The sequence below is a fragment of the Coptis chinensis genome, chromosome 6 (genome assembly GCF_015680905.1).
Source record: "Coptis chinensis isolate HL-2020 chromosome 6, ASM1568090v1, whole genome shotgun sequence".
In the NCBI taxonomy this organism is placed as follows: domain Eukaryota; kingdom Viridiplantae; phylum Streptophyta; class Magnoliopsida; order Ranunculales; family Ranunculaceae; genus Coptis; species Coptis chinensis.
In genome coordinates this window covers 32,434,827-32,506,915 of record NC_141461.1, presented here as the reverse complement: position 1 = coordinate 32,506,915, position 72,089 = coordinate 32,434,827, and the positions used below count along the sequence as shown (strand labels likewise).

At 39.5% G+C, this 72,089-nt stretch overlaps 2 protein-coding genes and 1 long non-coding RNA gene across 4 annotated transcripts; 1 reads left to right on the top strand and 2 right to left on the bottom strand.

Annotated features, from left to right (window-relative positions):
• The first annotated feature begins 20,860 nt into the window (after positions 1–20,860).
• LOC147492614 (uncharacterized) lies at positions 20,861–25,960 on the top strand. Of its 2 annotated transcripts, XR_015198709.1 has the most exons (4): positions 20,861–20,911; positions 21,079–21,266; positions 24,604–24,676; positions 25,802–25,960. It is a non-coding gene; the product is annotated as an uncharacterized LOC147492614 (long non-coding RNA). The 2 variants fall into 2 exon arrangements; XR_015198708.1 differs by lacking the exons at positions 24,604–24,676; positions 25,802–25,960 and adding an exon at positions 23,529–24,320.
• A 406-nt stretch (positions 25,961–26,366) lies between these two features.
• On the bottom strand, positions 26,367–28,099 carry LOC147492613 (uncharacterized). The gene is made up of 4 exons (XM_086567561.1): positions 27,839–28,099; positions 27,585–27,718; positions 26,800–26,987; positions 26,367–26,497 (listed from the first exon to the last, which is right to left on the bottom strand). The coding sequence occupies exons 1-4, from the start codon at positions 28,097–28,099 to the stop codon at positions 26,367–26,369; spliced, it is 714 nt and encodes a 237-aa protein (XP_086423687.1).
• Positions 28,100–49,228: 21,129 nt separating this feature from the next.
• Positions 49,229–50,532, bottom strand: LOC147492612 (uncharacterized). Its single transcript, XM_086567560.1, has 2 exons — positions 50,021–50,532; positions 49,229–49,955 (listed from the first exon to the last, which is right to left on the bottom strand). Exons 1-2 carry the CDS (start codon positions 50,530–50,532, stop codon positions 49,229–49,231), a joined length of 1,239 nt encoding a protein of 412 aa, XP_086423686.1.
• Positions 50,533–72,089: the final 21,557 nt, after the last annotated feature.

The window sequence follows — 72,089 nt, the reverse complement described above, 5'->3', positions numbered from 1 at the left end:
GCATACATAAGGCTTCCAACTTGCGCTTGAGTATGGTACATTTTTCATAGCCTGAGTTTCAGTAGGATTCTTGGGAGACATTTTAGAACTCAAAGACTCTCCTAGACTTCTTGGGAGATCTACTTGCTTACAAATCACATGTTGAATCTTTCCAAAACCTTCTTGATATATGTCTCCCGAGACAAAAGATAACAAAGCGTTTGGGCCGATCACGAAGTTATTTTAACTCCTAAGACATAACTAGCTTCACCCATGTCCTTCATTTCGAAGTTTAATGACAACCACTCCTTAGTGGAATTTATCAATGCCTTATTGTTACCTGCTAACAAAATGTCATCCACAAATAAAGATAGAATCACAAAACCATTTTTAGATGTCTTGACATATACGCAATGGTCCTCATTTACCATTTTGAATTTGTCTTGAAGCATTGCTTCATGGAATCCCAGATTCCACTGTCTAGAGGCCTATTTTAAATCATATATGGATCTGTTCAGTTTACACACTTTGTGTTCCCCGACCCTTGATTGAAAAAACCGATTGGGTTGATCCATATAGATTTCCTCTTGTAATTCTCCATTGAGAAAAGCAGTTTTGACATCCATCCGGTAAAGCTCTAAATCTAAATGGGCAACCATTGACAAGAGGAGACGATGGAGGCAAAATCTCACTCTTGGTGAAGGTGTCCCCATAGTCTATTCCTTCTTTTGGGTGTAACCTTTTGCAACAAGCCTAGCTTTGAATTTGTCTATGTTCCTTCCGCATTTTTCTTGATCTTGAGAACCCACTTGTTCCCCGATAGATCTCCTGTTTGGAGGTAGATCAACTAAGTCCCATACTTTGTTTTTCTTCATCGACTCTAATTCTTCCTTCATAGCTTCCATCCACTTACTTTTTGTATTGGACCCAGAAATAGCCTCCTTGAACGCGTTTTAGGTTCATCGATATTTCTGTAAGTGCATTGGTCATATTTATCTCCCTTCAATCTCAAACCGACGCGTTTGGGGATATGGCCTCTAACACTCTTACGAGGTTGGGATTGATCAATCATTTGACCAATGCCATTGTTACTAGAATCAGGGTTGATGAAAGTTTCATCTTCGCCTTGTTCATCAGCAGTTATAAGGTTATCAACTTCGTAAAGTTGTATATCCTTATCAACCTCACCCCTCATTGGGTATTGATCCTCTAAGAATCTGACGTTACGTGCTTCTATTTCTGTGACATGCCCTTAAGTATCCTCCCCTAGGAAGACATACCCCTTAGAAGTCTCAATCGTATCTTATAAAGATACACTTCTTTCCAGAGCACTCAACTTTCCAAATTCTCGATTTTGAGAAGTGACAAAGGCAAAGACACCCCATGGTCTAAGGTAGTTCAAAACGGGTTGTCTACCGGTCCATAGTTCATAGGGTGTTTTGTCAACAGTTTTGAAGGAACTAGGTTAAGTATGTGCGCAAAATTAATTAACAATGCATCACCCCAAAATGAGATAGGCAAGTTAGCCTGAGCCATCATAGATCTAACCATGTCCAGCAGGGTTCTATTCCTTCTCTCAGAGACACCATTCTACTGAGGGGTATAAGGAATAGTTAGCTGTCTAGCTATACCCTTATTTTCACAGAGTTCCTTAAACTCATCAGAAAGATATTCACGTCCGCGGTCAGTTCTTAAGGCCTTTATTGTCCTATCAAGTTGATTCTCAACTAGGTTCTTGTACTTTTTAAAACAGTCTAAGGCGTCTGATTTGTGAGACATCAAGTACACGGTCCCATCTGTGAAGGTAATGAAATACAAAGCCCCATGCCTTGCTGTTACATTCATTGGTCCACAGATGTCTGAGTAAATAAGTTGTAAAGGATAAGTTGCCCTTTGGGCTTTCCCAAAAGGTTTCTTGGTGGCTTTTCCAGCAAGACAACTTTCACAGGTTTCCATTTTAACAGAGGTTAAGTTACCTAACAACCCTCCCCTTGCTAAGCGGTCTATCCCATCGCGGTCCAATATGCCCTAGTCTAGCATGCCACAATTGGCAACCAACCATTTTAGACATAAAACTTCAGTTTGTGCTAAGTGTAATGTCATAAAAGAATTCATTAAATAAGCATGACCTATCAAACTGTTATTTAAAGATATCTCAAGCGAAGTTCGGGAAAAATTAAACACATAGGATTCTTGAAGTAATTTCAAAATCGATAAAAGATTTCTCCTAATTGAGGGTACAAAGAGTACTTCTTCAATAAGGATGGATCTCCCACTCGCAAAATCCAACCTACAAGTGCACGTGCCCCAAAACATCAGCTACACTTTGGTTTCCCATGTGGACTCTCCGAAGTTCCTTGTGGAAGTTTCCGAAATCTTCAAACAGGGGACCTATCCCGCTTATGTGGTCCGTCATTTCTTTGAATCTACAATCCAATATTGTGATGAATCGGGCAAAGATGACAAGATTTATCACATTGACATTACTTAAAGTAAAACTCACCTCAGGAGAAGGACATGCCCTAGCATAGTGTCCCATCTGATGACAACGGAAGCATTCAACACTAGTCATGTCTATCGACTTCCTAGGTTTCTTTTCGTGGGTTAGGCTTGGCCTTTTCCTTGCCTTTCCCTTTTCCACTTTTCTTGTTCCAAGGAGCCTTCCTCTTTTTGGAGTTGACAACATTTGCTTCAGTTTGAACAACAGGCTTTTCATTGAGAAGCCTTTATTCCTCAAGCTCACATTTCCTTTGCACCTGTGCAAAGTTTGTGATACTGTCGTCATGCGTCAAGATAAGACGAAATTGTTCCCAAGTTTTAGGTCAAGACCTAATGACAGCTTGAATTTGTTGTTCATTTGACAGGGACTGTCTGCTTGGGCTAACTCAAAGAACCATGTTTCTCATCACCGTGCAATGTTGTGTCATAGAGGTATGGGGCAGCTTGATAAATTTGTCAAAGCTCATTTGTAGCCTCTCACGGTGTGCAAGTAGTCGCATTCCCCAAGGTCCGCCTTTATCTTGCTTCCCATAGCTCTTTAGCCGATCCAAGGCCATCATACCGCATCATGAAGTCATTCCTCATGGTGCCAAGTATGGCAATTCGGGCAACATTATCTTTGCTTGTATACTCATTGTACTTTTAAGTACAAAGAAGATAAGCGACTTGTGTTAATCCTTCAAATGTAGGTTTACGCTCTTCGTCTCGGTTATTACATCAATGACCTTCCTATCTGCGAATTAGCCTAACTTTCCTAGACCAAAGTTCATAATTCTTATCGTTTAACAAGTCCTTTTCGGTTAGCATCGTGAAACGGGGGATTTCCATCGGTGCCAAAGTTTGAATTCCAAAAATAAGATACTACTTAATAAGAATCATCTCTTAAATTAAATCTAAGTAATCCACATTTTCACATATGAGATGATCATGATAATCTACTAGCATGATTCTAGCCATTAAATAAAATCAATGCATTTGACTATCAATAACATAGAATATGCAAAAAATCTACTACTTAAATTTCCATTTCATAAAATTGTTTCTACAAAAAAGAGTTTCGTATCTTTCAAAAAACAATGTAGAACTAAACAAAGCTAGTCAACCATGAACATAGAAGCGTCCTGGGTGCCCAGGGGAGTCATCCTCATCCTCACAGTCACTATCAGCCATTTGAAAATTACTAGCCACTTCCTCTGTTTCCTCGTGAGGTGGGAAAATAAACCCTGATGACACATCATATGGATTTGGTTCCTTAGCATCGTCCCATAATCGATGTAGGAGAGATTTAAGTGGTCGAGCCTCATTCCTATCCTGAATAGGACTGGGGCTCTTTGGTGTATATTCTGGTGATGGTGGCTCTGTCTCTATCTTATCAGATTTCAAGACAGTACTCTTGAAAGTTCTCCTATATTGCTTAGTAGTCATGCGTTTCTTGGAAACCCGTCTCCCAAGATCTGGTTCAGTTTTCCTACAAGTTTTGGGTCTATGTGACTTAGGCATTGTGCCTTAGTTTTCATATGACCGTTGATAGAAAACAAACAATTTTATATACATGCAATAGTAAAAATCCAGATTCAAATAATTCTTCGCATGGTAAAAATAAACATCCTAATGTCAATTTTAATTGTGGAAAAATACATGTGGAAAAAAAAATCCTAAAATTTATAGAGAAATAATCTCAGAAATAAATTTCCATGTAAAAATTTCTAAGAAAAAAAATTTCCTAGAAAAAAATTTCCACTAATTATTTCCCATAAATAATTTATTTTGCAAAAAAATTAAGCAATCTCTAATTAATTTTAAACAACCTAATTATTTAAAAATTAATTAAAAGATTTTGAAAAAACCGCAGTTTTTCAAAAATTGTAGATCACAATATCAAAACCGCAAACAAAAGCATGCAAACCATGAAAAACTGGCTCGATGCCAATGTAGGATTTTATCGATATCTCATGCATGATTCCTATGATATATACAATTATGTTATACCACATGCATAAAATAGCGTAGCGGAAACAGAAGATCGTACCTTAGTCACAGCTTTCAATTTGAAGTTCCAAGCTTTGATCTACAGGAGAAGATGTTCTTGGCACACTCAAGATCTTCTTCTTCTTAACTTTTTTTGAGTCAAGTTCCAACCACGAACGGGGAAGCAACCTTTTTTCACGAACCAAGAACCAAGAACTGACAATGGCTAGGGAGGATACCACCTATGGAATCTCCACAAATTACTGGCTTCTACTTTAGAAAATGTTGGAGGCTACCATTAAAGGAGAGAGAGCTTTTCTTGTTGTTTTTGGATTATCAATATGTGAGAGGTGGGGGGTCTATTTATAGAGGTTCCCACCTCCTCAATATTGGATAGGATAGAGTCCTATACTCATCTAATATCAGATAGGATAGAGTCATATACTCATCTAATATCTGATAGGATAGAGTCCTATACTCATCTAATATCAGATAGGATAGATTCTTATACTCATCTAATATCTGATAGGATAGAGTCCTATACTCATCTAATATCAGATAGGATAGAGTCCTATACTCAGTGGTTTATCCTTATCTTGGTCGGCGTCTATCCAACCTTATTTCCAACAGGAGCAAAAAATAGAAGTTAGAACAGTCCAGTCTTTTCTTTCTTTTCTTTTTTCAAAGTGTTTTAACTGTTGGGAGAGGGAAGAAAGTGGTCACCCCGCCCAAACTTTTCAGCCTAACCCCACGGTCAAACCATGTAGAACAGGTGTCATCGTTAAAAAAATTGTACCCCACGGTTTTGGCCGTAGCTCCACCCACGGCCCAATTAAAGAGATAAACCGTGGCTAAAGGTATCAAAGGCACGAAACGAGAAAAAATGTATTTGCTACGGTCAAAATTCGTAGGAAACTATGCCAAGGGTTTAGGACCATGGCTAAAAATACCGGGAATCCATGGGAAAAAGTCAATTTTCTTGTAGTGACTTCTACGACTGGGAATTCACATTTCAAGTCCAATGGTTATTAACCATCTGCAACTGAGAAAGTGTGTATTCATATTGTAGATTCAACAACTCAAGTCGACCGTTGTCTCTGACAATTAGAGAACAAGAACAAAAATCTGAAGAAATAGATGAGTCAACTTCTCAAAAATGTTTCAAGATCAACGACCCAAACATAAAAAAATCCAAAAAAGTGTTTAGGATAGTCTAGACTCTAATGCATCTCTATCAATGAATCCAAGCACAAAATCCCGCACGAAGAGAAATTGTGTGAGTCGCTTACGAAAGGCTACGCACAAACATAATGTGCAACGCCGAAAGCCAACACTTTCCAGCGTAATTGTGAGTGAATCCACAAATTCCTCTGCCAACCTTAATGTCGACCACCCTGTGAGGGATCTCCAACTTGCGAAAGATCTCATGAAGAAAATAGGTTTAGTCAGTTCGAAATAGGTCGACAAGGTAGACTCCCCAACCCACGAAGAACTAATGAAGGTCCTACCCCAAGCTCTAGGATGGGTAGGCAAGTCACTGCAAGTCCTCGTCGTAACAACAGTATGCGCCGATTTTGACAACAACACTATTCACCGAGCAGTTCCAGTTCACATCTTGATTGCACAAGTCATAGTCTCAATCTAAGAGCTCATTGTCGACCAAAATACATTGACTATGGTAGCCATGAAGTTGGAGACTTACTTGCAACATGTCAAGAAAGTGGCGTGACAGTTTAACATTCCGTTCGTATTCACCCGATGTTCACCATAGGAGAAAAAGGAACTGATCTCCACCATTGAATTGGTTCGGTCACCTTCACCTACATAGACAGCTTGATAAGAACTCACTCCACCTCCTTCGAGAAACTCATGGCCAAAACGTCCATAGTTGGATCGTCACCATCGCCGAGAGAATGTTCCATTTTCTGAACGACACCTCCATGAGATGATAATGAAGGCCATTAATGATGAGGAGTCCCGAGAAAACAAAATTCAAACTCTTGCTATCAAAAGTGGTATTGATTCTCTTTTCTCTCTCCAAATCCAAACAGTCGTTCATCACAAGGACTTCAAGCAGCCAAAATTCGAGAAGTATGATGAGATTGATGGAGATCTTTTGATGCATTTTGTCAATTACATAAACAAGATGATCTTATGGACTTTCAGTGATGCTCTTCTTTGCAAGTTGTTCCCATCCACACTCATTGGAATTGAGTTGATGAGATAGTTTAACTATAATTTTACAGATCTTGCTTACAAGTTTTCCGAGCATTTTCATCACAACTGGAAGGAACCAAAGCTTAATAAGTTTGTTATGAGATTTCAAAAAGTAGTTGTTGAGATTCCTGATACATTTGATATTCTTGTCATTTATGCTTTCAAAGAAAGCATTAATTAATTATGATAGGGACAATGTTCACAACTCTATAGTAAAAGACGTCCCAACAACTCGTTATGAACGTTTTGCTTGAACTCAATAGTTTATTCGAGTTGACGAGGATGGATCAGCAAGAGTTCACAGAGATAGGGATCGAGGAAGCAAACCCAGGAATAGAGTAAAAAATTGAAGTATCAACAGACCACCGATCAAAAGTCCATTGGTGATGGTATGCAACAATAGGGAACGATAAAGAACAAAATAAACTTCTCGAGTTAATTGTTAACACTTTTGCTAGATTGATGTTTTATATGTGTTTAACAGCCTTAAAAATGCTAATTGTCAATCTTACCTTATTCACAAATTTCGTGTGTATAATTCAAGTAAGGTGTTCGTCCAACCTTAAAACTAGGCTGATGTACAACTGAAATATGTTTCAAGGGAACTAGTGAGAAGGATTTTTGTTGTTTTGAACTTGTTACTTTTACTTCCTATAGTAACTTAACATGCAAGTCAATGTAAATAATGCAACTATATAAGAAAACTAGAGAAAGGTAGATGATTAATCATACTCATGCACAAATCTAGTAACATGTCTTTTAGAAAATAGATAACTTCCATCTCTAATCTGTTTTGGGTTCATAGACGAACCAGAAAATGAACTTGAGTATCGATCCCTAGCAAGATGTACTCATCTCTGAATCCACCTTGCTAGCATAAGGAGTTGAACAGATATTTCATCTCTGAAATATCCTTTCAACTCCTGGTTTCATTCTACATCAACCAGTCAAATTTAAGGGCTTGTCTTCACCAGAGACTCGCGCTCCAGGCTCTGAACTTCACCGAACACTACCATTTTGGGGTAGGATGTCAAATGATCGCTAAGTTCCTAAGTAGTGATTCTGGACTCCAAAAATACGTAACCTGATCCTCACATGAGCATCATTAACCCTCCCTTTAGGAGGGTTTTAGCTCATGTTTATGGGATTGAAATGATTATGCAAATTGATGTTATCCTAAGTTAAGAAAAAAATAGAAGAAGAGGAAAGAAAGACCTGATTTACATGAAGAAAACTGATTTTATTTTAAAAGAACAAAAACTTTCCACCATTAACACTATTACAAGATAACTTCAAGCTTTTCCTAAAAATGAAAACACATGCATGAATGGAATGCTCCACCTAATCCCCAAAAGCAATACATATGAGAGCATTCTCTCCCTTAGCACATGAAATCACCTCCCACCAATTACTCACATTTGTTATAATCTTATCTTCAAATCTAATCAAGCCAAAATTAGCATTATTTTGGCACAAAAAATCTAGTCAAGGTAATTAATACATGCAAGGTGTTAGTTTGTGCCAATAATTTGCCACTTTTGTCTTGACTTGCTCCATGATTGATGACTCATCCTATCTTGTGGGCCGCAAAGTGGGTCCATGTGCTGTGTCCAGTGGTGGGTCTGCCAGTTGATTTCTACAAAATTTAACCTGAGATAGAGCTTGTTGCATTGATCGTTCTGATGGTTCGCTTTCCGAAATTGGAGTCCAGGTTTAAGAGATATGAGCTTCAAAAGTTTGATGCTTTTCTGCACGTAATCCTGTTCTGACCTGATTCTGTCCTGTTTGAGTCCCCGGGCTTTAGTCTGGCTTGTTGAGCTTTACATGGGCTGAATAGGAAAACTTCAGATATATACACTATTCTTGTGCTTTAATGCATGTTTAACCATTATTTTCACGTTAACTGCGAAAACCTGCAAAAGTACGAAAATCTAATTATTTCATGCTTATTACACATATAATTAACCAAATTGCTATGTCTCTACGGGGTTTAATATTACAGTTTTGGGTGCTTATCACACCACCCCCAAACAACACTTTGCTTGTCCTCAAGCAAAGAAGAAACATTTATTAGATAAGTGGCCAAAAATGTGTAGTCCTAAACTAATTCTTATTTCGCATATTGCGGTTGCATTGACCGTATGCAACAAGGCCTTAAACCACTAGGAATTCTCTGGTGGACAATTTATAGCCTCGTGAGAGTTTTTCAAATAAGATACTCACAAACTTCATCTATACTACAATGACTCAGTAACAAAGGCTTGTTCCCTAAATTAATCTAAGATATCTATATATCTCCATGGTGGGGGAACGATGATTAATTCCTTTGAAACTCAAGTTAATATTCATACAATAATTAAAATATTTACATATGAACATGCATGCAGTGAACTTTACATTGAAATGTACAAGCATGGTCGTTTCTGGATCGTTTGGAGAGCGTCCCTAAATAGATTATCATAGGTTTGTGTCGAAACACAAATTCACTCATAATTTTTCCACTCAGGTTTTCCTAACTCCAGTGTGCAGTGACACACATTTTCTCACATCTTAATGACAATCAGAGGAGCCGAGGTCGGTCAATCATGTCTACTACTTATTATCACACTATCCTACTCCTAATTGAGCTAGAGGTCTTTATTAGGTATTATGGGGCTTAGGTAGTGGTGTAGAAGAACATGAGAATGGAAAATCAAAAAATGACAAGTATGAGAGAATAAGGTATTCAAGATATTTACACTAAAGAAATCCTTATTTTCTTTTCTTGCTTCTACACGACTTTCCATACTTTGAACTTTTAAACTTTTGGACTCCTATTGATTTGATTTTTGGGAGTTCAAACTTTGATTTTTAAAAACATTTTTCTATTTTTCTTTCTGATGCAAGTAACTGATTTTTATTTGGGACAAGTCTTTCTCTTTATTTTTCAATATTTCATCCTATTTCTCATACTCATAATTTATGTGGGTTTATTTTATTTGAGTTTAATAGATGGGTAAGGAATTTTTTTGTGAAAGTGAAAGGTCTGATGAAAGGTTCAGTGGGGTGACTAGCGGTAAAATTTGTAACAGGTATGAATTTTTGGCTATGTCGATCTAAATAAGGCCTAAATTCTCGCCTAGGGTTCGGATGGTGATCAAGTAAGTAGACGTGTGATTTTCTCTATTCGAAAAAACTACTCCTCTGTGTCATTACTCATAATTCACACATATTGAGGCTTTTTGGTTAGATTCTTATAGGATTGATAATTTAAGTAGACTAACTGTGGGTTCTAGAAACTTACTGCTATGTACAATCGATGATACTCAGTGCATGAATGCTCATGAAAAGATGTAAAAACTATTATGTACGTATTATCTTAAGTTTCTTAAGAACAAATCCTAATTCAAATGATAATGTGAGATTTCTAGACAATTTTCATCATAGAAAAGGAAACAAGACTTTGTCACTAAGTACATTTATTTAAAGGAAAAGAAAAACTATATACAACCTACAAGTAAGTTGCCTAATTTTTGCTACAGGTTTAAAGCCCACCACCAAACAGAACAATGTTTAGTCCTCGAAGTATCAAGAGATAAAGAAAGAAATTACCTGAGAACCGTGAGCAAAATTAGGGCTGGATAGCTACAACAGAAAGTTATTCTAACATAATATATTATACAAAAATAAATGAAAACGATAGCACACTAACACAACTATATACAATTAGATATATATACACAGTGACCTACTTAAATTTCCAACCACTAGATACTGATATACTCTCGTCATCTTGAGTGAAATGCATTTCTTTAGCATCGTGCCAATAGATAATGGTTTGCCAAATGGTGCTCCATTGTTGTTCCCCGATTTGTTCAAATGTTCCAACATATCATCATCGTCTGGGAAACAATGAACGTACATCAGGTATCGAGAAAGACATTCCCGCCATTGCTGAAACCTTAATGAATGAATTATTCTGTTCACAGGGCACATAGGATCTACTGTAACCCAGTCGTTAAAAGTAGCCAAAAACTATGGGAAATGTGTCTTCATAATTTGGCAAGCGGTTACAGGTAAAAGTAGATACTGATGCCGAAAAGTGCGAGCTCTTTTTCAGATTGGTGATAACACAGTTTATGATATCAAAGACTATATGACCTTGAGCAAACGCATTAAATACTACATAGGCAACATCATTAGCAGTAGAAAAATGTTAATCTCCCATGATGTTCAGAAGGATAAACAACATCGCATTCCCTACATTCATGGTCATGCTTGCTAAGGGAATGGTGGTGCTTGGCCATCTGCCGGGTGTAGCACATTCTTCTTTAATTGCAAGACCATCACTATATGTTCCACAAAAAGTAGGCCATGAAAAGGAACGGTATGAGTTCTAGCTGATGTATGGCCATGTTTTCGCAGACTCATGATAAGGAAGATCCAAAGTTGAGGCAAACGTTGGCTCATAAAAGATATGTTGTGTGCCACCAACTTGGATTGTGAACCTGTTTAAGAAGAAACCTTGGGCATGATTAAATGCTTGTGTGTCTCCTATATTGGCATAAAAATATGCAGCCAAACTTGGAAAATAAGTTTGGTCAGGTTGAAGAACTAGGGAAGACCACCCAATGTCGATGATGTAGTTACGGAAGTGAAGGCCATAAGCAGAGGAGTCCATCATAGCCTGGAATCATTGCTCAAGAATTATTTTTGGAGATGTCATGCTTTATGAAGATGATACTTAATAGATTAGAGAGAGTCATGACTTATAGCTGGGAATCCTGACAGACTATCAATCAGCATGGTGAGAAGTCCAAAAATAGTCACGTTGCGTGAAACAACGAGAAGGTCCCACCTCAAGGGAATCAAATATGTTCTCCACGCTTGATGATAAAGTATAAGAAAGTCTATCGTGATGGATGGAAGAGTATGAAAGAAGATAATACCCTTATGCAAACAAATTTAAAACAATAGTTTAAAATTTATCTTGAAATGATGGTTTATTGATAACAACAAGAATTATTACACTTTTATGGGCGCACTATCGTTAACCACTGCTTAACTATAGAAAACATAAAAAGGAAAAAGAGGTTGACTAAGAGATAAATATAAATAAAAAATCTAATTTTTAAAGGCAAAACAAAATCTAGGGCTTTATTGACAGCGAGGATGGCTAAGTGGAAACATATAATTTACAAGACTGTCGAGTTGATCAATCTGTTGGATGAGATGCTGCTGAATTTCACCCTGGTGTGTGGAAAAATCACTTTAGTTCTTCATTCTAATAGCGTGATTTTCCAAAAACTGTGAGTGGTTGGGCAATAATTCTTCTTGTGCCACTTTGTGCAATGTCTGACCTTCCTGTAATTCTAACAGACGTGTAAAGAAGATCTCCTGACGGGCGTGCAGTGCTCACATGCCTTGGTGAAGAAATTAAATGCCTTCCATAGGATTAAAGATGTTATGCATGGCATTTTCATCAAAGAAATGTTCAGAGGATGGGTTGTGGTCTTCTTGTTCCTTTGTCAAGTTCATTTGAGTATCTGGAGTCCAAAAACCAGCGACGCACTCTGCGTGAAGGGCAGTAAGGGGAGATATTTGAATATGTATTTATGGATAAACAACTTGATAACCCCAATGCAACATAATTCGCGTGACTAGGGTAGGCAAAGGGGCTAACCGTTTTTTGGTCCTGGTGATCGAGTTCCAGAGAAATTGGATTATACAAAAGTCATCCCTTTGAGTCTAGATCACCCAGAGTATATGGAGAAGAGGTTTGGCCACTTCAGATGTTTTTGATATTCCAGCCACATTGTGTCCTAACCAATAGAGAACGGATAGTTGATTATGTTGCAAAGAGCGCTAAATAACAACATGGTTTCTGATTCCAAGTTTGCCATGAGATACAGTGGCCTGCATTAGTTGCTTGTCGGTAAAAAATTGTGACTTAGGTTTCAGATAGGTTTTAGAGAAAGCATTCTTTTGTGTTAAGGACATCTATCTCTAGTCTCCTGAGTTGAGGACTTGACTTTGACCTTTGACTTTGACTTTGACTTTTTCAGCACTTTTTTATAGTAGTTTCGAGTCTTCATAATAAGTGTAATTAAGGCTCTTTTTGGTGCTAAGTCGTAGCTTTTATGATAAGTGGTCTGAATTACTCTGTAACCTGAAAAAGGCAATAAAAGCTATGATTTGTCTTTTCATTATGCGTAAGAAGGGTTGTAATGCAGTAATGTAAGGGTAATAAAATGCACATTTAGGAGCTAATGACTTACCTAAACACTATTAGAGATAGGGTATATATAATACCCACATCAAGTAACCTTAAAACTTCCTCCTGCACCACACCCTTCATGGCGGGGTTTAAACGACGTTGCGGTTCGCACGACGTCTTTGCTCCTTCTTCAAGATGTATGCGGTGGGTGCATACACTAGGGTCAATACCCTTGATGTCATCTAAAGACCATCCAAGCGCAGAACAATGTTTTTTAATGACATGAATTAAATGACTTTCTTGATCGGCAGTCAATTGAGATGAAATAATAATTGGGTGACTGCAATCTGGATCAAAATGTACATACTTTAAATCCTAAGGAAGGGGCTTTAAATCCGGTGTGGGAGGAGTGGGGATCAAAGATTTGTGAGGAAAATCTTATTCGACAGAGAAGATGGATTGATGTTTTTCAAAATTGCTAGACATCACAATAGTAGGGTTAATTAGTGGTATTGACTCTAATAACGCATTAACTTCTTGAGTGTAAGAGTCAATATCAAATTCGGAAACACCAAAAGAAAGAAATTGATGCACGTCGTCATCAGGGAAAGAATTTGTGAAATACTCTTGCGCGAGACTGTCAACCATGCTAATCTCTCCATCAATGTGAGCATCTAGAATTTGTTTCATTAACTTGAAAACATTTACCTCGATAGAAAGATTTCTGAAGGACATGGTCATGGAACCATCCTGACAGTTTATGGGGGCATTTGCAGTTGCAAGGAAAAGACGCCCTAAGATGATAGAAATGAAGTCACTGGCAACCTCTGTATCTAAAATAACAAAATCTATGGGATAGTAAAAATCTTGGACTTTTATGAGGACATCTTCTACAATGCCTTTGGGATACTTGATGGAGCGATCGGCTAACTACAGAGTCATGTTTGTTGGTTTAAGCTCATGTAGACCTAGGTGTTTGAACAGGTAATAAGGAAGTAAGTTTACACTTGCTCCTAGGTCTAGTAATGCAGTAGCAATATATTTGTCTCCCAATGTGCATGTAATTGTTGGTCTACCAGGGTCCTTGTATTTGACAATACCATTAGATTCAGTGATGGAAGGGAACTGTTCGGTGAGGAACACTTCTTGAGGAACATTTGTTCTCTTTTTATGGCAATTGTTTGAGGGCTTCGAGAAATGGTAAGTTGATGGTCAAATTCTTGAAAGTTTCTTGAATCTCATCAAAAATTTTATCAGGTTTGTTCTTTGCCAAACGTGTAAGAAACGGTGCCTTTGGTCGGAATTTAGCCGACGGATCGGCTTGTTAGTTTCCTAGTGTCTTGGACTTTGCCTTGGTTGGATTTGGTATTTCTAGCATAGGTTAAACATCAGAAACATGTACATTGAGAGATTCAGCTACCTTTGGGCGATCATCTGACATACGTATTTGATTGTCTATGGTTTTGCTAGATCGAAGAGTAGTGATTGCATTCACCTCCCCTTGGTTTAGATTACTTTTACCTGGTGCAATGTTGAGTTCAAATGCAGTGTTTCCTGGCTTAGGGTTTGGAACTGCTTGTCCAAGAAACACGCATTTTTTTTTCTTTTCCTGTGCTAAAAGTTGAAGTGATTGTTAGATAGACGTTAGGATTTGAGATTGGCAGTTCATGTAAGCCAAGAAAGTCTCACTCGTCTTATCAGTAGCGAGTTGCACAGGTGGTGCAACAGGATCTAGTTCACGGTTATTGTTGATGGGCTGAGGATGATAGCCGTAACTTAGATTGGCTGGAACAAAACTGTGGTTGTTTTGGTAGTTAGGATTGGAATTATTTGGAAACTGATTTTGACCTTGTTGGTACGGTTGATTATTCCCTTGACGGTACTGAGTATAATTGGTGGGTGGACGTACAGGTGGATTAGTGAAACCTGGAGGAGCCATCTATTGTGTATTTGGTCGCCAAGCGAAGTTCAGATGTTGATTCTAAGGTGTGTTTGGGATGTTGAATTCACAAGCTTCTTCAGATGTTTGGCCAGTTGAATCATATAGCAAAGGATAATAGGCATCAGGATGGTCAGGACTTGGGTAAAGAAAACATAGGGAAGTGTTAATGTTCATTATCTGTTTTGGTTTTTGATCGTTCACTTGAACTGCGAGGGCATCTACCTTCTTATTCAGGGATTCTATCAAGGTTTTTAATTCTGGATGGGTTTGACCTCAAACACATATGTAGCTTTTGTAATAGTGTCATTAGATGATCTAGAAGAATCAGTGTTACCCCAATGGGTACCTCTTGTTTTTCAAGAAAGGTGTATGCCTCAGTAGCCCCTTTGTCCATGAAGTAATCGTCGTTTATTATATCAAGCGTTTCTTTTTGATAATTAGAAAGTTCGTTAAAGAATGAACAAACGAGGACAGCGGTGTCAAGTTGATAATGGGGACATTCTAAAAGAAGATCGGTAAATCGACTACATGCTTCCGTAAAGGATTCATGAGGATTTTGGTGAAAGAATTGAATCTTCTGAAGCATTTCAGTAGTTTTCTTTTGAGTGTAAAATTTTACCATGAAAGATTGCACAAGCTTGTTCCATGTGTCGATAGATTGTGGCTGTTAACCTACTAGCCAAACTGAAGCTTTATCAGCTAAGGTGAAAGGAAACAACCTTAGCAAGACTTGTTCGTTAGAGATGGATGGATGTCGAAATGTGGTGGCTACTTGCTGAATCCTACGAAGGTGATTGTACGGTTTCTCATGGTCTAAACCATGATAAACAGTTAACAATTCAAAAACGTTGGGCGGGATTCGAAAATCACCCGTACAATCTTCGAGTTTGATGCAGGAAGAAGGTCCTTCCTGTAAGGCAGTATAGAAGTCCAAAAGGGGCCTCTTAGCTAGTGGAGTTTCGTCGAGCCATAACGAACGGAGTTAATGGCGACAAAGGATTGTGACTATTTTTATTATCAAATGAAGAACTTTGTTGTGGTGAGAACTTACGCAATATCCTATCGTATTTTCTCCTACGATAAGTATGTTCAAATTCTTTAGTATTACTAGACCTTAATCTCATGCAAACATAAAATTAGATTTGATGCACAAAAGTATAGTAACTTATTTATACATGAATTTTATCATTGTAGTAAGTAATAGAATTGAACAATGTAGGCCTAAGCTGCTACTAACGTAGCAGTGAAGCTAGGAATGCGTGTGCATAAACCAACAACCAGGTCACATGAAAGATATGAGGGAGGTTTTCCGTGCAAGCACAGTCCTAATTAAGGAACCTCAATCTTTCAAGTTTCCTAGACACCGTTGGAAAATGTATATGATTTATGATTTTTTTTTTTTTTTTTTAGAAATTTATTTACAATTTATGCAAAGAATAAAGGCACATAATATTTATTATTATTATGATTATTTATTATTTATTTATTTATTATTTATTATTATTATTATTATTATTATTTTCTTTTTAAAGTTATTTACAAATTATGCATATAAAATCTAATCATGTAAACATAGTCCACTCATACGAAGCTATAGACGTTAGTAGGTGAAGAGATTCTATATATATATATATATATATATATATATATATATATATATACTAATAGGCAAAGATATATAATTTATATATACTTCTATACTAATAGGCAAATATACACCAGTAATATGTATATGGATGCTAATAGGCAAATATATATTATGTATACGTATATCAAAAAATAGTTTTTTATTTATATGTGTAGAGTAGAGACTTCTTATAGCTCAAGTAATTGTAATTGAATATAACTCTTAATTGATAGTTATCTTTTTGATAAGAAACGAATCTGGACATAAATTAATGTACGTAAATGGCAAGTCATGTGGCTAGGGTTTAGCCCTAGACACATGAGTTAATGAGCCTATACATCAATCTATGGTATTGCAAATTGGGCCTTAGCCTTGTCGATTAAATGAATAAAGTGGAGACCCCTACCAATGGATGTTTGCCATATAGGTGGGGGTCGAAACACCGCCCCCTCTTTGGCATGTGAAAGAAGTTCATATGGCAAAGAAGAGAAAAGAAAATCAATGAGGAAAAATAATGAGAAAAGAATAAGCGGACATAATGAAATTGATGTATCTACCATGGTAGCAATGAATTATGAAGGATGAAGTGAAAAATATATGGGTACGTAGAAAACAAAAGAATTTAATGTAAATATGGTGGTGAGACACATGCATGCAATTAACCAATAAGCCCAATTCAAATAGTAATTGAATAACACTACAATACTGAGTGTGTAATAGAAACTGACACGAATTCGTACTTGTTGTTCAAAAGGCAACTTATATTTATAGCCAAACAAGAGTGAAACAGTAGAAAGCAACGGTCATATAGTACAAAAAAAAAACTAAGTATAGAAAAGAAACAAGCTAGAGATATGACGAGGATAGAATTTAAGAGATGGAAAGAAGATGGAAAATATAGCAAAGACACAAGGCCGCGGCAATCCTCAATTGAGGAGATACAACAACTATTAGTGCTTGATAAATTTGAGATGGATGAAGTCGATGATTTTGAAACGAAGGTAGAAAAAGATGAAGTTATAATGGCATATTGCCCATTAATGTGTGCGAGGGCAATTCCATTGATCAAAGAAATTGCTCAACTATTGGAGTGGTGACAAATTGGATAGGGACAACTACCAATTCCGTTCTGGTTAATTTTTATGAGAGCAGAACGTTTACAAGATGAATTTAATAGAAGGTTCGGGGCTCAAGAATTATTCGCATTGATACATCCGAAAACCGTATTGACTAAAGGATATATAAAATTTGAAGTTGAATTTAAGAATCCGAATAGAAGATTTAAAGGGTTCCCAAAAATATATACTGGATGGGATAGATTTTTGTATTACTTGCGCGGGAATTGGAATCCGAGAGAGTTCAAAGTGCCGAACAAATTTTGAGATAAGAAGAAAAATTAGTGTAGGGGATTTTCTAAATATTCTCTAATCCTCCTCTATGCCTTGTGATTCAGAACCTTTTTTTTCTTGATGGAGAAGGGATGAGATGATTTAGTATTCAGGGTTGAACCGCATGGCGGCTGCCTATGTATCTCCTTGTTTATTTAGAATAATCAAACCCTATTTTGCGTAGTTCCTAAGAGCGAATTCATATGGTTTAAATAGGAAGAGTCTTGAGAGTCCTAGGGTTAGGGTTAACCTCACAGCCTATGAGTTCCCTTCCATCTTTGGAATCTGCCTTCCTATTAGGAATCCTTTCCTTATGGAAGTATGAATCTAGATCATATCTTATTAGAGGCAGGTTTCCTTGTTGGTCACAATATCCCATCACATATGGGAAGATTATATCTAACAGGTAACTCTTAAAGATATGTCATTATGATTCCTTACTTATCATCAAATCTCGCCCTCTTCAGTTTTCTTCTGTTCAGGAACTGTCCATATCAGTTCCTAACGACTTGGAGAACTGTTATGCTTAGAGGCGATCAGTCACGTGTTTGGCACATGCTTACTAAACACTCGTGATAAACACGAGATCACTTACTCATAGAACTGATCCGATGGCTCTCGTCTCATTTTGACATCTATAGTCCTGGGTCATTTCCCATCCACGTATCATCCAATTAACGATGGGAAATCCCCCTTACAGATGCCCCCTCTCATGCCATCTAGCAAGTGGGCGTTTGAAGCGTCACTGCTTTTGGTGCGAGAATCATAAATAGTTGTTGGAACTGCTTACGGACTCACCTAATTAAGGCTCTGAAAAGATGGCTTGAGCAGACACACCGTTTCCCGAAAAAGGTAATGATGGCAGTTCCATCCCGAAAAGACACAACGCTTGGGTTAATCGTAACCGTCCATCGCATCTGTAAATAAAGGGGCTTAGAGAGAGAATCTTTCTTATCTCTTCTACTAGCCTTCTCTGTATACAGACTTTCTGCTCTCCCGCTATGGTTTAACTAAAAATTCAAACTTTCTACCCTTTTTGACCATGACGAACCCAAATTGGTCACTTATCAACTTCAGGGATCTCTCTTCCCTAGAACTAATAAGAGAGAAATTTCGCATCCCTGATAATATCGGGCTTGAGTGGGGGAGATTATCTGATAAGTTGGCCTACTAGGAGGTTGTGCTCGTCATAATTGGTCAACTCAGGATTGGTCTCACTCTTCCTTTCCACCCATTGTTGAGGGAGTGTCTGGTTCACTTCAATCTTGCCCTTGCTCAAGCGGCTCCCATGTTCTATAGAACTGTCATGTACTCTGCCATACTGACAAAGAGGCATGGATTCGCCTTGAACAGATGGGTGTTTGGGTACTTTTATGAATTCCGTCGCATTTGGGACCAGTCTTACTACTATCTTATGACTAGGGACAAGAATGTTTTGATCGTCTTCTTTGAGGGAAAGCACAGTGATGAGGGTTGGGCTGGTCACCACATCCAGGTGCTAGGTGATGAGTGGGACCTTCATCCTCAAGATGTTCATGGCAAACCAATGGGGATTCTTGTTCCCAAAAAGCATACTCATGCACCGACCAGTAAGCACACTTTCTCATGAATTTACAAATCCTCCATAAGTGCTTTCAACTGATTTTTCTTGTTGTTATCCCTTAGATGACTCTTCCCCATGGAACTAACTTACCACAATTGATGCTGCTACTATGGTTTTCATCAACAAGATTTCCAAATATCAGAGGATGCCCTGGGTAGTAGTTCCTGATCCCACTCGCCTCTTTGAGTACTTCAATATGTCTGCTTAAGAACTGCTGGCACTTGCCTTCAAGTAAGATAACGAAATTTCGTCCTCTAACTATGAATGAAAAGACACCTTTTAAGGCTCCTGTGAATGTTCCAAGTAAGTTTTCTGAAAAAGTTATTGCACCACTACCAGTTCTGGACCCTCTCCTAGGTTCTGAACAGGCTGGTCACCATATACCGTTGACTATTAATCCTTCCCTCCCAGATGACCGAAAGGGGAAAGGCATCCTTGAGATGGTCGCTCCAACCGTTGCTCTCCTTCCTCCTCGAACTAATAGGAGGAGGTGGGAAGATGATATGCCCTTCTCGCCAGAATCCCCATACTCTCCTGGAAGCACTACACCATAACTGGATTTTTGTGACAGAGGCTTTTGAGGCTTTGTGATGCCAAAATGGCGTCAGAAACTTTGTGACGACAATTAGGCATCAATATTAGTTTTTTAGGGCCACAATAAATCAAAAGGTTATTTTAATTTTAAGAAAATTCTGGAAAAAATTAGTGACAGCATATAGGCATCAAAGGTATAAAAATTTTAGCTAAATTTGAAATCAGCGCACGTGTTCTGCACAGGCGTCAAACTCAAAAGACCATTGGGTTTCTTCTCAATCTCAACTCTTTGAAAGAGTGAAACCCCTCCACCCAATTCACATCAGATTTAAAAACGAGAAACCATCTCTTGATCAAAACAAATAATCTAATCACATCCTCTCCTCTCCTTCTCATATCTTCAAACCCCATTTCTATCGCTCTTGCCATTTCGATTGAGTTTTAGTTTTTCCAGATCTGGATTCTGCGAAGTGTGTCGTTTATCTTGTAAGTTTTAAATTTTCTTGTAATCTCTTCATTTGTCTATCAAGTATATTCTAATTCCGAAATTAATTTTGTTGGCATTTTAATCATTGAGTATAGGTACTCAGACTAGATCATGATTTCCTTCGTTAGTAATCACATTGCTTTAATAATTTTTATGTTAAATGATGTCTAAAATAATGAGATGTTAACAGTAAGTAGAGTGAGAGAATGTTATAATTATTGGATAATTTTTCCAGTTTTGTTTTAGAAATAAGTTGTCTTTATCTGATTGTTGTGGGAAAATTCTTAGTTCGTTCTCTCATTCTGTGCAGTGTGAGCGAAGATGGAAGGCTCTTTGTCTGGAAAATTAATGAACGTCCGGATGCAGAAAAGAAGCAACAAATTACTGGAGAAACAATTGTCGCCATTCAAATAGTAGTACGTAGAGGGAGCACCGATACATCCACGAGTTTGTTGGCATTCTAATAAACAGGTAATGTCTCGCTTTCGACTTGCATGTGTTTTTTTTAAGTTATAGTAATATTTTGATAGGATACTCTTTGCGTTATCGTAATTGGTGGAAGATATATTTATATAAGTGGTGTTCTTACTGCTAGTGAGTGTGTTAGTACTTAGTAACTTCTAATTGACCATTTACAGGAATATTTGGTAGTTGGGATTGGAAAATATGTGTAGAAAATTGATACAATTCAATTTGGAAAAAAAAAGGAAGTATTTTCTGCAGAGGAAGCAATAAAGTGTCCTATTATTAACAAGCTGATTGATGTTGTCCAACTTGTTGGAAAGCACGATGGAGAAGTGACGGACTTATCCACTCAACATTAATGGTTAGTTCGTAGTGACATGGTTTATGGTGCAGTACAATGGCTTTATTATCTCTGTACAAGTACTTTATTGTTTGGTTGCATGCTCACTTCCCCCTTTTCTTTTCTTTAACTGTACTCAAAGTATTTATAAACTAGGAGGTAGTTGTTTTATGTGAAACTTCGCTTAGTTGATTAAGAGGAGTACATGATTACTTGCTCTACTCAAGTGATTCAATTAGTAGATCTGGTAGCTGTTCTTTTCATGGGGCTGCATCAAGTAGTTTGCAGCCAATGAGCTTAGATTGCATAGTAAACTATCTAAGTAACTACTACACTCTTTACTTAAAAGATCATAGACTTGTTATAATTATTATAACTAATTTAGTTTATCTCGTATTTGCTAAGTGCAATTAAAAGCTATAGAATTGGTTTTCATTAGTTGTTTCATATATAATAGTTACGTTGTTCTGATTTGAAGGGTGTGCACTAAACGAAATATGGTTGATAAGTTAGACTTCTAGCTTCCTTGGTAGCTGTATAGTCATGCGGCATATTGATTTTAACTCTTGACAACACATGCTTAGAGTATGTATTAGGGGTGGGCAATGGGCCGGGTCGGGCTAGCCCGGCCCTAAACATTTAAAGCCCTTAAGATATTAGGGCCGGGTCGGCCCGGCCCTAAAGTCAGTATAGGGTCGGGTCGGGCCGGGTCACAAGTCGAAACCTCAAGCCCTGACCCTGACCCTAGCCCTCTTTAAAGGCTTTAGGGTCGGGCTTTAGGGCCGGGCCTATATATATATATATATATATATATATATATTTTTTTTTTTTTTTACTACATCAGTTTTAAAACTCATTTATATTACAAAAATGTACAATAATCTACAAACTCAAAGTCCAACCAATCTAGTAATAATCCTGTATAAGTCCAAAAATTTAAAATGCACATCCACAATCTAATGAACTGAAGTACATCGAGAGTTCGGAATTTGTTCTTCCTTGTACTCAAACCTCACTAAAATTACATTTAACATTGAAATACATAGACAAATAATTATATTATCATTTTAAAGGAAGAAGTAATATATATAAAGAAGAAACATAATAGTTTTGGTTAAGGGTCATGGAAGTTGTTAAACTATTTGTAATATCATAAATTATTTCTATAATAGATTCAAACAAATATAATATTACCTTTCTTCTAATTTAAAAGTGATTCAAGCTTTGTATATGGAAATAAAAATATTGGCTTTTGAACAAGTGATGGAGAAAGGTTTGAGATTACAAATGTCATTTTTCCTCGACAAAGGTTGTTTTTGGTTTCTATGTTACAAATGTCCGCTCATTTTTTGCTTTAATGGTGTGGAAGGAAATCTTTAGTTTTAGACTTGGCTTGGATGTGAATAAAAATATAATTTATAAGAAATAAGTGAGAAAAGAAATTGAGAATAATAAGTTATGGACTTTGACTTGATGATCAAAGGAATAAAGTCTTATTTTTATTAGGCTAGTGCTCATTGTTCTTCATGGCTGCTAAGTTGACAAGTTTTTGTTATATAAAACAAGTTATTGAAAGTACCCTTGGGTGTAAGTGATAAATTACAAAGGACAATGTTATTTTAATTGAAAATATTTAACAAAGAGTTGGACAATTATGGTATGTGTATTTATAGTGAAAGTATGAAACAGGGCCGGTTAGGGCTTGGTTAGGGTTAGGGTCTATGTTTTAGAATCTTAGCCCTAGCCCCGCCTAGAAGGCATTAGGGCGGCCCGGCCCTAAAAACTCGTGAGGGGCTTTAGTTGTGAGGGCTTTATAGGGCTTAGGGTCGGGTCGGTCAGGGCCGGGTTAGGGTCGTTAGGGCCAAATTCCCACCCCTAGTATGTATATTCGAAGTATTTGTGTCAAGTTCTTTGACATTTGAATTATATCCTTGGGTTCAGCACCCATATCGCATCCTGTATTTAGTGCTATCGTATGCTTTATTTTGATTTGGGTGTTAGTTCTTATTGTTGATTTTAGTCTCAATTATTTTACTGGTTGGGAAGTGTTGCTAGGCTGCAATAGAATTTTATTTGTTTTTGAATGTTCAACCCTCTATAAACCCAGGCTAACACTAGTACATAAATTGGTTTTTGAGATTCGGTGTGTTTTGCATCTGGTTTGTTACAATTAGGAATAAAAATATGTTTATTAACTGCAATCTTTTTTTATGTTGATGACATATTTGATATTTCATGTTAACTGAAATTGGTGTTAACATTAATCTCTTTGATTTAAACAAGATTCCTTTAAGAAGTAAATGCTGACTTATCATAGGAACTTGCAAGGTCACCTCAAAAGATAGTTGCAAGTGCTTTTCCTCAATGCTTTAGAAGAATGGATGGATCGACTCTGCCAGGATCTCCAACCCTGCTAGCTTCTTTAGTGAATGATGAAAGCCTTTGTTACCTCTTCAGCCGAGGTTCTTGATAATCCACCTTTAAAGCTTGGCTCAAACTTCGATTCTTATCTTTAATTAGGGGCTTGCTCTCATCTCATCATTGGTAAAATTGGTGCCTGACTGGTTGCAAACTAATTGTGTGGTCTTTGATACCTTGGTTCTTGTTTGGAAATCGCCTGATAGAACTACTCGATCGTTTAGACAATGAACAGAAATTGAGCTCAGTGCAAGTAAGTTGGACTGCAAGATTTAAGTTCCCTTTTTCTGATTTCATACTCTGGCCAGGCTTGTTAAGTCTGTAGTCTTCTCCGTTTAATTTATTTGTGAGAATGTTAGCTCTATGAAATGTTTGGTTGTCTAGTTTTGCTTTTAGTTAGTGTTATGTACTGCGCGTGCTCACTGCATTGTCATTGAATTTGTTGTTGATGTGGCTTAGGAATTATAGAGAGACTATGACTATAATGTTGTTGCTCAATGCCGAGGAGGCTAAGGAGATGAGTGTGTTTAGGATATTGTTTATTTTCCACAAATACTCAAAACAGTCGATCGGAATCTTAGATATGCTGCCAACTAGCAGACTTTATAGATCTGTTATTATTAAGACTGTCTCGTAATCGATCTAATATGCCTGAAGGTCTTTGTCTTTTGAGAATGAAGTGTAAACACCCAAAATCCACTGTCTATTGTTTTTAAAATTTATTTATTTAACCAACGAAGACTATAGGCCTAAGATTTTGGCTGTCCAAATGCTCTCCTTACGACCTAGCTGATTTGAATATCATTTTTATCGCTAAATGAATCGATGTGAGTACGGTTCTTTTTCTCAGTTAACGTAGATTGAATTAAACTTGGCGTTTGATTTCATTGGATTAGGACATATTCCAATGAATTGAATTTAGGGTGTTATGATGTTGCAGTAAGTTTAGAGAGGGGAGACTATTTGCAGACACAGGAGAATATATAAGGAGGAGATACTTGTTCATTTATTTGGTAAGCTCATAAATCTTCCTTTGGTCTTGAAAAACTTGTATTGATTTTTTTTAGTGCTCTAATTCACTTTGGGCAGTCTAACACACATTTTGGGTAGTCTGACATAGATGTTTTATTACTTAGAAATAGATATTCTATATTGGAATGAAACAAGCATTTGATCCTTTCATAGATGTTATACTAAGCTATATGGTAATTATATATTCACGTTTGGGAACAAGTTATCTTTGGTACTCCATCTGACATTTGTTAGAGATAATATGTAAAAAGAACATGGTCTGTTATGTTGAACTGAAGTGTGTTCCATGACTTGGGCAGTGTGGCCTATGGCAACTTGTAGCGGCCTGAAGAATGGCCTGCAACAACCTAGAGTGGACTGTAGTGTAGCCTTTAGAAAAATACACCTGAAGTTATACCTTGTAAGCTAGTTACACATGTCTTAGTGATCAAAACACAAATTTACAAGGAGAATCCCGTTCCATTCTGCTGCCTCAGTTCTTCTTTTGTTCCTTACAATCGTAATATATGCAATGGTATGGCTGGTAAGAAATGGTTGAGCTGGTAAGAATTTGATGATTGAAAACTTTTAGCTCTTTCAATGGTGGGTTAATCAATAAAGCTTGAATGGTTGAGCTGGTAAGAAATTGATGATTGAAAACTCCTTGATATTCAATTTTGTAAAATGCATTGCTTGAAGCTTGGAATTCTTCCTATGTAGATGAGACTCAAATATGTTTGCAAATTGATTTGAATGTTGGTACTATTAGATGCATGCTTGAGAAGTTTAGTTAGTTTTTTGGGCTGATAAATTAGACTTTTTCTTTTAGCACCATGCTTTTGCTTTATAATTGAAGATGATGTACAAGTAGAACTTGTTTAAGTTCAAAGGAATTATTAGTTGTATGCCTCTTTCTTCTTGTTATTCAAATAGTTGCAAACTTATACTCAATTTTGGGTTGCTGAAATTGGAAGTAATAGTTGGCTGTAGGAGTTCTTGTCAAGGTTGACTCGACATTTCAATTAATGATTTGGTCTTTGCTGCTGAATTATGATAGGACTAGTGTAACTAAGATTTCCGTTAAATTCCTTTGAGCCCTCTCTTTTTTTGCTAATACATGTATAAAGGATTGGCTCGAGGGATTTCTTATTGCTACTATGTACACCATTTCATGAAATAGAGAAAGGAATGCGCTAGTACTTATGGGTCGGATGTACACAAAATTGAAAAGGTGTTGAGGCTTTGGGTATGTTACTGAAAAACTTTTATATACACATATCAAACGATGCATGTCTTGTTTTCAATGGTCCTAGTTGGTCCAAAGATTCTCTTGTTCTAATGGATTTTTTTTTTTTTTTTTTTTTTTTTTTTTTTTTTTTTTTTTTTTTGCTCAGTAAAGATGAAATCTCATTAAATATGAAAAAAAAAAAAAAAAAAAAGCCCGAGAAAGCCTACTATTACAAAGAAACAACATAAATCTAAAAACATAGCCACAAGAGGCTAACCCGAGAACTAAAAATTATTCTACTTCTAAATACAAAAGTTTATCCCATCTCACCACAAAATACTCAAAAATGATACTCCTAAACTCTTTAAAAACTTAGACCACTGAAATAATAGAGCCTTAATAGATATGATAATCTCATGCTTAGATGCAGAAACACCTTCAAAGTGTCGACAATTTCACTCAATCTAAATACCCCACAAAATAGCAAATGGTAATAAGCTCCAAAGACGATTGCCTGATGAGGTAAAAGGACCATGACCCCAACCTTTCAACAAATCCACCACTCGCCCAGGACTCACCCAATAAATACAAGACTCTAAATGGAAAGAAAACCAAATGTTCCAAGAAAAAGTACACCCCAACAAAACATGATTTACAGATTCACCATCTTTCCTACACAATTGACAATAGTTAACAATAATTTTTTTACGCTTCCGAAGATTATCAATGGTAAGAATACGCTCTAAGGAGACTGTCCAAGCAAAAAAAGAAATCTTGGTGGGGACTTTAGCTCCCCATATGACTAGATTGGGGAAAAAAAGGGAATAGGAGCACAACGATTATGAGAATTTGACCAAGTACGAATGCTGAAATAAAAAGACTTCATAGAGAAAGTACCTTTCTTGCTCGGGTACCACACTCTCTTATCATAGTTTTGCGTCACAGAAGGTAGCGCATCAAGCCTAGCCATAAGGGAAGCTAACGCATCGATCTCCCAGTCATTCAAAGCTCTGCGAAGACCTAGATTCCACGATATGCCAACCTCAGTTCTGACCATGCACTCTGTAACCGGTTTACCTTTAAAGCTAGACAAGCCAAACAACAAGGGATAACTGTTAGCAAGTGAACCTCTCTCTAACCAACTATCTTCCCAAAACAGAATCTTGTCACCAAGCCCTAACTTATACCGAACACCTTTCAGAAATATAGGAAAAATATTAAAGATTCCTCTCCAAACCCCACAACCATAGGAGATACGAACCGAACCACTATCCCATCCGAAATAAGTTTTCCCGTAGCGGGACACAATCACTCTTCTCCACAAGCTCTGACGTTCCTCTCCAAATTGCCACAACTACTTTCCCAACAAAGTTTGATTAAAACTACTCATGTCTCGAAGACCTAAACCCCCGTTCTTCTTAGCCAAACAACACAACTCCCACCTTACCAAGTGATAGTAATGTTGCTCGTCCAAATCATCCCAAAGAAAGTTCCTCATAATACCTTCAATCCTATTCGCCACACTTTTGAGAATGACGAAAAGAGACATAAAATAAATAGGGAGACTAGCCAGGGTGCTTTTAATGAGAACTAACCGCCCCCCTTTTGATAAATATCTACACTTCCAACTTGTCAATTTCTTCTGAACTCTTTCAATGACCGAGTCCCAAATGAATTGAGACCGTGAATTTGCTCCAAGAGGCAACCCCAAGTACGTACAAGGGAAGGAATGAACTTGACATCCCAAGACCATGGCTAAATCACCAAGACTAGAAACATTGCCTACACCATAAATCTTACTCTTAGACAAGTTCACCTACAGCCCCGACACAGCCTAAAAACAATAAAAGATGCCTCTCAACCATCTAATCTGATCCACCTGAGGTCCCAAAAAAACTAAAGTATCATCAGCAAATTGGAAGTAAGAGATGCGAACCTTGTCATGCCCAACACGAAAGACATCAATAACCCCCAAGGAATTCGCTCTAGAAATCATCCTACCTAAGACTTCCACAACCAAGATAAGAAGAAGAGGAAAAATCGGATCTCCCTGCCTGATCCCTTTAGAACTCTTAAAAAAGCTAGCTGGGGAACCATTAACAAGTACAGAAAATGACACTGTAGAGATACATTTCTGAACCCATTTTCTCCACTTAACACCAAACTCCGTCCTCCTCAAAATATAATCCAAAAACATTTAGTTAACATGGTCATAAGCCTTGGTTAAATCTATTTTACACACGACTCCAAAACTATCATCTCTCCGTCTATCATCAATTGCCTCATTCACAATAAGAATACCATCTAGAATTTGTTTATCATGAATAAATGCTCCTTGTTCTTGAGATATCACTTTGTGCAGAACCTTCTTAAGCCTTAAGGCCACAGACTTGGAAATAATCTTGTAAGCACTCCCAACCAGACTTATAGGCCTCAAATCACTTATATTGCCGACATCAGTCACTTTGGGAATTAACGCAATGAAAGTGTTATTTAGATGGTGTGCTAAAAATCCGGTGTCAAAAAAATCCTCGACCATACTCATGAAATCAACACGAATAGTCTCCCAACACCTCTTATAGAACTCAATGAGAAACACATCAAGCCCAGGGGCTTTATCTCCTACCAAACACTCGATGGCCTCCCAAATCTCTTCCTTTCCAAACGGGTTTTCTAGCATCTCCTTGTCCAAACCAGAAATACCATCAAGAGGTATGACATCCATGAAAAATCTAACATTTAAAATCTCAGAATATAGTCTAGTATAAAAATGCACAATACCATCTCTGAGGTTTTCCTCCTTTTCACATCTCTGCCTTCAATCCATACACTCTCCAAGTAGTTCCCTCTATTCCTAGCTTTAGCCATCTGGTGGAAAAACTTTGTACATTTTTCATCTTCAATTGTTACTCTGATCTTAGCCCTTTGTCTCCAAAAGATTTTCTCTCTCTTTGTAAAACGTACAAAGTCAGCTCTAAGATCTTCCCTTAAGTTCTTTTCCTCATCCGAAAGAGAATCAACCTTCTCTTTGACGTCAAGCTCCCTAATATCAGCAAGAATTTCCTCTTTCCATCTGTCCATCCTTCCAAAAACTCCCTATTTCACACCTTAATTTTTTCTTTTAAAGCTTTCAATTTTTTAGAAAAAATCACCCCCGATCTACCTTCAAAAGAAAACGAAGTTCACCATTCCTTGATATTCTCCTCAAAACTAAGATCATCAAACCACATTAATTCCAATCTAAACGGAGAAGGTCTCTGTGAACCGCACTCGCTATCCAATACAATAGGATGATGGTTAGAAACTTGACCGGAGACAATAGATTGGGAGAGTCTAGGCCAACTCTCCTCCCAGTCTATATTCACAAGAAACCGATCAAGCTTAAATAAAGTCGGGTCGTCAAGCCTATCAGACCAAGTATACCGACCGCTTTTGAGAGGAATATCCAACAACTCACACCAACCAACAAACTCATCAAAAAGCCTCATGTTAGTATCAATCCTACACCCACCTTTTCTATCACTTGAGAACCTCATCACATTGAAATCACCTACAATGCACCATGGTAAACTACTACTAAACGCAAAAGTATCATCCAACTCTGCCCAAAATTAAGTCAGATCCCCTCCCCCTGATGGCCCATACACCCCAATAATCACTTTGTACATCTGCTCACCCCAAAACTAACAACAAATAGTAACAGTGAAAGACCCAATCGCATGTTCAAACACCTGAACTTTACTACTATCCCACAAAATACACACCCCTCCAGAAGTCCCAATAGAAGGAAGAAAATGTCACCCAACATCCAAAATCCTCCAAATATCCGCAACAAGAACGCTAATAATCTCTTCCAACTTAGTCTCCTGAAGAATTACCACACTTGTTCTCGATTTCCTTATACAATCCTTAACTGAAGGCTTTTTCTGATCACTCCCCAAACCTGTCACATTCCAACATAAGATTTTATGATTCATGAGTTCACCTTAGTTTTCCCTCTCCTAATACTACTATTAGAATTCTCGTCACCGTAATTAATAGACGAAGTCAATCTCTTAAGTTCCTTAGCAAATTTGTTATTTCCTTCCATAGTATCTCTTCAAAAAACTAGATTGACACCCACTCAATGAAACCAATTCTCTGTCCAGGCTCAATTCTCCTGCTCCCTTACACATTATCGAGCTCAAAAGTTTCGCTGTTTCACCTCTCCTATCTGCAAAGGACAACCCAACCACTTTCACAATTTCTTCCATGTTCTTTACCAAGCAATTCTCTGTAACCATCTCGCTATGAACATCAAGTGAATCCTCAAGGAACAACTGGTCCTGCATGGCATCACTCAAGGTGTTTCCCTCATCTAGCTTTAAAAGATCATCAGCGGAAGACAATTTCTGGTTACTATTCTGGACAGCCAGAGTGAGAGGCAGTTCTTTGGAACCATAACTCTGTTGTGAGCTCTGAAGCTCTAGGAATTTCGAAGTGCTAGCGGCACCCAATGGCTTAAGTGTTAACTGATTTTCCACTGTGTTCATCTGAGTGTGATAGGAAAGAGGATACCTAGGCAAGTAGCACCTCCCCTGCAAGACATCAAACAAGTCATTAGAAACTAAATCAGACGAGCCAAAAACTTCGACACTATTAGACAGAGCAAAGATGGGTAGCACAAGAAGAGTAAAATTAAAAGACTTGTGGATCTCGAAGACATCTGGCGGAGAGTGAATAAGAGTTGGAAGTTGTGGTCTATTAGTTGTCTCTTCTACCCGATCACCAATCAGAGCTTGGTCATTTTCCCAAGATCTCGCTAAAGCGCCAACAATAACCACCTCTTGCTGTAAGTTCTGCGATCTTAGATTTTGCTGTTCACGCCCTGTTGAAACTGGTGGGATTATCTCCAACGTATCCAAGTTATCAGCACCTACAGGCCCAAATGATTTAGATGTGTTTAGCCCAATAGGAGTTGCTTCTATTATAGATTGGGCCATCCAATCATCCATGATAGTATCTGAATAGGGTAAGGGCATCACCAATGCAGGCCCCTATAATCCAGGCCCACGTCATTGTTTTAAAGGGCCACGTTGGATTATCAGGTTGATTTGAAGGAGCTTTAAAACTCTAAAAAAAGATGGTTCCAACGCTAAACTAAACACCCTCCAAAACCCACGCGAAATTCATTCTCATTAGCAAAAACTCATCTTTTTTTCTAAAACATATCTTAGAAAAACTGAAACAGCTCGATTGTGGTGGGAACTCTCATCTAGAAGTTCCATTGTTGGTCTCTCTCTTTCACTAAAGCAACTCAAGCTTATGTAAGCACTTCTTCTTCTCTCCCTCTTCATATATATTCATTTATATTTGTGTTTACTTTGGGATGAAGTGGTTTCGATTTGGGTACTAGAATCAATATGGACAGTTTAGTTATTGTATCATATTGAATGTGAAATTTGTTCCTGTTGTTGTTGGTACGGTCATCTTTTAATTTGAGTAGTTCCATATCAAGTTAATGCATATGTTGTTTTGATTCAAGATTATTGTTGGTGTTTGCAATTTTGTTTGTTTATTTAGTTTGTGGTATTTGTGTTTAAAGTTACGTTATTGCAATGAGAATATACTGTGAACTCTAGTTGTGAACTGGAATGACTAGGCTTAAAGAATGTTGTTGTGTGGAATGCCGTAATTTACTGGCAAAATTCAATATCTTGCTTTTGTTGGTTATGAACTATTATGTGCTATTATGATTTCTATACTTATTTCTTTCTTATCCATTTGCATTTTATGTCGTGTGTTTTGCATAGCAAGTGATTGAGTCCAGACACATTCCCATGGCACTTTACCATGGTTCCTCTTCTCTCTCTCTCATTTCTTCCGACTCTTCCTCGGATGATGAGTTTGATGAATATCAAAATATTCTCAACCAAGTTGCGCTTTGATGGTGCCGCTCCTACATCATCATATAAGAACCAATCGTGCTTCATGGAGATGCAAAACCCGAAGGGTAAACATGGTGGGTCTACTTTTGGGAGGATTTATAAACGCGTCGTGCAAGGGTTTCTCTTGCTTATCAATTGGAGCAGGACTACTTTGTTGAGAATTCAACATATTTGGATGCTGATTTTTAAAGTAGTTGTTATCGAATGAGCAAAAAGCTTTTTCTTAGCATACTTTGCGATGTTGAAAAGCGAGACCAATATTTTGTTCAAAAAAAATGATGCTATAGGGCGACCGGGCCTAACATCGAAGATCAAGGTGAGTAATGCGTGTATTATCAATTAGTTGGTTCGCGTTTCTTTGTATGTTTTTCCATTCTCGATTAAAACCCGACTCAAGTGATTTGTTTAATATATCTCTCTTTATCTCTGTATTTCATTTTTTTTTTTTTTTCTAAGTGTTAAATTAGGTGACGGCCGCTATCCGAATGCTTGCTTTTGGAAGTCCAAAGAAAATCATATAGATGAACAATTCAAAATTGGAAAGAGTACTATCTTGGAGAGCCTTAAAGCGATTTTGCTCAACTGTAATTGAGCTCTATGCGAGAAAAGAATATATGAGAGCACCAACAGGCGATGTTCAACGCCTACTAAAAAGGGGAGGAGAGGGATTTCTGGAATGCTTTCGGCGGTTTGATTTGTATGCATTGGACATGGCGTGCTTGTCCAACCGCTTTGGCATGGTACCCCCGTCGGTCACAAGCAAGAAGCTCTTGTGATATTAGAGGCGTGCTTCCAAAGATTTATGGATATGGCACGCCTTTTTGGCATGCACGGATCTCATAATGACATTAATGTCTTGGACCGTTCTCCACTTTTCAATGATGTTATCAATGGGAGAGCTCCGCTTGCAACTTTGTGTTGAATGGTCATCGCGATCACATGGGATATTACCTATCGGGCGGTATATATCCCTGAATATGCAACCTTGATCCAAAGCATATCTCAACCCGTTGGGAATAAACGCGAAAATATTTTGCAAGAAAGCAAGAGGCTATTCGAAGGATGTCGAGCGAGCTTTTCGGGGTGCTTCAATCTCGTTGGGCAATTATCAAAATCCAAAGGCGCTTATGGAGTAAAGAAGACACTGGATTTGATCATGAAAACTTGCATTATCTTGCATAATATGATCATAGAAGATCAACGTGAATCAAATATGAGGTTTGCTATGGACCCACGCGAGTACACTAATCTCAATCAACTTGAGGGCTTTGGGCAAAACCGAGAGCTTGTTTTGGGTCGATTCTTATCACGTCTGCAACAAATTCACGACAAGGCAACACATGAACAATTAAAGAACGACCTTATTGAACATCTATGGCAGAGGAGGGGTGACATTTCTGAAGATGATGATGAGGACGATATTTAATTGCAAAGGGATGGAATTGGATGATGCTACCACTGTAAGTAAATTTAGAAAATCTACAGAACTTTTATATTCCCATAACTGTAAACTGTGTAAAGGCTGTAAATAACCTTTTCATTACTTGGTGGGTTTCGTTTTTCTTTTTTTTTCTTATTATTTTCTGTTGTTTAGTCTTGGTGATGATGAGTAAGATTTCATTCTTCCTAGTATAAGTTTGGGTGTTTGCTTTTTCAAACATTACGTTTTACGTGTCTCTCTATTGTTGAAAATGGATCTTGTAATCTTTGATGGCATTGTTAATGTATTGACAACATTTTATTGGGGAACCCATGTTACGAGTGTAAAAGCGGATCATGGGTCCTCTTTCTTTTATAGTTGGTTCATATATGCTTGATCACCCCTACTTTAAAATGTTTACCAAGTTTTGATAATATAAACTATTTTGAGTCGATTCCCCATTTTCTTTTTCTTTTTATGTTATGCTTTTGAGAACTTGTACATGTACAAACAGTTTGATTAGTTTACTTCAGGCCCTTTTGCTTTTTATCTTGATCTGTTTTTGCTTATTTCAGTTCTGTTTTGACTACAAAAGCACATTGAACATTGGAGTGGTAGGAACATGGCCGAAGAGAATGGCTTGGATGGTGATCTAAACAACCACCAAGGACGATATTTTTCATATATGTCAGAGACTAGTATATGTCAGAGACTAGCATGTCAGAGACACCAATTGTAAAAGAAAACATTGCATACTTTTGATCTTGTAGCAACTTAAGCACTTTTGATCGTAAATGTTTTATCAGAGATATATGTTTCTTTCTGTTCACTCTTATGTCGTTGAGTCTTATATATACTGATTGTTGGTAAAGTGAGTGTTGGAGGAGCAATTGCTTTTGTATTGATTTATATTATTTACTTTTTTTACATTCTTTTAAAATGAGATTTTGCGGAAGCATGCAAGGAGGTTGAAGTTAGATGTTGTTACACCAATGCTTCCTGTTAGGGGGAGTATATTTTCTCAAGGAAGTGAAGAGGATGATTCAGTTTACAGCTCCTGTTAGGGGGAGTATATTACATGAGTTGATGTGCAGATATAAGCATTGACTTTTAAACTAATATTCCTTGCTATAGAAATGAATAAGACAGAAGGAAAGCTACTTCAGTATGCTATTCAAAAATTATTTGTCTCAAAGAAGTTTCACTACAACTTTTGAGTTCTGACTGCTAATGGAAAGTTTATTTTAGTTGAGTTAGACTTGTGTGTACTGAGACAACGTTGCAAGTCTGGTGCCCTTGGACTTGACAATGCTTTGGGGTTGTTTAACCATTTGATAGAGGCTCTACTAAGACATATCAATGACTCAGATAATGAAGGTGATATCACATGCATCATCAGCGACATGGGATGGACATTAGAGGTTGGTGAGAAGATGGGAATCAAAAAACAAATGCATATGGGACTATGGTAGGGCTATCGGCCATGATATCAAACATACCAAAGTTAATAGATCTTTGGAATCATCAATCCCGATGGCAAGGTGATGAATTGCAAACAATAGTGACATGATGCAAATGAGCCACTAATCATTAAAAATGCACCTGCCAAACAGATAATCGTATATATAGACAATGCTAACTTGATTGATAGGTACCAACCGCGTGATTTAAACCTTACTTACTAAAGAACACAACAAGTCATCGAAGCGAATATCTAGTGCAAGCATCGATCAATAAAACTAGACAGAACCTCATCTAAGATACTCACACTGGTTCAGTTATGAGATACATTTCCCAAGGAAAACAAACATACAAACATAATTGATTCGATAGTAAGAACACAAAACTGCCCAAGGAAAACAAAGAATATACTCTAATTTTCCCCACCAATTGCTACTTCCCCTCCCATGCTAGACTCTTTCCACCTTTGAAGAATTTCAGCTTGTTGAAGTTGGTACCATTCTCATTGCTTGAAGTCATGCCATCCAACTTGGTGTCCATAATCATCTTTTCATTCATTAGCGAATGTGATGCATTTTTTTCTCTCTTCAATTGCAAATTTTCCATTTGCATTTTTCCGATCTTTCAAGTCTTTCATCAAGTGAAGATGTGAAACTTTTCATTATTGCATTAGACTCCGATAGGTTTCGATTTGTGTCGGCATGTTTCTTCCTTCGATCTTTCTCCGCTTTACATCCGATTGGTCTCTCTTTTGTCGTCGAAGTTTCTACTAGCATTGGATCAAAGCAATAGTCTGTGGATCCCGGAGTAGTGGGATTGGATGATGAAGAATCTCCACCATTTGGTTCAATGGTAACTCTCAACTTCTTTGATTTGTTGGTACTTTCATTCTTCGTCATCAACTGATTCCATTTTGGAGTAGTTTTCAAAATCTCCCAACAAGTATCGAACTTGAATTGTGTTCCTTGAACATTAGCGTAAACACGTTTTGCCTCCATGATCTAGATAGTATGAAAAAAAAACACAAAAGAATTGTATAATGATTAACCAAATAGCACAATAATTATTCACACTCAAATGGTTGTTACTAGTTGCACAATAATTTTGAGTTTTAAGAGATATATAAACACAGCACAATTCTTTCGCGCACAACCAAAAAAGGTGTGTGTGTGTATTACTAACATTACTAATTTACACTCAAAAATGAAAAACACAGAAAATATGTATGTTCTTTAAAGAGTTCAAAGTTAATATATAGTCATATTTGCAATCAGGTAAGCTATGAATACTGGACTTTCAAATGGAAAATTAGCAGACAACTTGACCAGGCAGGTAGATGCTCCCTGGACCTCTTTGGTTTCAACTCTCCATATACCCGATTAAGGCAAGTTGTACTTTTTTGTCGGCATTGATGAGAAGTTAGTTCTTTTCAAACAAAGAACATAGATTGTTAGAGTTTTACCATTAAAGCGCCGTCACTCTTATAGAGCGAGGGAAGCAATTCTACAAATAACGCCTACGTGTTCTCGTGCATCAAGTTGTAGGTTCTTGCGGTTTGTCTATCACTCTGTTGTTTTGAATGACAATTGGTTAGTTGCATAACTTCGTCAGCGGTCCATAAGACCATTATAAGTACATATGTCCATAGCACAGCAAGTCTATTTTTGATTGAAATATACTCGAGTAATGTCGAGGGCCCCGCAAAATACATGATCCTACTCTTGTGTCGAAATCTCAATTTATAGCAAAGAGGTTTTTCTCTCCTATTCTATCCCTCTCTCTGAAACGTGAATGGCGGAACAATATGATCTACAACATCATCAAACGTGGACAAGAGATTGAGAGATGACCAAACCCATCCTGAAATCCAAATATCTTGTCTAGTACCCGTTTAATCCCTTTAATAAGCGGCAACAACATCCAAAATACTAGCATGATTCAAACCCTACTTACCCACACTACCATTAACCCCACTGTCTCTCAAGCAATCAGAACCATCAATCACATCAAACCTCCCAACAGTATCCAACGTCTTAGATTCAATCTCATATGTGTAAAGCTCAAAACCATGCGAGTATTATTAAATAACTCCAAAACAAATACACACCCCCTCCTTTTAACTTTACAAAAATATTACCAAGATTCTATCTAACAATAAGTAGAAAACCTAAACCGCCCCACTAAATAACTAGGCGGCTATAACAAGAAACAAAAAATCTAACTTAAAATGAAATCTTGAAATAGTAATGGAGGTGCCGAATTTGGACTGAAATTTTGTCTACTGAACCAAATACTTAGCTTGCTATCTCTGCATTAAGCTTAATGCCAGCTCACTCTCTTCACTCTTTTAGTCTTTTTATAATTCTATAATTCAGTAATTCTATAATTGATGTAATTACGATCTGAAACCAACAAGTGCACCATTGTGGTTATCAAGTGTTAAGCATGGAACCGCTGATAGCTACAACAGGTTGTTTCGCATCCCAGACAAACAGACATGATGCAATCATATACATAAGTCAATTATACAATTATGATCTAGAAGTAATGAAAGATGGCATTGTAAATTTGTAACATGAACCTTCACAAAACCAAACCTGAAACAACTTCGGTGAGGGGTATAGTTTGTTGACTATATAAGGTTAAGATGTCTTCCCTATCTCGTTTTTCTTCTTTGCTTTTTTAAGCGTAAAACCTGTCATTTTGGGGACTGACATCGAGATTTTTCGCTTCCATCAGTACTCGACATTATCACATTTATATCTCATTCTAAAATCTCAATTCTCTCTCAACACATTAACAAAGCTAACAGCCAAACATTTCCGCGTCGAGGATTATTGTTGATCCGAACAAACAAATATAGGATTGTTCCCCTTGAGTGAATATCTCTTGTTAGACATTTCATCAAAGACATTTACACATACTATATAAATTCAAGCAAACAAATGCCTTACCGATTTTGCATGGTCATCCCACTTTGATGTCTTGCTTCTAATTGACCGAGAAATCCATAAAACTTGTTGATTGCGAGTTGAATTACACCCCATCGATCACTTATCCCCTTGAACCCGACCCGGTTTGGTAATTCAAAATCTCATGAAAGCGATCCAATGCTACGCTCCCAAAACCTTTTTCGGTTTGGCATATTCCAACAACCGAATCCTCACCAATAGCCACCCATGCTTTGCACAATGCCTCATCTTCTTCCAATGAAAAATTCGGACCCCTCTTTCCAACATTAATTGATCGTGAAGCTGCCATTAATGGCGTAGTGGTGGTGAATGGAGTGCTTGTGAAGCAAGTGGTGAAGGTTGGTTTTTGTGAGGCTGGAATATATCCGTTGGGGTTTTGCAAAACCAAAAAAATGAACTGGTGGAAGTGAAGGGCAGTCACGTTTTCTGATCACGTGCGAATGGAATTGGGTTTCAGCTCCTCTAAAATCACAATAGAAATAGAGAGAGGTATCCAGGATTATAAATTTGGGGGCCTATTTAGGGGCTGCGTTGGAGGCTAGTTTTTTGGTTAGTCCTTCAAATTTAAAGATCCAGGCCCGGATCCAGGCCCCATTGGTGATGCCCTAAGGCTTGACTAATATGCCCTTCTGTGGTAAAAAAACCCAACTCCTTTATACATCCTAACTCTGGCCCAAGCCCAGTCTCATAGTTCTTAAGTAAAGTCCAATTACTCTCCACCACACAATCGCAAATACCCATATTACCCCTCATTTGAAATTCAAAAGAGCCACACCTGTCCTCAGAGGTAAAGTCCACCTCACGCTGTTTCTCAAGTACATACGGGGTCAGAGTTCCCACCAACTCTTCCTCAGAAAAAGGTTCTTTATGCTGTATTTCCCCAGAAACCAGGGTGGTTTGAACCTCAGCAGGAGGAATCATAGTATTAACAGCTGTCTCCTCTACCTCAACATCTCCCACCTCGAGATTGGTGTCTGCAACTTGAACCTCTGAGATTTCCTCATCACAATCGCTAGGAGTTTGCTGAGTGCAATCTCTCATCCAATTGGGCCTACCAGAATTTTTGCCAGAAAAACTTATCACTTTCGCCGGAGGAGCCAACATAACGTCAACTACGCATCTTCGACCAATAATACCGTCTCTAACACAATCTTCTTTAATAACCAGATCTATGCTCAAATGGTAAATTTGTTTATTCCAGAACAGTTTCAAAGCACTAGGGATCTCTGTAGGAATTTTACAGGCCTTGGACTGACTCTTATCCTTAATCTCATATTCAACAAACCCCCCTAGCAACTTGCCCACTTTCTGGATAACCCCTGGAATCCAAAGCTTTTCTGGAAGCCCCCATATACAAGCGGGGGTACTGGAATAGTTGAAATATTATCCGGCACACGCTTATTATGAATGAATGAAGCTGCTGGAAGTTTGGGAACTCTGAACAGTACGAACCTCCCTTGCCATTCACTTTACATTTATTACTCAAAAAATTAGCCAATTTACCATCTTTCTCTGGCACCACCACAATCCTGTTTCTTTTGCTAGGAGTGAACTCTGTGAGTCTGAAACACCTACCAGCCTTGTTGGATATTATCTCACCCAAGAAGGTTCGATGTAGCTGATCTGTTATCTTCCATCTTCGTTGGTTCTGGACACCTACTCGAGCAGCATCCTTAAGCGACTCACAAAGCCATATCACCACCTGCTCTGTTAGAATAATAATTTCTCTTCTACCTGATTTCATCTCCAGAAGCCTGAACCTCTTTAAGGCACCCTTACTCACATCATCAACAAAGAAGGTCTTGGATTCAATTGTCAAACCTTCCATGATTAAGGATACATAAACAGAAAAGAACTATCTGGATCTAAAGTTTCCAGCCATGACTCTAAACAGAAAAGAACTATCTGGATCTAACCATAGGTGTTCTTGTAACATAGGTGTTCACATTTGAGTGGGCGGTCTAGTAGCTCCTTGCTACTTGAAACTCATATATTGTATTATGCAATCAGTAAACTTAGGGGTTGTTTGTTTTTCTTGTTTTCAGCATTCAGAGCCGCTGAAAACTTAAGTTTTCAGCATTCAGAGACATTTTCTTGTTTGTTTTCTTTTTTTCAATTAAGCATTCAAAGGCTCCAATCCTCTTCAGCGTTCCGCGCTCAAACTCTCGCTGAATGCTGAAAAACGAATTCTTCATACCCAATTCCAACTATTGTCCTTCCATCTCCTCTTGTGAAAATTCAAGTTGTACTTTTTCTTATTGCACAAATAACTACGTGGTTTTGGTGGGAACAAGAAAAATAAAGAAAAGAGAATAAAGAGAAGAGAAAATAAAGAAAGAGGAGAGAGAGAGGAGAGAGAATAGGAAGAGAGTTGGTTGTTCTGTGCAAAACCGTGAAATCTCTATAGCTGAGGTTGAAGACGATGTGATAGTTATTCTTTTTCCAAAAGGAAATACTATGGTGTGAAGCAGTAACATGGTTACAAGCTATACCAAGTACAATAATTGGCCACCTATTAATACCATAAAATCTATTCTCCCTCATTTATATTTTACTCTAATTTTCCCAATTTTAATTATATTACATAGGGACATATAGGGTGCCTTATTATATATATATATATATATATATATTTTATAAAAATGTTAATTAATTAATATATATATTTATTGTGATTTTCTTTTATTCCAAAAGAATGGATGTGGTTTCTATTCAATATAATCAAAATCAAAAGGGAGATTAGATTTGTTTGCATTTTGCAATATTATAGCGTACAAAATGCATTGAACTTGCACTATTAATATTTGGTATACAATTACTAAAAACTATATATTGTATATTTACGGTTTACTTTTAAATTAAAAGTGAATATGTTAAAATAATAATAATAAATCAGATACAAACAGGTGCTTAAAATGTTGAATAAACAAAGGAAACTCTGCCAAAAAAATCCAGATATTTTGTTTTTATAAACTATAAGTTTGTATTCAAAATTGATAACAGGGGTAAAATTGTCTAAATAATTTATATTCAGCATTCAGAGCTAGGTCATTATGATAGAAAACAAACATGTTTTTCAGAATCCGAGTTCAAAGAATCAAGATTCAAAGATTCAGAGGGATGGGTCATTTAGCATTCAAAGATTCGAGGAGGCTAAAAAAACAAAGCGACCCTTATATTATTGCTAATGAAGAAGAAAGATTACAGAGAAAGGAGAAAGTAAAGAGAAATAAAGAGAGGACAAGTAAAGAGAGGAGCTCCTTTGGGTTTTTTATATTTAGCTTAAATGTATTGCTAAAATATGAATGTGGATGCTGTTTAGTGTGTCTACATCCTTTTTTCTCTGGGTTTTTACTAAGAGCATTTGCAATGGAGGTGATAGTTTTTCCCCCCTTATTCACCGCCACCTCATCACTTATTTACCCCCCTTTTCACCAATTTGGTGAAAAATAAGGTGAAGCTGTGCAATGCAAAGGTGATAAAAAATATCTCGGACGGGATGTTAGATTCCGTCTGGAGGTGTTTGATATGAGACGGAATGTAACATCCCGTTTGATGACTCAATATGAACAGACGCGAACATGCTCCATTTTCACTTCCTTTTCAGCCAAAATTGCGATTTTCTAGTCTCCATTAATAATATTTTGACACAAACTTCCATTCATAATGACTTATCCAACCCCTAATGCATCCCCACCAACCTCACCACATGAAGAGCATTTCTGATGGTTTGGAAATGTTAAAATTTTCAAAAAAAAGGGACAAAAAGGATCGTCGTCGAGAATGCGTAATGTGGGCGAGGAGGACGAAATTGAACTTGGGTTCAATTTTCCAACGCATTGTGAAATCAAGGAACACCCACCATTAGCGTCAACATCGGTCTGACACGTAGCAAATCGAGTGGCGGAGTCTCAAGTAAGTTTTTGATTTTTTTTGTTAATTATTATTATTTATGTTAGTTTATATCAAGTTTGTTGTTGTGTAATTAGTTTGAATTTGTCGCATTGTTTAAAAAAAAAAAAAAAGTTGTAATTATATCGTATTGCGTGTTGGTTGAATGTAGGAAGTACACCTATGGAAAGTGCGTTGTGCACTTTCAAATGTTGTGTCGTGGTGGCGTTGTATGAAATCAGAAACGGATCCTAATTTTGTCACGGTTACCGATATTATATCTGCCACACCATTTGGGAACTTTTTGAATTCTAATTTGGGACAAAATGATTAGGCGTTTTTGTTTGGGATAGTTGAGCGGTGGTGGCAAACTACCTACACATTCCATTTCCTATGGGGTGAGCTTGGGATTACCCCTCTTGATTTCACAATGCTCACGGGTATCCCAATTGGTTATGGAGATGTCGTTCCTTTTAATGAAACTTTAGGGGTTTTTACTACGGCGATGAGTTTCTTTGAAGGTTTTGATTTGGTTGAAGATGATGAGCAAGACGGGTTTTTGAGATTATCAGCTGAGCAGTTTAAAGGAGGAGCTATAAATATGAGTTGGTTTACTTCAAAATATTTGAATAGACTCAAGGAGAAGCCGAAAGACTATCATATTGGTGAGGAGTCGATCCACGAGTATGTACGTGCCTTCCTCTTCTACTTTGTTGGTGCGGTATTATTTGGATATGCTGATAGTTATTTACGTGTCGGTGAATGGACGATCTCGGGCGTAGAGAGGATGTGGGATTATGACTAGGGTCAATCCATCTTGGCATACCTTTACCGCTGGCTAGACCTCGCAGTTGAGACGAAAGCCGCTAAATGCAATTTGTGCAGCTTTGTTTGGATTATACCGATAAGTCTTATTTATTAAGTTATTATTTCATTTTATTTATTTATCTAATTATTAATGTTGAGATGTATGTTTATATATATATATTGATATTGTATTTTATCTATTGATGGCAGTATTGGTGGTACGAACATTTTCGTGTGATGCATCCTGTGTTGAAGAGGTTGAAAGAGGATGAGACTCATGACCTCATTCCACGTATTCAAGCATGGGGGCTTCATCGTAGGCAAAGGGGGTATGGGGACCTATCGCATAATATTCATAACACTTTCGTCCGATTGATTGAGCTTTTAGGAGCTACCGAATTGAGTGGCAACCCCGGGCCGAGTCCTTCATCTTTCGGACCCTTTATGCGGATATTCCGGATGTTCCGAGAACACCGAAAGTAATCGTAACTATCATATATGTGTCATAGAGCAAGGTTTCTTTCTCAGCCGAATGATACTTATAGGTCACCACCGCATGGTACCTTGGGGACGGATGTTGGCGGCAAGTATCCGGAGAGATTGTTATACCTTACCCACTACCTATAGATATGACAACCTCGATATTCTTCCCTCGTTTCTTTCACATTATAGAACAAACCCAAATGAGTGGCCGTGACGATCGACTTTCATTTTACGCTTAATTACTATGACTTATATTGGAAGAGGGTTGGTCGAGGTCTCTTGCTAGGTCGTTATACCGGGGCACCAATTTTGAAAGGGTTACTTCTGGAGCATTGAGGCCCGACATTCATTTCCCAAGAGGAGTGGAGTTACCCACGATCCATGACCAGGGGTGTTTCATGATATTCAGATGCCGCAAAGAACTCCACAGATATTTGATGATGATGACCTTTGGCACTGGAGCATGATTACTTCTCAGGGGAAAGATATGAGAATACCTATTCCACCAGTAGATGCCGCAATGGTAGTAGATTTGTCAGTACAGTTTGAGCAGTTAGCCGAGGTTAGTATGATTTGAATTTATTCATGATTTGTTATTATTAGTATTCACTATAACCCCTAACATGCATTTGTTTTGTTAAACAGGATGAAGGAAGGTCGGAGCTCCTTAACTACAACTCTCTTAGTTATGCCATGCGTGAGTCCTTCATGGAGTCCTCTCGTCATAGTTTTGAGTACTTACAAGAAGAGCGAAATCGAACTTTGCAGCTTCAGAGACGTGTGCAAGAGTTGGAGAATGCTGGAAGTGGAGTACCTCAAGCTCAACCTCAACCAGAGAGGCGACAACGACGTAGGGGGGAAAGCTCTTCGACCGAAGCCTTCGTAGGGGAGGAGGTCTCGATAGATATTTTTTTAGTAGTTTGTAATAACGTGCCATTACTTGGTCTTATGGCGTTTGGGATTGTTGTTTGTAATGAGTTTTTGATTAGCGTGTTTTTCTTTGATGAGTTTTGGATATGAATATGTCATTAAACAAAGGAGGTTATGTCCAATTTTTTTAGAAATTATAAGTTAGTTTTTACCGAAGCTTACGTGTTAGACTTGGGTGTTGTTCATGATTGTTGTTTGTCTTATTTATTATTTTCAAAGTATATTAGCAGGTTTTGGATATGAATATGTTAATAAAACAAATGAGGTTATGGCAAAAAAAAATTAAAAATTTATAAGTTCGTATGTTTCCAAAAATTTCACATTCGTTTCACTCGTTTCACTCATTTCACATTCGTTTCACTCATTTTTGCAGGTGGTTTGGTTCTGACAGGAATAGTGTATGGGGATACCGAGATGGAATGTAACATCCCGTCTGGTTTTTAAGTCCTTCTTACTGCATCTTTTACTATTCCAAACATTAGAATTATGGATGGGGATGGTGGCCTATTGGAATTATTGAGGGTACATTTGGATACAATGTGTTGTCAATTGGTAAGTGGACCAAAATCGAAGTATCACATGTGACCTTACCTTTCATATTTCGTTTTACTCTTCTTTCTTTTAGATCAAACAAACAAACAACCATCTTCTTCCCCACAACCAAGCTAAAAATAGGAAAAGTGTCTAGAGAAGAAAGAATTGCATATAACCAAAGGTTATGGGGAGGATCTAGTAGTAATAGTTCGTCTTCTGGTTTCACCGGGCCGTCTTCTGGTACTTCTGCTGAAGATGACTACATGGAAAGAGTAAGAGATGAGCATAATGATATGATGAGGCGAAGGAGGAGGAGGAGGTTGCAGTTATTATCCATCGCTTGGGGCATTAATGACTCAAGCGACCATTGAAATTGAAGATGTGGATACGACAAACGCAGCGGATCCGTGAAGGGCGAGTACACGCTTAGAGATGGTGGTGATTTCAGTAAACAAAAGATAATGAGGGATTACTTCACAACACCTTGTAGGTGGCCTCCTCATAAGTTTAGATGAAGGTACAAGATGACAAGAGAGCTTTGTATGTATATGTTGCATACTGTTGCATCATTCGGCGATTACTTTAAAGACAAGGTGGATGGATTGGGTCGACAAGCAATTTCTGGGTTACAGAAGGGACTAGCTGCAGTTGCACAATTAGCAACTGGTTGTTCTTCTGATTCAATGGATGAGTATTTACAAATTGGAGATTCCACAGCAAATGTATCTATGAAGCGTTGGTGCAAGGCAATTGTCACGGCGTTTGAGGAAGAGTACTTGAGACGACCAACTGAGGTAGACACTGCTAGGATATTAGCTGAAAATGCGGCAAGGGTGTGGAAGAATTGTCCAAGTGGATGGGCTGGAATACATGTAGGGTACAAGAAGGAACCAACTTTGATACTTGAAGCCGTTGCAGACAAACATTGTTGGATCTGGCATTGATTCTTCGGCTTACCAGGTTCGCATAATGACATTAATGTGCTTCATCGTTCTCATGTTTTTGAATCATTAGAGCAAGGTGAGGCTCCCCGCCGGCATTTAATGTGAATGGTAATGACTATGATATGGGATATTATCTTGCTGATGGTATTTGTTACAACCCAAACCTTGTTACTCTCACTATCCCTCAATCTTCTATCACTATTCTCTCCACCACTCTCTAATGGGCTCTCTCTCTTTTTTTTTTTTTTTTTTTTTTTTTTTTTCTTCTCTTTCTCTTTATATCGATTCCTTTCTCCATCCGGGCCCTCCAGCTGTCCCTCCATCTCGCGGTCCCCTTCTCTACGCGTGTAGGGTTTCCGTATTGACGCCATGTGACTTAGCACGATCCAAGATAATCAGCGGCTTGATACCTTTCGTCGACTCGGGCACATCCTCCCTTTGATACTTCGGGCCTCCATACTACCCCTATAGATGCCCCCTCTCGAGTCCGCGACCATTTGGTGATCGGGGAGTCGAGAGTCCACAACGTCACGTTTCCATCCGCGGTCCCAAAAGATTCTTTTCATCATTTGGACTCCACGAGTCCCATCGCAATTATAACTTCATGCCCTCGCTTTCTTGCGATCCACGCGTCACTCCCCGACGATCCCTTTTAGTGTCGTCTCGATTTCAGCCCCTCCACTACTCTTTTGCCCCTTCCTCTTATAAAAAGCCCGCTTTCGATTCTTTCTCTCCTCCATTCGGTCTTTTCATTTTCTTCCCATTTGCTCTCCTCTCTCTCTACTCTTCCCCACGATTAGCTACTCCATTCACGCGGTATCCTTCCTGTTTTCTTTTTTTGTCGGGGTTTTGTTCCCTGCTGCTCCCCTTCCCTCAGGTTGGTCCCTTTTCCTTTTAATCCATTTATTGCTATATTGCATGTTTCTCTCTTTGAGTTTGAGACGCTCGGTTTCTTCTCTCCCCACTGCCTTGACCGTAACTTCTTCCTTGAATTGATGTCGGCTTCCGGATCCGACACCTCGCCCTCCTCCCCGTCCCGGTGTCGCCTCCACCCCACCCCCACCCGGATCGGATCGGGGCTCCTTCCACCTCCCGCCTTTGCCCTTCCACCGCCCCCCCGCGGCCCGCACCTAATCTTGAAGTCGTTAAAGGCGCTTACGGCATACCCTCCGCGACGTCATATTAGAGCATGTCCCTGCCTTTAACCTACTACCCCCACTTGGTTCCCTACAAGCCGGGCCGTCTAGTTGCCACGGTAGGGCAGATTGTAGCCCGCCTCCGTTTGCCCTCACCCGCCTTGACATCGAGGTGTGCAATCACTTCAACATCCCTCCTTGCAAAGGCATCGACAATTTCTCGAGGGTTATGTATGCCGCTGAACTACTAGAACCGTCCGTCCCCAAAATAACGATCCCGCGACATGATCGCCATTTTACATAAAAAGAGCACCAAGGATGTCGCCGTGGATACCACTCTTTTTTCTGCGTCGACCAGAAAGCAACACTTTATACTCGCGGTCACCTCCTCGACAAGTTGTGGCACCATTACCCTTTTACATCTCTCGAACTTCCTCTCCCACGGATCTTCCTCTCGACTTGAACCTTAATCACCTGGCTTTTCTCCCCAGTGGTGAGTCTGCCTATCTACTAATCCCCTTGGTGTAGGTCTTTTTTGTTCCCTCTTCTGACTTGAACGTTTTCTTTTTCAGGTTGGCGTCCGGACTCGAAGTCGCGGCCATAAGATAGTTTCTTTTCCACCACCTTCCGGAAGATTCGCGACCTGGGACAGGCACAATCCGCGGTACTAGGGATTGATCCTGTCACTGCCACTCCCCTCCTTTCCGATCCTCAGCTGAAACTTATTGGAAAATATTGTTTCCCATTTTATCGCCCCCCACCGCCCAAAGAGAGAAAGCCTCGGGATACACCCCCTCCCAAGAAGAAGCGCCACCCCAAGAAAGCTTCCCCCCGCCATAGACCAATCCGCAGTCCCTCACCTTCATCCTCCGCTTCTCCACCTCATTCCGTTGACCCTCACCCTTACCGGTCCCTGACCACTTGGGAAGATCAATACTCTTCTCCTCATTCACTCTCCACTACTTCTCCTCATCCCGACATGGGCGCCCACAAGCGTAAGCTCTTCGACAACGACTCAGACGATGAGGAGGTCTCCGTTGTTGTCCCTACAGCCGCGGCTCAATCCTCTCCTCCTCCGGCTCCTAAACGCCCGCGGACTTCTGCGTCTGGAGAGGACCCCGCCCATCAATCCACTGACCACCCTGCTGCTCCCGCTCGTGCCGAACAACGGCCTGGGAAGGAGGTGGCTCCTCGCTCCGAAAGAGGGGGGACTGAGCCCATTCCTACTTTCTGCCCCACCTTCAAGGTTCGAAACCGCACTCTCAACATCCGCGATTCGGCCTTAGACAACGCCGCCGTGGCATCCTCTCTGTTCTACGGGTCTCATCTTCCTAGAGACATGGCATATGCTGACGGGGGAACGTTTGACTCTCACCGGACCTCCTTTTACACTGGTTGGGAGAAGGTACTCTCTCCTTCGTACTGGGTGTCTTTCCCTTCCTCCCTCTGAATACTCTAACTACAGTTACTTCTTTTCAGATGAGCTTGGACATCTCCTATATGATCCGAGGCCTTTTTGGTGCATGGGCCAGGATCGACCAGTTGGACGGTGACGTTGCCCGCCTGGAGCAAAAGAATGTGGCCACGGACATGGAGAAGCTCAGGGCCCAGGACGAGCTGAAGAATGCTGAGGCCGCCCACCTTGCTTACATGGATAAAGTCAATGACTGCCTGAGTAATCAGTGGGAAACCCTCCTAGCTCAGCATACCGCCGCTCTGGCCTCCCTCTCTGAGAAGCACCAGGCTGAAATGTCGGCCCTCCATAAGCAGCACGACGCTGACATGGACGAGCTCCGCATCACCTTCGCGCCCGTGCCGACAAGAGAGTGGCCAAGAAGATCAAGGAGGAGCATGAGCGGCTTGTCAAAGAAGGATGGCTTCTCCCTGAAGCCCCGACCGCTAACCCCCCTTTTGAGGTTGCTGTACCGCCTCCGAAATCTGCTCCCGGGGTCGATGAGGTCGCTGTCTTAGTGGCCGGGGTGATAGACATTGCTGCGGATGCCGTCCTCGAAGAAGCCGCCGAGTCAGTGATCCATGAAGCTGCTTAAGTGTGTTTTGCTTGGAATGGCCTATTTTGTGCCCTGGCTAGGCTTCTTTTATTGCAATTTGTAGTACTTCTGATACATTCCATTTTATTTTTACTCTCTCTGGTTGAGGATAACTGATTGTGGATATATCATATATTTTGTCTTTGTGAATTCCAAGTGCCTTGTCGGTACCCGATATCTGCATGACCTTAGCGACAGTGAACTCCTCTCGCCCCGGCTCGCGTGAGATCTCGCACCCGTCGTGGACAACTCTTTTTGCCCCCACTGAGTTTTAGACCTCTCGTCCTCGGAAGGCTCCCCCCTTCCATTCCCTTTACTCTAAAAGGCAGTAACAATTCATGCGACACTATTCATCTCAAAAGTGCTAAGGTTTTATTTATGTACAACTAGCTCATGCAGTTTATAGCCACTCTCATTACATTTACTCATGAAATTTTTTTAGCAGCCTTACATTCCACGGTTTTTCAACCGTTTTCCTTTCCAAGGTTCGCAACCTGTAGGTGCCCGATCCTCCCACCTCAACCACCACATAAGGCCCCTCCCATGTTGGACCCAGCTTTCCCTCGCTCACTTTCTTGGGGTTGGGGGTCACCCGCCGAAGTACCTTGTCTCCCACCTTAAAGCTCCTTAGCTTCACTTTTTTGTTGTACTGCCGTTGGAGGCGGCGATGGTACTCTTCTAATCTGATGCGCGCGGTGTCTCTTCTTTCTTCAGCTAGATTCATATCTCTGGCCAGGATGCCCCAGTTTGATCCATCCTCGACCGCTAAGGTTCTAGTGGTCGCTGCCACCAGCTCTGTTGGTATCACGACCTCCACACCATATACTAACGAAAAGGGGGTCCCATTGTAGTGGTCCGCTGGAGTTGTCCGATATGCCCACGACATGATTGAGCTTCGCCGCCCAGACCCTTCTTGCTTTCCAAATTTTTCTCTTGAGATTGTTTAGTATGGTCTTGTTGGAGGATTCCGCCTGCCCATTGCCCTCGGGGTTGTACGGGGCCGAGAATCCCTGCTTCACATGATAAGCCTGCAGAAAACTCCTAACTCTTGATCCCGTGAACTGCATCCCGTTATCTGCAATGATAGCATGCGGCAACCCGAAACGGCAAATAATATTCTCCCACAAGAACTTGATTACTTGGACCTCCTTTACCACTTGCAGGGGCACGGCTTCGATCCACTTTGTAAAATAGTCTGTCGCGACCAACAGAAACCTCCTCTTACCTCGGGCCGTTGGCAGGGGCCCCACTATGTCGAGGGCCAACATTGCAAATGGCCATGGGCTAGATACACAAGCAGTCGCTCGCTCGCTGGGCCCATATCGGTTGATAGAATCTTTGACATTTCTCACTTTCTCGCTTAACTCTACATATCTCTTTTCATGTGCGGCCAAAAATAACCTTGTGTTAGCAACCTGTGTACCGTTGTCCGGCCCGCGGAATGGCTCCCGCAGTCTCCTTCGTGTAGCTCCCTGAGCACCTCTTGAGCCAGCTTCGGTCCTAAACATTTCAATAAAGGCCCGTTGAAGTTCCTTCGATATAATTCTCCTCGAATCAGTGTGTACCTCCGAGACGCCTGTTCCAACCTCCGCCTTGCTCTTGGGTCGGTCACCTCAACCCCCTCCAAGAACTGCTTGAAAGGCCCCATCCATCCATCATCTCCCTCCGCCGCGATCATTACCTCTAATCTTTCCTCGGTACTCGGCCTGCTCAACTTCCTTATCTCGATTGTCCTTTCCTCAGATCCTGGAATGGCTGCGGCCACGTAAGCCAGAGCATCGGCGTGGTGGTTCTCCCCGCGGTTCAGATGGATGAAACGGATTTGGTCGAACTTCGAGGCCCAAGCCCGCAGGACTCCCAAATATCTTGCCATTCTAGGACATCGAGCCGCGAACCCTCCATTCGCCTGGCATACCACCAAATTGGAGTCGGAGTATACGGTGAGTTCCTTCACGCCCAGTTCTATTGCCATTCTCATGCCCGCGATCACAGCTTCATATTCCGCCTCGTTATTTGATGCTGCAAATCCCAATTTCATCGTCTGCTCTAACCTATTGTTCTCCGGAGTGACCAGCATTCACGCCTATTCCACTGCCAGATCCGTTGCGAACCATCGGCAAACACCTCCAACCATTCCGCGACATCCCGTGGGTTCGGACAATCTAGTTCCTCCTCTCTCTCGGCTCCAAAACCATCTCCTCCCCGTAGGATCCTCCTCTGCAGGAACTCCGCCAAGAATTTCGCCACCCTTTAGCCTCCTTCTCCGCGTCCCTAACTTGATCTTCAATCTCATATGAACTAAGCATCAAGGCCCATTTCAAAGATTCTCCTGATTTTTCAGCCCTCGAGCCCCGCTTGGGGGAAAGTTAGTCACCACAATTCTGGCGGCTTCAAATAGGGCTTCACCTTTCGGGGCCGAAACACCAAGGCCGTATGCATTTCTACCACTCGACTGTACCTAGTCTCTGCGTCTAATAAGGTCTTGCTCTGGAAGTACACTGGTCTTTCTACTTTATCCACTACCCGGACGAGGACTGAGTTGATCGCATAATCTGTGACACCCAAGTACAAAAACAATTTTTCTCCCACTTCGGGCCGCGACAACAACGGTGTTTCCTCTAGATACCTCTTAAGCCCCTGGAATGCATCTCCGCACTCAGCTGTCCATTTGAAATCTGTGGTGTTTCTCAACAGTCGATCTGGCGCCTACATTTGTCGGATGACTTTGAAATAAATCGTTGAGAGCCGCGACTCTACCGCCAACCGCCAACCTCCTTCATTTGTCATGCGCGGCGACGGCATCTCCACCGATTATTATCTGTTCGGGGTTTGCCTCTATTCCCCGCATTGTGTCACAATGTACCCCAGAAATTTCCCCGTGGTGACTCCAAATGTGCATTTCTCTGGGTTGAGTTTCAGGTTGTGGACCCGCAGATCTGAACGCTCCTTCAACCCTCCGTGTGCTCTAGTTCGACATGCTTTTCTCCACCATATCATCGATGTATATCTCGATCCCTTCGGATCTTGCCCTCAAACATTTTCTCCCAACCGGCCGAACGTAGCCCCCTCGTGATTCTTCAACCCAAATGGCATCCTCATTATAGCGCAAGTGCCTCCTTCCACCACGAATGATGTCTTTTCCCCGACAGGGTCCGGTACATCGCAACTTAGGTTGTACCCCCCATGGATGCATCCATAAATGAGAATATGGTGAACCCGCCGTCCTCGTCTACCAATTCATCCCACTTTCACGGCATAGATAACCGCCCTTCCCCGGACACTCCATGTTTACATCCGTGAAGTCAACACACATTCACACCTTCCCATTTTTCTTTGGAACCGCGACTATATTGGACAACCAATTGTGAACTCCACCTCTCTTATGATCCCCGCGTGACTCTTTTAGCCTCGGCAACCTCTTCTCGGATTCCTTCAACCAGATTTTTAGCTCTCATTCCCTCATCTTCGCCCCACCGCTTCGCCCTCCCTCATATGTAGTCGATGACATGCAAATCCCGGATCCAAGCCTCCTCAGAACATCCTCTATCCCCCAGGCAAATACGTCCTTGTTCTCCACCAAACACTGCACCAACTTATCCTTCCACTTGCTCGTCAGCCTCGATCCAATTGACATCAACTTCTCCTTTCCGCCCTCTCCCAGGTCCACTATTTCTATTTCATCTAAAGTCTTTTGGAACCATCGCGCCTCTTTTCCGCCCTCCACGCCCCCTTATCAGAATTGCTATGCCGACCACTTCCTGTGGTTCACCGATCCACACCCCGGCTCGCGGGACATCCTTTTAATTGTGTTCTGGTGACTGTTCTTGGAGGCCACCTGATCTCCACGGACCTCATATGTTCCCGTAGGGGTAGGGAAGCATATGACTTGATAATAGGTCGAGGGTACCGCTCTCATCTTATGTATCCATCTCCTCCCCAAGATCGCGTTGTATTGGGAATTGGAGTTGACCACCATAAATCTCGAGAACACCGTCACCGGACCCGTTGTTACCGGCAGCAAAAGTTCACCCATAGGCTCTGTGACGCTCCCATTGAACCCATACAAACTGGTCCGCGGGGGCCTTAGTTGCCCCGGGTCTATCCCCATCTCCTCAAGAGCTCCTCAACAAAGAAATCCACGGTGCTGCCCGCAGTCAATCATGACTCTTTTGACCACATAATTACCCATTGCTACCGTGATGACTAGCGCGTCTTCATGTGGAGTATCCACGGTTCGGAGATCTGCACTGGAGAATGCAATCCTCTCTTCCCCGCCTTCCCCGTCTAGCTAGCTCGCGGCCGTGCCCTCCTCGGTGGGACTCATTGACTTGTTGAATGCTCGTTGTCCTCGACCTTATCCCGGTGGGCATTGTGACTCGGTGCTTCCCCACCTAAGATAACGCTTATGGTTCCCAATATTCTTCCCCGCTGGGCACCGCTCCCTATTTTGTAGTTCCGCTGAAACTCCCTCATCACTCCTTTCTCAACTAACCTCTCGAACCAACCATTTTAAGGCATAGCAGTCGTTTGTTCCATGATTGTGCACCTGGTGATATTCGCAGTATGGCTTGTTAGGCATTTCGGTGGGAAATGTCTGCGGCCCTTCATATCCCGGCACATTTTTTATCAATGGCAGTATCTCGCTCAACGGTCTCACTAAGGGCACTTGTTCCACCTCGCGATATGGCTTTTTCTCCCTTTGCTCCCTGCGCGCCATTTCTCTCCCCCTCCCCGGCCGTGATGGCTGACCGCGATACCTCTCCCCACCTCTGTCTTCTCCCTCTGTCTTTCTATGCTCCCTTCCTTTTTCCACCGCTGTAACTGCCTTGGCTCCCCTCTTTGAGTCTTTCTGCATAGTGTCCTCGTATCTGATATACTTCTCTACCCGCGGATATAACTCGTGCAATGTTGCAATCTCATTCTTCGCCACACACTGGTGTACCACCGTCCCTGGTCGCAGCCCCCTCTCGAACGCTATTACCGCCGTCCTCTCATCCAAATTTTCCACTTTAAGTGTTTCCGCCTTGAAGCGGCATAGGTACTCCCTGACTGATTCGGCGGACCTTTGTCTGACATTAAATAAGGCCACGATGTCTACCACCCTTCTCTTCTAATGTATAAAGTGATCAACAAATGCTTGCTCCAACTCTTGGAAATTGGTTATGCTCATTGACGGCAACCGATAGTACCAGTCAGAAGCCCCCCCTTTTAGACTGGCCGGGAACATCATACACCGCAGACCATCATACCTCGCCTCTTGCCAGAGAGGCATCTGTTGCCGAAAGTGATGGATGTGATCTGTCGGGTCTCCCGCTCCGTCGTATCTCTCAAATCTTGGCTGATTGAAGTGCTTTGGCACCTCAGAAGTCCATATCGCATCTGCCAGTGGGTTGCGGTTCAGTCCCGCCACAACCTGACTGGCCGCGCCCGTTTGAACTTTCGTTTGCAGAAGATTCACCTCCCGGTCGTTGTTTATCATTTGTTGGACTTGCTCTATCGTTAATCCTGTCACCGGGTTGTCCACCAGAGTCGGTCCCTGTTCCTCCTCCTCTTCCGCCTTCTTGTTCTCCGATTCCTCCCCTGTCTCTTCCCCGGACTCCTCCTCACTCCTCTCTCTTTCTCTTCTCAGCTCCTTATTTTCTTCCCTCAGCCTTTCAATCTCTTCCCGCATAAGCCGAGCTTCTTCTTCTCTCCTTCCCTCCCCTCGCTCTTCCCCTTCCTCCACCGCCGCTTCTGGCATTTGTTCTAGGACTCTTACCTTCCGAGGTCTACCCACCGCCTTCTTTGGTGCCATTTCTACCTTCCCCACAGACGGCGCCAAATGTTACAACCCAAACCTTGTTACTCTCACTATCCCTCAATCTTCTATCACTATTCTCTCCACTCTCTCTAATGGCCGCTCCTCTCCTCTTTTATTTTCTTTTTTTTTCTTCCCTCTCTCTCTTCTCTTCTCTTTCTTTTTATATCGATTCCTTTCTCCATCCGGGCCCTCCACCTGTCCCTCCATCTCGCGGTCCTCTTCTCTACGCGTGTAGGGTTTCCGTACTGCGGCCATATGACTTAGTGCTGATCCAGTACACCGCGGCTTGATACCTTTCGTCGACTCGAGCATCCTCCCTTTGATACTTCGGGCCTCCATACTACCCCTACAATATTTACCCAAAATGGGGCACATTTGTTCAAGCCATTCATTATCCAAGAAATAAGCATGAAAAGATCTTTACTCAACGTCAAGAAGCTGCAAGAAAGGATGTTGAAAGGACGTTTGGAGTTTTGCAGGCACGATGGCATATTGTTAAGGCTTCTACGCGTTGTCATAATGTTGTTGTTCTTGGAGACATAATGAAGGCATGCATTATAATGCATAATATGATTGTTGAGAATGAACGTGAAAGTGGAGTTTAGAATTGGAAAGGTCAGAGGAAAGAAACAATACCTGTGCTCTTTCAGGAAGATGATGGTTTTCATTTTGTCTATCAGATGATTGAAGCAAGAAATAAGATCAGAAATGAAGTTACACATACTAATCTTCAAAAGGACTTAGTTGAACATGTTTTTAATTGGACTGGTATTGAAGAAACAGCAGATCCGGTACCAATTTATGATCCAAATTGGTCGGATCCAGATGAGGGAGAAGGAGGCGAAAATTAAAATGGAAATGAAAGTGTATTTCCTATGTATTTTCTAACGTGAACTATTAAGTTCCAACGTATTTCTTATGTATTTCCTAATGTATTTCCTATGTAATTCCTATAAGTTCTTATGTGTTTAATGAGTTGTGTTTTAATGAACTAAATGCACTATGCATATTAATTTTATTGGTAATTGTATTTCTATGAAAATAATTATATTGGACAGAACATACATAGTGCATTAATTAAAAAAAAAAACAGTTAGATAAAAATACATAGTTCATTAATTAAAAATACAATGAAATTAAAATACATAGTGCATTAATTGAAAAGACAGTGAAATTAAAATACATAGTGCATTAATTAAAATAAAATACTAGATATCACATAAGCTTAGTTAGAGCTAGAACCACCTCTAGCCCTTGCCCATTCAGCACGTATTTCAGCTTGTTGTTGCTCGATTATAAAAGCGGTATCGGGATGGAGGACACTTGTATCGGTCGCTAAAATCTTAGCTTCATATTGCATCTTTTGAGGCCGATTTTTTTTCCAATTGAACCTGATTTTTTTCTGCTTGAATCCAATTTTTTTCTTCTCTTGCTATCACAGTTCTTTGACCATATGCAAATTCCCTTTCCCTAAGTTCTAAGCATTTTTGTGTTTCATTTGCATCCCGTGAAAATGTATCATCTAAACGTGTAAAGTAACCCTCCAACATACCAACCGAGTTTTCTTGGTTCCTTTTTGACTTGGCTTTCTTCAATCCAAGAGGATGCTCCATTTCTTTTGGGCTCTATTTCTTGAGAACCCTCCAATTCAACTCCACCAACACTTGGTGAACTAGAAGTTGAATCTTCACCATCATTTTTGCGACCTTTTCCCTTTGTGGGGCGGCTTGACCTTGCCTAAAAAACGTTACTCCACTTTGGATTATCCTTGAGTATAACGTAACAATGATCAACCCTCCAATTCAACTCCACCAACACTTCGTGAACTAGAAGTTGAATCTTCACCATCATTTTTGCGACCTTTTCCCTTTGTGGGGCGGCTTGACCTTGCCTCAAAAACGTTACTCCACTTTGGATTATCCTTGAGTATAACGTAACAATGATCAAGTGAAAAGCCAATTTTTCTTGTAGTTGGTACGCCATCCTTTGCCTCGACAACTAAAAAATAAAAATGGTGGTAATTAGACTAAAATAATCACTAGGACTAAGATAATTAAACTAAAATAATAATTAGACTAAGATAATAATTAGACTAAGACTAAAATGGAAATAATAAATACACCAAGATAATTAGACTAAGACGGAAATAATTAGACTAAGACTAAGATAATCAATAAATTCCAAATTGACAACGTTGTAATTACCCGGCTTTGTATTGTTGTACCACTTGCATGTCGAGCCTCCACCGCATTCACAATTGCAACAAACTTGTTCATCATTTTTGAAATATATTTCCACCTACCGCTAATTGAATCGGGAGACCTATCCGACCTACGTGCTTGATTGAACTCGTTTGTTACACGATTCCAAAATCCTTTTGCATTTTGGAAAGCACCAACAATGGAGTCTTCACTAATTTTTATCCAAGCAAGACATAGAGCTTGATCATCGGACATGCTAAAGTGAGTTCTCGCTTTTGCTTGAGTGCTACCACTTGCTTGAGATGCTTGAGTTGATGCCATTTGATATTTGGTTTTTTTTTAAGAACTGATTTTAAAGAAGAAGAAATATGATATATGATTGTTGGAAGTGTGAGTTGAAATGAAACAAATGTTGTATATATACCAAAGTTTTTTATTTTGACCGTTTTTGACCGTTCTGACTTTTGACCGTTGGTAAACTAGCCGTTAGGACTACGGACGGGATGTTGGATTCCGTCTGGTGAGTTTTGTAATCCAGACGGAATCCAACATCCCATCTGAAGTTAACAAGTCAGTGAAAAACTCGGTGGAAGGTTTCACCTTGTTTTGAACTGGAGAAAATAGTCACCGAGTTTATCACCCTGCATTGCACAGCGCTTTTGGACTCAACTAGGTGAAAGTTTTCATAAACCCCCCTTATTTCCCTGCATTGCAAATGCTCTAATGGGAACAATTTTTTTTTATATGAAATTTCAAGTAGTAGAATAGCTAGGACCTTTGAATTTGGAATGACCTATGCAGTCAAACCAAAAGGAAAATAGCATGCCATTGTAGTGTTGCGGCATAGTATGGGCGACAATAGTGCAAGGTACTAGTGCTACTTTCTCGTGTGCTTGTTCATATTATGTTGTGGTTTCAATAATTTAGAATGGTCTTTTTCTTTGAAACGTTTGATGAATAGTAAAATCTCATGCTGACTACAATCTCATTGGGTATGAAAAGCTAGGTAATGAGAGAAGTTCGAAAAAAGGCTATGAAGCCAAGAAAGTTAGATGACTATGGCGACCAGTCTTTGAAAGGTTTTTTTTGTCGTTTTATAAGTCGTTGTCCATTGGTACCATGTAAAGAACTTGTATAGTGCAGGTGATGTTAATATAACTGTTGAAATTTATTATTTGGGACAACGATGTAGCGTGGCTTCTCAAGTTATATTGTTTGTTGAGAATTGAGAATACAATGTTATACTAAATATTTTAATATAAGTATCTTTTTATTTGTGAAATGGTAATGAGATGTGGATGAATGGAAAGACTTTTATAGTAGTGATTGAGCACCTACGGTAGTTTTAGAATATATGGCAATCAGTGTATGTTCATATACAAAATAATTATTTGTATTTTTTTTTAAACTAAAAATATGATTTGTGACGTCAAAATGCCGTCACAAATTTGTGTCGCCAAAACGTCGTCACAAATATTAGTGACGCCAAACTGCCTTCACAAAAATAGTGATGCCAAAATGTCGTCACAAATTAGCGATGCGAAAATGCCGTCACAAAAATTAGTGACGCCAAATTGTGACACCAAAATTTTGACGCCAAATTGGCGTCACAAAATTGTTGTTATGATGTAGTGAAGGGAGATGATCATGGAGATGAGGTGTTGGGGCCGACTTGATGAGCTTCTTGTTACCAATAAGCACTCAGTTAATGATGTTGACATTGTGCTTGGAGTTCTGGAAGCTGCGCGTCTTCCTATTGATAGAGCTGAAGCTAGTATGGCTGGTAGTCTGGATCTGTCATTTCACAGCTCTACCATTTATTTTGCCAAGGTAAGACTTCATTCTCTGTATAATGTTATATTTTTCTCATTGTGTTGCTTACACATTGTATTCTTTTCAATTAATGAATAACTTCTTGGCCATGAAAGGACCAATCTTTACAACCTTAGCCAATACTAAGGGGGTGGAATTCGAGCTAAACAAGCCGAGCTTTACCATGCTCAAGCTCGGCTCGCTAATTACACGAAGGCAAATTGAGCTCGAGCTCGGCTCATATAGTTAAACGAGTGAGCTCGAGCCGAGCTTAAATGAGCCAAGCCAAGCCGAGCTCGAGCGCCGGTCATTTTACACTATAAATATGTTATTTGAGCTAAACGAGCCGAGCTTCATCAAGCTCATTTGTTACACGAGTTTTAATTTGAGCTCGAGCTCGCTCATATAGTAAACAAACGAGCTCGAGTCGAGCTTAAACCAGCTAAGCCCAAGCCGCCGCTCCGCCCTCGATTCAAATTCCACCCTTAAATATAGCTGCCGTTGACATGGCCACTGGCGTGCTGAAGTGGGCAAGAGAGGCTGCTAAGAAAAGGGCTGAGGAACTGCAAACCCATGTAGACCAACTTTTAGCCAGAGAGAAGAAGTCAGATGCTGGTTTCAGGAACATGAGAGAGACGATTGCCAACCTCTGAAACTCTCTAGAGAAAGCCCAAAAAAGAGCTGCCGAGGCTGCTTCTTGGAAAATAAAATTTTTAGAACTGCATTCCCAATTCACCACTCTGCAAGCAAAGCATGACCAAGTCCAGGGAGAGCTTCACCGTAGGAATACCGAGATGAGAAGCCTTGGCCAAGCCATTACTCATGCAAATGAAGTCATGACAGGCTATGAGAGGGCTCTCAAAGAGAAGCGTCTACATTATGAAAAGAAAGCTGGTGATCTCTTGGTGGAGACCTCTGAGTTCTATTCCAAGGTGGTGTAGGAGGTAAAGAAGAGGTCAGCTAAAAATGTTATTCGTTTTGCTCTGAGAGTGTTTGATGTTTCTGAAGACTCCTTCAATGCAGCCAAACAGGTTAAATTTGAGGAGGCTATTGAGGCTACTAGGTATGTTTCTCAGGTGGATGATCAAGGGCGGGTGACCAACCCTTTCATCTTATTTCCTGACCTAAATATCATTATCTCAGCGATTCAGAATGAACTTATGCCCGATGCCTCCCCATCTTCTGAAGAAGACATCAATGATGACATGCCTCCCATTCAACTTCTTTTTTTGCTTGTGCCCATTTCAGGTGAAGAGTTTATAACTATTTAGTACCACGAACTTTCATTTTTTTTTCTGAATGGTACCCGAACTTTGAAACTCATCTATTCGTATCACGAACTTTCAATTTAGTACATCAATTAATTTTCCGTTCAATTTCACTAACGGCGTTAGTACTATTCACGGTTAGCACTATTCACGTGAACAATGTTTTTTCAAAAATTCAAATTTTAAAAAAACCAAAAACACTAGTCACGTGAACAGTGTTTTTCAAAAAATTCAAATTTTGAAAAACCCAAAACACTATTCACGTGAATAGTGATATATTATTATTTTTTTTCAATATTAAAACTTAAAAATTATTTTTAAGATTGGTTAAAGATCTTTAATCAAACTTAAAAATAAATTAATTTTTAAGATTGATTAGAGATTTTTAAAAAAAACACTGTTCACGTGAATAGTGATTTAAAAAAAAATCTTTAATCAATCTTAAAAATTAACCTTAATTTTTAAGTTTTGTTAAAGATTTTTTTTAAAAAAAAATCACTATTCATGTGAATAGTGATTAAAAAAAAATCTTTAACCAATCTTAAAAATAATTTTTAAGTTTTAAGATTGAAAAAAAATTTCACTATTCACGTGAATAGTGTTTTTAGGTTTTTTTTTCAAAATTCAAACTTTTGAAAAACACTGTTCACGTAAAATAGTGTTTTTTGTTTTTTTAAATTTGAATTTTAAAAAAACACTGTTCATGTGAATAGTGTTGTGTGAATAGTGAAAATGTGAATATTACTGTTTGAATAGTGCTAACCGTGAATAGTACTAATGCCGTTAGTGAAATTGGATGGAAAATTAACTGATGTACTAAATTGAAACAAATTGAAAGTTCGTGGTACGAATAGGCGAGTTTCAAAGTTCGGGTACCATTTAGGAAAAAAAGTAAAAGTTCGTGGTACTAAATGGTTATAATTTCTCAGGTGAATGCTTTGTTAAACCTTCAACCATCCCATCCAATCCAACCACACAGTTAGTTCCAGAGAGTGGTCAAGGAGTTCTTGATGCTGGTGCAGCAGTAAGTACTAATGTTGAACTGAAGTTCGATTCTACCCCTACTCAACAAGCTAAGTAAAGACTTGGCTATTCAGTTCATGATTTAGAAAACATTTATTTTGAAACAATATTTCTATGGGTCTGTAATATTGAGTTATGTTGCTCACATACTATTTACTTACTGAGTTCTGTAACTTTTCTAGTTTATGCATGCCTTTAAAACATTCTATGTTATATAACATATAATGACATGAACTACTATGCATATTCTACCCTTGATGCCCCCAAAGTTCATTTGGAACAACAATAAGTGACCTTAATAGGCTAAACAGGTTAAAATTAAATGAGGCATAACCAGAATCTGATCAGGATATCATGGGAGCCGTCCAAGTTTAACTGTAATTGAAAGTTCGATCGTAATAGAGAAACAACGTCACAGAGGAGTCATGTGTCTATGCGAAGGTAACTTGGTGCCTTGAGCACAACACTGTGTTTAATAATGATAGGTCCTGCTCTATTTAAAAAATAAATAGGTTATCGCCAGAATGATAGTGGAGGAGTCTTCCTCAGCGCAATCATGTCGATATAATTCAGGCCAATGATTGCGTGCTAGGATCTGGATCTAACCCAGATCTTCCCAGCAACCCCCATTAGTGATGTTATGAGAGTGCAAGGAACTAGCATATAGTTCGGGCTCCCAAGAACACTATCTTTGGTTCCAAGTCAAGCTGGCATACAGTTTACTGAACAGTTAGTGTGGTTAGATTCCCTAAAGGCTTAACCCATCTAGGATAATCTCAGTCTTAAAGAACTAGCATACAATTCAGGCTGCATAGGGATGAGAAAGAAACTGGCATATAGTTCGGCTTCCCCAAACTTAGTATCTCTGGTTCCAAAGCAAATTGGCATACAATATTCTTGAATAGATAGTGAGAAGTTAATTCCCTAAAGGCTTAGTCCATTGTGGATAATAAATAAAGAGCTGGCGCAAGGAATAAATTCGATTGCAAGGTGAGAAACTTTATTGATGACTGGAGAGAATAAACAATGCATAAAGAAGCATGAAATAACAATTTACTGATAATACTTGAGGAGGTGCTCTGCGTTCCATGGTTTGACAAGAACGACCCCTTCAATAGTAAGTAAGTAGTAAAAACCAGTTCAACTGACCTTGTTGATGATGTATGGTCCCTCCCAATTGGGCCCAAGCTTGCCGTTATGCTCTGGGATCTCACGCAGAACCAGATCGCCAGATTTAATTTGAAAGCTCGAATTCAGACTTTCTTGTCATATGATCATTTCAGAATCTGCTAGTTGGCAGCCAAGCACAATGCGGCGCCTTCCCACTTTTCATCTAGGAGATCCATTTCTCTACATAACAATTCCTCATTGTCCAGGGTGTGCACAACATTCGACTTCTGAGTGGGAGCTACCAGTTCAGGAGGTATGGCATCTTCAGTTCCGTAGGTCAGTGAACATGGAGACTCGCCAGTCGATCGTCTAGGTGTAGTTCGGTATGCCCATAAGACCTTAGGTAGTTCCTCGACCCATAAACCCTTCGCGTCATCTAGTTTGTGCTTCATGTTATCCAAAATAAGCCTATTGGAGGCTTTAGCCTGGCCATTGCCTTGTGGATACCTTGGGTTTGAGAAAAGATGGGTGATTTGTAACTCTTCATAGAATTCAGCTACCAATCCGCCAGCGAACTGTTGCCCATTATCTGAGATGATGACCTTAAGAATGTCAAACCTACAAATAATGCTGTTCCAAATTAACTTTCTAACATCCTGTTCTCGAATAAAGACAAAGGGAACTGCCTCTATCCACTTGGTGAAGTAATCCGTCATGACCAGTAAGAATCTGACATTACCGGGAGCGGGTGGCAAGGGTCCCACAATGTCAGTTCCCCACTGCACAAATGGCCATAGGCTGGCCAATGGGTGCAGCTCTGTCGTCGGAGCATGGATAAGTAGAGCATGTTGTTGACACTTTTCACATTTGCAGGCAAAAACTTGTGCATCATTTTGCTTATAAGGCCAAAAGTACCATTGCCTTAAGATTTTGAGAGCGAGTGCTCTGCCCCCAACATGGTTGCCACAAATTCTTTCATGAACCTCTCGCATGACCTGTTCAGTGAGGTCTGGGGAGAGACATTGGAGGTGGGGTCCCAGGAAGGACTTCTTGTAAAGATAATTTCCAATGAGGGTGAATCTTGGTACCTTTGCAAGCGACGCCTGCGTGTTCTTATCCTCAGGAGTGTCCCGTCGTTGAGGTAAGACTTGTATGGATCCATCCAGTTTGGTGTGGTGGCTGGAATAACACAAAATGTTGTAATAGTGGGTGCTTGGATGCTAGGTTTGTCCTGGAGCTCTCTAGGGATGGAGCGAGATTCGTTGTTGCCCAACATTGAGGCAATACATACCAAAGCACCTGCGTCAATTTTATGATCGAGGCAGCTGATAAAACTGAATATTATTGAATTTGCTCTGAAGACCCCCTTACTAGTTCTAGGTATTTAGCCATTCGTTCATCTCTGGCCTCATAACCTCCGTCAACTTGAAACACAACCAGCTGTGAATCACTAAAAACTTTGAGGTGTGTTAATCCCAGGTCGAGAGCCATTGTGAGGCCAACAAGTGTTGCCTCATACTTTGCTTCATTGTTAGAGGCAGTCCAACCTAACCGGATGGATTTCTCCAAATGATGTTGTCGAGTAACTAACACAACTCTAACTCCTCGCTGTCATTTGAAGATCCATCCACAAATAGTAAGCCATTCGAGCGTAGCTCCCAAAGGTCTAGACGCTGCATTTGGAGATTCGGCAGGATGTTATCATCTGAACTGGGGATTGTTGAGTCGTATCCAGTGTAGGTCATTGGGAAATCTCCCAAGAATTCTGCTAGTGCCTAACCCTTCTCTGAGATTTGTGGGACATAGATTATATCATACTCTGACAAGTGCATGGACCATTTAGCTAACCTTCCTGACATGTTCGGTCTTTCCGAATCGAATCGTCGAATTGGTAGTCTGTGATTACTTTGATAGTGTGGGACTTGAAGTATGGTCGTAATTTCTCTACCACAAAAACAAGGGCTAAAGCGACTCTTTCGAGTTTAGGGTATCTTGTTTCTGCCGGTATAAGCATTCGACTCAAGAAATAGACAGGTTTTTCAACCTTTTTTTTCGTTCGATATCGATCTGAGCAATTGATACCGTAGTCAGTTGAAGAGAGATAAAAACCCAAAACTTCTCCCTCAACTTGTTTGGAAAAGATTGGTGGTGCCCCCAGGTACGTTTCGAGTTGATCGAATGCTTTTTGGCATTCTTCCATCCATGCAAATGAGGTATTTTTCGCAGTAATTGAAACAGAAGTTTGCACTTATCCGAACTCTTGGAGATGAACCCGTAAGAAAATTTTAACCTGCCTATAACTTTTGAACCTCTTTCATGTTTTTGGTGAAGGCATTTCTATGAGCTTGGATCTAATCTGGGTTTGCCTCGATTCCTCGCTTAGTAACCATATACCCTAAAAACATCTTTGAGGAGACAACAAAAGCACATTTCGATAGGTTGAGTTTCATGCGATACTCTCGGAGAATGTCAAATGCAAGTTTCAGGTGGGAGAGATGATCTCCATGTCTTAGGCTTTTGATCAAGAGATCATCTACATACACCTCTACAATGTCGCTTATCAATCCCTCGAACATTTTGTTTACCAAACGTTGGTACGTGGCTCCCACATTTTTCAGTCTGAACGGCATGACCTGATAATAGTACAGGCCATCCTCGGTTGTGAAACTAGCATGCTTGTGGTCTTCTTCATGCAATGAGATCTGGTTGTAGCCAGACGACCCATCTGTGAAGGATAACAGTTTATGTCCAGCCGTAGCTTCCACTAATTTGTCAATCTGTGGCAAAGGGTAGCTGTCTTTTGGACACGTGCGGTTCAGATCTGTGAAGTCGATATAGATTCTCCATGACCTATTCTTCATAGATACTGGGACAATGTTAGAAATCTCGGTGTGCAAGTTGATTTCCCTAACAAAATTAGTTGCCTTCAGCTTATCAACTACGGCTTTTATTGCTTTGGATCTGTTAACACCTATTTTTCTCAGTTTCTGTTTGACTACTACTGCATCACTGCGGACATTGAGCCAATGGCATGCCACATGGGGGTCAATTCCTGGCATTTGTTCGAATGACCAAACAAACACGTCTTTGTGTTCTTGGAGGAAGTATATTAGAGCCTGGCACTCTTCATAACTCAATATGGTGCCGATGAAAGTGGTTTTGGGCGAGCTTCCTCTCACAATTTCCACTTCCTCTAATGGCTCTAGTGATGGGGGATCCTCTCTCTCTCTTAGGACCAGGTACGGGAGAGTGGGATCCAATTGTAATTGCTATTTGGCAGGTTACCCTACCTCTATTGGTTCAAAAGGGAGTGGGGGACTGCTTTGTCACTAGAGCGTAGCATGTTTTGGCAGCCACCTGATCTCCTCGGATTGTCTCAATTTTCCCATTATGTGGGAATTTTAGACATTAGTGATAGGTGCTGGAAACAGCACGGAGTCTGTGCTGCCAGTTCCTACCAAAAATTATATGATAGGGTGTGTTAGTTTTTACCACAACAAAATTTATGATGAGGGTTACCGGACCGGTAGCTATGGGTAGCTGGACCTCCCTAACTATTAGAGCTTTGTCTCTGTTGAATCCATACAGGTTGGCATTGGTGGTGACCATCTTTGAGTCAGGAATCTACAATTTTTTGAATGCGTCATAGTATAACACATCTGTTGAACTCCCTGGATCAACCAATATGCGATGTAAATCGTAATCTCCAAAAGGAAGTGTAAGAACAAGTGCATTGATAGAAAATTAGTCAGTCTAAATTAATAGACTAATCTAATCCTAATTATACCGCAAGCGCACAGCTATCGTTGAATATAGTTGCGGCGAACGGGTCGATCCCACAGGGATTGCTACTCAGGACAATTGAATACTAAAATATTACCTAACCTAATTCGAACAATATTTGTTTTATGGAAGTTTGAGTTACTATTAACTAAAATTAACTAATTACTACGAAAGCAATAAATTAAATGGATTAACTATTAACGAAGAAAACACTAAGGCATTCGAATCCACCCTAGACCGTTGTAGATTATCCTAGTTTAATTAATTTTAAAGTTCTCTTTTTAATACGAGTAGCATGAGGGAAAGGTAACCCTTGCTTGCTCGAAGATGTGAGCGTGTAATTCTTAAACAATTCTAACAAATTGGTTTAATTGAATTTCAAAGAAACGGATATAAACCCCTAGCAAAAATTGTCTTTTTACAGTACAACTTCTCACAGGTTTAAATAAACTTTAGAACCGAAGCTTCGATATCAACAGAAACTTAATCCAACAATTGACTAGTCTAGACATGGATTAAACATGCAGGATATAATCAATGATAGAATTTCTACAAAATCGATAATTCAATTAATTATTTACCGTAAACTTAAGTCAGAGAACAATAACCCAATTAAACTTAGAAAACCTCACGCCAAATCTAGGGCTTCATCTAAGCCCTAGCTTTGAATTTAGCTAGACATGATAAGTAGAACCATAAAACAGAAAAGAATAAACCCATTGATAAATCCAATAGAGCATTGCCTGGTTTATCTTCTTGCTCCTTCGTTCCTTTCAAAGTCTCGCCGCCCCTTCAATGCGCCTTTCTTTGTTTTCGTTTGTTTTTTCAGCCAAGACGACCATATTTTACTGTGTTGTCCGCCCCCTTTCTTCACTGTTTCTCTCTTGTTTATATAATGGATTGGTTATGATTATGTTTGACTTCTCCTGGGATTCAAGTCTTTGGCGAAGAGGTTCGGGTTTGGATCAGTTTTAGTCAAGTCGGTCTTTGTTTTGTGAGAAAGATAGATGGTAGTGATCCCGTGGCAGCTAGGTACTAATGTGGGATTTAATGATTGGTTATGGGCTGATTTTGGAAGGTCGATTCCTTTAAGAGATGATGTCTTTTGGTTCAAATTGGAAATCCCATTTTCTGTTCTTCAGAATCGAGTTCGAGAAGGAAACTAGAGCTTTGATCGGGTGGTCCCAATAAAGCTGATTTGGTGAGTGCAGTCGTGTTCAATTTTGGTCGGCGAAATTTGAGGGATCGGTTTCTCTCTTTAATTCAGTTTGGAGAATGAAACCAAAGTTTCTGTTCGTGAGCGAAGGGTGGAGAAACATAAGGTCTGATTCGGTGCTCTCATGTGGACATGAATCGGTATGGCCATTAGTTGTTAACTGGTTCGGTCCAACCTTTTAACTCTCTATTACGGGCTTTGGTCACTTGGGCTTAGTCAAAAAAATAGAGGCCCTCTCTATAGCACAATTAGTCAACTTCCAGCACTTTTCAACCTGTTCACGCATTCATACCATTTCTGCAAAAACCAAGGAAACACGATAATCAATACGAAATTATATAAAATAACTGGACTAACTCATATAAAATTGAAATGAATATGTAATAATTCTGCACTTATCAAATACCCCAAACTTACATTTTGCTAGTCCTCGAGCAAAACTAAAACTAAACTAATGACAAAAACAAAAATTCTAACTCACTTTCGTAGGAATCACGATTACACTTAGCATGTGTAATAAGCCTTTTAAACCCCTAGGTTACCCCTAGTGGACGAGTTTAGTCTCGTGAGGGTTTTCAGAAACGGTACCCACAAACATTAACATAGCATAACCAATGGTGAAATAATTTTCTCAGAGATAAAATCTTTTTCGCCCACTACTAAACAAGTTCAAAAATCAGCAATTGTCACAGTTTACATCATCATTACCAAGACTCATCACTACTTCCAAAGATAGAAATCATTGATTACTACTCCAAACCAAAGTGTGTGTGTGTTTAGCCAAACTAATACAAGCTCATATCCAAGTAACATAATTCCTAACTTGCTATCCAAAGAATATGTCAACCTCAATCCTCACCATTCATACACTCACAAGAAAGTCTCTCTCTTAGATAAGTTTTTCAATTTTACCTCGTATGCGGGGAAATGAGTAAAATAATAGAACATCCACATACTTAGCTAGAAAGACGGACTTATAAAATTTCAAAACAAATTAGTCTCATAGAAAGAACATCAATCACATGTGAAGTGTCGGTCCTTCACTTTAGCATCCTCTCACCTATTCTACACTTCATATCATACTTTTGTGATAAGTCCGGGTATTAAAGGCGGGGCTTAGGATAGGTTGACAAGAAAAAAGGGTAAAAGGAATCAAAATTTCTGAGAATAAACTAAAGACCATCTTGTACTTGACCTTCATGGAAAATTTCTTCACTTTGTAGATCACATTACTTGACTTTCTCACTTTCTTTTTTTTCAATGATTTTTTTTTTTTTTTTTTTTTTTTTTTTTTTTTTTTAAATCACTTTGAGCAAAAGGAATGATTTTCTTCATTTGATTTTGGTAAATTTTCCTTCTGAATCTTTTTCTTCTAGCTTTCTCCTTAGTCTTTTAGAAATTCTCAGAAATATGGGTAAGGCCAATAATATGGGTTTACACTCCATATCTGGAGTTGGGTTAAGTATAGTTGGTTTGAGAAGAAAAGGCTTAATATATAAGGCTCAAAAAGGGTTAACATGATGATCCTACTAGGTGGTATAGATAAAGGCTAATTGGTTCACTACTTGACTTATCAGTATGATATTCCGCTTCGAATAGACTACAAGACCTAATGGCTATCTCCCCAGTTGATGTCACTTCGTGATCGACCAAATTAATAAAAAAAATATGAGACCATACAACGAATTTAAGCACAGAATAATGATTGAGTCAACTTGGACTCTGAATTTACGTAAAAACTCTCCAAGAAATTCAAAGGCTCAAATCTCACGGGTTAAGTCTCTATATTCCTCTTCTAGTTCACTAGGAGATTAAATTACTCTTCAATTTGACATGTATCAGGTGGCTAATAGTGCATATTCCACTTTGGCTTAGACTTTCATCAACAAAATCTATTTCTAGAGGTAGAAAATAGTCTAAAAGCAACAATGACTTCAAAAGTGACTCTTAACTTCATGGATTCCTTGAAAATCAGTGGCTTTAGAAATCAATTTTTTTTTTTTTTTTTTTTTTTTTTTTTTTTTTTATTTTCTCATCATAGAAAATCACCATTAATCATACCATGTTGGACATTTATTTTTAAGCTAAAAACAAACATTTTGTTCCCACCCCCAAACTTCTTATAGACATTGTCCTCAATGTTAACATAGATACGGAATTTAAAAGATAACAACATAGACAAGTAAAAGTATATAAGGAAAGAGGTTACCAAGAGCTTCCAAAAACGAAAAATAATATCTTTAAGCCACCTGTAGAAATTAGTACCTCACAAAAGATATAACAATGATAATATAAAAGAGGACCCAGTTACTACAATGACTAAAATGTGTCACGTGTCTCATCCCATAGAGTTACACGTCTCCAAAAAGAGAAAAGGTGCTAGAGTGGAATGCATGATACCGTGCACAAAAGACTCAACAAAAATAAAGACATGGGTTGCCTCCCATAAAAGCTTCTGATTAACGTCTCTAGCAGGCGAATGCTTTTTTACCCAATTCTTAGATTAGCATTTTGTCTACCAACTAAACACAAAATGAACTCCCCAAACTTGAAAAAATTTTCGACAGAGTCTCCTTTGTATTTTTGACATTTCATAAATATAAAACCTGTCATATAACCTGAAAATCACAATAATATGTTTCTCATTGGTTAACCCAAATGGAGACTAGGGGCTGGAATGAAATATTTGGGAGCAATACGAAGTGACTCTTACAAAAGAAAAGTAAAACCTAAAAACAACGAAAAACAAAACCTAAACTACTAAAATACAACAAGCATACTCCTTTAGTCATGATAAAATGCGGGATCAATAAGATCCACTTCTTCCACATCCTTATTAGCAAAACCATCAAGATATGGTTTCAAGCGTTCACCATTAACCTTAAACATCGACCATCCGTAGGATCCTCTATCTCAACAGCTCCATAAGGAAAAACAGTTTTAACAATGAAAGGACCAGTCCACCTAGAGCGTAACTTACCGGGAAAAAGACGCAAAACGAAATTATATAGCAAAACTTTTTGATTAGGTTCAAAGGACTTCTTGAAGAATAGATTTATCATGAAAAATCTTAGTCCGCTCCTTGTAAATCTTGGCATTCTCATATGCCTCATTCCTTAACTTCGGCTAACTCATTTAATTGGAAGCTTACGTTGTGAACACGCTTTCTACGCATGTCAAAGTTAAAAGTTTTAATGGCCCGAGAAAGCCGCGATGTTCTAATTCCACGGGCAAATGACATGCCTTCCCAAACACAAGCCTATAAGGAGACATACCAATGGGAGTCTTATAAGCAGTCCTATAAGCCCAAAGGGAATCATTAAGGCGTTGAGACCAATCCTTACGGTCGAGTCGTACCGTCTTTTCTAAAATCCGTTTAATTTCCCTATTAGATACTTCAACTTGGCCACTAGTTTGGGGATGGTAAGGGGTAGCAAGTTTATGAGTAATAGAGTACTTTTTCATTAAAGATTCAAGCGCCGATTTGTAAAATGAGTACCATTATCACTTATAATTGCCGCGAGGAGTACCAAAGCGAGAAAATATATTATATTTCAAAAGTTAACTACAACCTTGTGATCATTCGTTTTACATGGCACTGCCTCAACCCACTTAGAAACATAATCTACCGCGACGAGGATATAAAGATAACCAAAGGAAGGTGGAAAAGGACCCATGAAGTCTATACCCCACACATCAAAAAGTTCAACAACCAAAATAGGGGAAAGAGGCATCATGTTCCTATGGGAAATATTACCCGTACGCTGACATCGATCACATCCTAAACAAAACTCATGTGCATCTCTAAAGAGAGTAGGCCAATAAAAACCACACTGCAAAACCTTAGCAGCCGTCTTCTTAGGACCAAAGTGACCACCACATGCATGGTCATGGCAAAAGGAGAGAATACTACGAAACTCACTCTCCGGAACACATCTCCTAATAATATTATCAGGGCATGATTTAAACAAGTATGGGTCATCCCAGAAAAAATACTTAACCTCAGCAAGAAACTTAGATTTATCTTGTTTTCTCCAATGAGAAGGAAACTGACCTATAACAAGATAATTAACAATATCTGCATACCAAGGCAACTGGGAGACATCAAAAAGTTGCTCATCAGGGAAGGACTCATTCAAAGGCAAAAGACTAGTAGAAGACTCTACTATAAGCCTAGACAAGTGGTCAGCGACCACGTTCTCTGTACCCTTTTTATCCCTAATCTCAATGTCAAACTCTTGTAATAAGAGGACCCAACGAATAAGACGCGCTTTAGCATCCTTTTTAGAAAGAAGATACTTCAAAGCCGAATGATCGATAAAACCACGACAACCTTAGACCCATGAGATAAGACCTAAACTTGTCTAAAGCAAACCTGACAACAGACTAACAACTCCTTTTTAGGTTGTAGTGTAATTCATTTGGGCATCATTAAGAGTTAGACTTCGCATAATAAAATTACATGGGGCAATTTATCAAACCGTTGACCTAAAAAGCAGCCCCAATAGCATAATCCGGCGCATCACACATTAACTTTCAAAGGCACACTCCAATCAGGTGGTTGTATGATAGGAGCGGTAGTCAATAAATGCTTAAGCTTCTCAAAAGCTTTCAAACAATCGTCATCAAAGACAAAATCGGCGTCCTTACCAAGTAAATTGCATAAGGGGCCGAAATCTTGCTAAAGTCCTTAATGAATCGCTTATAAAATCCGGCATGACCTAAAAAGACCTAATATCTTTCCACGGTCTTAGGTGGTGGAAGACTAGAAATGACATCAATTTTTGCCTTATCAACCTCAATGCCTTTACTAGAAACGATATGACCAAGAACAATACCCTGTTGAACCATAAAATGACATTTCTCCCAATTCAACACCAGATTCTTCTCCTTGCACCTAATTAATACTAATTCCAAATGGTGCAAACCCTCATCAAAAGAATCACCAAATACAGAGAAGTCATCCATAAACACCTCAAGAAACCTCTCTACCATGTCAGAAAAAATGCTAAGCATGCATCTCTGGAAGGTACCAGGTGCATTACATAACCCAATGGCATCTGACGGTAGGCAAAAGTTCCAAAGGACAAGTAAAAGTAGTCTTTTCTTGATCCTCCGGTGTAATACATATTTGGTAATAACCGAATAACCATCGAGAAAACAATATCGCGATGACCGGCTAACCGTTCGAGCATCCGGTCAATAAAAGGAAGAGGAAAGTGATCTTTCCTAGTGGCTAGATTCAACTTCGATAGTCAATACAAAAACGCCACCCGGTAGTCATCTGGGTAGGAACTAACTTCGCCATTCACATTCTTAACTACCGTAATACCGGACTTCTTAGGTACAACCTGAACGGACTCACCCATTGACTATCGGAGATGGGATAAATGATACCAGCGTCTAACAACTTAAGAACCT

Coding starts and splice junctions, on each gene's coding strand:
- LOC147492613 (XM_086567561.1), bottom strand. CDS start 28,099: ATGTTTTTGGATTATATTTTGAGGAGGACGGAGTTTGGTGTTAAGTGG. Junction 27,719..27,838: donor TTCGTGTTGGGCATGACAAG/GTTCGCATCTCT, acceptor TCGGGGCTGTAG/GTGAACTTGTCTAAGAGTAA. Junction 26,498..26,799: donor GTGGTACCCGAGCAAGAAAG/GTACTTTCTCTA, acceptor CTTTCCATTTAG/AGTCTTGTATTTATTGGGTG.
- LOC147492612 (XM_086567560.1), bottom strand. CDS start 50,532: ATGCTGGTCACTCCGGAGAACAATAGGTTAGAGCAGACGATGAAATTG. Junction 49,956..50,020: donor TTGGAACAGGCGTCTCGGAG/GTACACACTGAT, acceptor TGAAATGTTTAG/GACCGAAGCTGGCTCAAGAG.